Source organism: Diadema antillarum, unplaced genomic scaffold, assembly GCF_040938485.1.
Source record: "Diadema antillarum isolate AM-2024a unplaced genomic scaffold, OU_Dant_1.0 scf00000180, whole genome shotgun sequence".
NCBI classification, from domain to species: Eukaryota; Metazoa; Echinodermata; class Echinoidea; order Diadematoida; family Diadematidae; genus Diadema; species Diadema antillarum.
The window spans coordinates 4,901,062-4,973,150 of NW_027271069.1; the positions used below are offsets into that span (position 1 = coordinate 4,901,062).

Here is a 72,089-nt window from a genome sequence, read left to right on the forward strand (position 1 = left end):
TCATTCATATATGTAAACAATTTCTGTGTCAAATTTGCAGTGTAATGTCCTCATACATTTATTGCGACAAGTTCAATGTTGCATTTGCATCGTAATATTCTCACATATTTATTTCTCTCCTAAACAACTTTGTTCTTTCATGGATAGGAGGGGGAGGGGGAGGTGTATGTCTACACCCTTGCCAGCACACTGCACCAAAAATGCAATAGAGAGAAAGAAAAAGAAGAGAAAAGAAGAGAAATTAGTTTAGGAAGCAATGTACTGTCCTCATTCATATATGTAAACAATTTCTGTGTTAAATTTGCAGTGTAATGTCCTCATACATTTATTTCTCTCCTAAACTACTTTGTTCTTTAGTGTATAGGAGGGGGGAGGGGGAGGGGTATGTCTACACCCTTGCCAGCACACTGCACCAAAAGTGCAGTAGAGAGAAAGAAAAAGAAGAGAAACTAGCATAGGAAGCAATGTAGTGTCCTCATTCTTATATATAAACAATGTTTGGATGAATTTGCTGTTGTAATGTCCTCATATAGTTCTGTATTTCAATGATTAAATGTTTCATGTCTTTTTCCAATAAATTGCAGTCCACTCTGGCTAAGGAAACCCCAGTAAATGGAAGAAACAGCAAAAAAGATGCTCATGAAGATATGGAAGAATCTGTGGTAATTAATACCTGCAAAGTGTTTCTATAGGGATCCTCAATAAATATGCTGATAGCTCAGCTATGATATGTCCTCGTTTGAATATGATAACAATTTCTGTGTCAAATTTGCAGTGTTATGTCCTCATACATTTATTGGTACAAGTTCATTGTTGTATTTGCAGTGTAATATTCTCACACATTTTTGCAAACAAGTTGTGTGTTCTTTAATGTATCAGGGGGAGGGGCATGTCTACACCATTGCCAGCACACTGGACCAAAAATGCAATAGAGAGAAAGACAAAGAAGAGAAATTAGCATAGGAAGCAATGTAGTGTCCTCATTCATATATGTAAACAATTTCTGTGTCAAATTTGCAGTGTAATGTCCTCATACATTTATTGAAACAAGTTCATTGCTGTATTTGCAGTGTAATATTCTCACACATTTTTGCAAACAAGCCGTGTGTTCTGTAGTGCATCAGGGGAGGGGCATGTCTACACCCTTGCCAGCACACTGCTCCAAAAATGCAGTAGAGAGAAAGAAAAAAAAAGAGAAAAAAAAAGAGAAATGAGCATAGCAAGCAATGTAATGTCCTCATTCACATATATAAACAATTTCTGTGTCAAATTTGCGGTGTAATGTCCTCATACATTTATTGAGACAAGTTCAATGTTTCATTTGCAGTGTAATATTCTCACACATTTATTTCTCTCCTAAACTACTTTGTTCTTTAGTGTATAGGGCAGGGGGAGGGGGAGGGGGAGGGGGAGGGGGAGGTGTATGTCTACACGCTTGCCAGCACACTGTACCAAAAATGCAGTAGAGAGAAAGAAAAAAAAAAGAGAAAAGAAGAGAAATTAGCATAGCAAGCAATGTTATGTCCTCATTTATATATATAAACAGTTTCTGTGTCAAATTTGAAGTGTAATGTCGTCACACATTTATTGAAACAAGGTCAATGTTGCATTCGCAGTGTAATATTCTCACACATTTATTTCTCTCCTAAACTACTTTGTTCTTTAGTGTATAAGGGAGGGGGGAGGTGTATGTCTACACCCTTGCCAGCACACTGCACCAATAATGCAGTAGAGAGAAAGCAAAAGAAGAGAAACGAAGAGAAATTAGCATAGAGAGCAATGTTGTGTCCTCGTTCATGTATGTAAACAATTTCTGTGTTAAATTTGCAGTATATTGTCCTCATACATTTATTGGAGCAAGTTCAATGTTGCATTTGCAGTGTAATATTCTCACACATTTATTTCTCTCCTAAACTACTTTGTTCTTTAGTGTATTGGGAGGGGGGAGGGGGAGGTGTATGTCTACACCCTTGCCAGCACACTGCACCAAAAATGCAGTAGAGAGAAAGAAAAAGAAGAGAAAAGAAGAGAAATTAGCATAGCAAGCATTGTAATGTCCTCGTTTATATATGCAAACAATTTCTGTGTCAAATTTGCAGTATAATGTCCTCATACATTTATTGAAACAAGTTCAATGTTGCATTTGCAGTGTAATAATCTCACACATTTATGCAAACAAGTGCTGTGTTCTGAAGTGTATCGCGGTGGGGGTGGGGAGGGGGGAGGGGGAGGGGCATGTCTACACCATTGCCAGCACACTGCACCAAAAATGCAATAGAGAGAAAGAAAAAGAAGAGAAATTAGCATAGGAAGCAATGTTATGTCCTCCTCATATATGTAAACAATTTTGTGTCAAATTTGCAGTGTAATGTCCTCTTACATTTATTGACACAAGTTCACCGTGCATTCGTGATGTAATATTCTCACACATTTATTTCTCTCCTGAACTACTTTGTTCTTTGGTGTATAGGGAGGGGGGAGGGGGAGGGGGAGGTGTATGTCTACACCCTTGCCAGCACACTGCACCACAATGCAGTAGAGAGAAAGAAAAAAGAAGAGAAAAGAAAAGAAATTAGCATAGGAAGCAATGTAATGTCCTCATTCATGTGTAGACAGTTATTGTGTCAAATGTGCAGTGTAATGTCCTCATACGTTTATTGAAACAAGTTCAATGTTGCATTTGCAGTGTAATATTCTCACACATTTATTTCTCTCCTAAAATACTTTGTTCTTTAGTGTATAGGAGGGGGGGGGGGGGAAGGGTGTGTCTACACCCTTGCCAGCACACTGCACCAAAAATGAAGTAGAGAAAAAGAAAAAGAAAAGAAAAGAAGAGGAATTAGCATAGGAAGTAATGTAATGTCCTCATTCTTATATATAAACAATTTCTTTGATGAATTTGCTGTTGTGATGTCCTCATATAGTTCTATATTTCAATGATGAAATGTTTTATGTCTTTTTCTTATGAATTGCAGTCCACTCTGGCTAAGGAAACCCCAGTAAATGGAGGAAACAGCGGAAAAGATGCTCATGAAGATATGGAAGAATCTGTGGTAAGTAATACCTGCAAAGGGTTTCTATAGGGATCCTCAATGAATATGCTGATAGCTCAGCTATGATATGTCCTCGTTTGAATATGCAAACAATTTCTGTGTCAAATTTGCAGTGTTATGTCCTCGTACATTTATTGAAACAAGTTCATTGTTATATTTGCAGTGTAATATTCTCACACATTTTTGCAAACAAGTTGTGTGTTCTTTAGTGATTCAGGGGAGGGGTATGTCTACACCATTGCCAGCACACTGGACCAAAAATGCAATAGAGAAAAAGAAAAAGAAGAGAAATTAAGAGAAATTAGCATAGGAAGTAATGTAACGTCCTCATTCTTATATATAAACAATTTCTTTGATGAATTTGCTGTTGAAATATTTTATGTCTTTTTCCCATGTATTGCAGTCCACTCTGGCCAAGGAAACTCCAGTAAACGGAGGAAACAGCGAAAAAGATGCTCATGAAGATATGGAAGAATCTGTGGTAAGTAATACAGTCAAACCTTGTTATAAAGAGCACTGATCTAACAAACTCTTGTTATAACAAGGTATTTTTTCTGGTCCCAACTCTTTGTATTCTATTGTATTTTATGCCCTGATATAACAAAGTTTTGAGAGAAAGAAGTAATTTCTCTGGTCCCAAGCACCTTGTTATAACGATGTTCCACTGTACCTTCAAAGGGTTCCTATAGGGATCCTCAATAAATATGCTCAAATTGCTTACGTTGTAGTAGTGATACATGTATGTCCTCGTTTTAATATGTAAACAATTTCTGTGTCAAAATCCATCCATAGAGATGATGCAGAAAATACCAAAGTTTAGGTATGAAACATATTTAGGGTTGACCATAAGTATGTGGCATTGAAAGTAAATTGAGACTTCTCAGACTTTCATGACATTTCTTCTGTTCCCCAATGTTAATTAAACATGTAAATAATTTGTTTCCCTCCCTGTTTTCTTTTCATTAAAATTTACTTTTCCCAGGGTTTGGTTTCTTTCAATTGTTAGATAACTAAGTGTGGTCTATCAGTAGATTCTAGTTCCGTGGGGGGGGGGGGGGGGGGGGGGGGGGGGGGGGAGGGGGTGCTGTAAAAGAAAGAAGCAAATATTTAAAGATTGATGTGTGTTGTGTCTGGTATCATGTCATAAAGTGACTTATAGAGATGACTCTTTATGGGGGGTATTAATAGAAATAGGTGATAATTATGAGGAGACATTCCTCAGCTATTTTCAGATCCAGCTTTGCTTGGCAAAATATTTCATTTTGATTATTGCATTTGCATTTACTTTGTGTTTTATTTGTTTCCATAGGAAGAAATAGATGATGATGATGATGATGCTGACCCAACATGGGTGAATCCAAGTGGAGTCAGCAGTGATGATTGTGATTCTGATGTCTTTCCATATCGCTTACCGCGTACATCCAGAGCAGCTCATCCATATGAGGCTAATACTAGTCAACCTGGCTTTACACATAGGTCAGAATCAGAAAACTATGCTGGAAATCAAGAGATGGACATACCGTGTACATCCAGAGCAGATCATCCATATGAGGCTAATACTAGTCAACCTGGCTTTACACATAGGTCAGAATCAGAAAACTATGCTGGAAATCAAGAGATGGACATACCTTGTACATCCAGAGCAGATCATCCATATGAGCCCAATACCAGTCAACCTGAATCAGAAAACCATGCTGGAAATCAAGAGATGGACATGGCAGAGAAACCTCAGGATATCAAGGTTCTAACAGCAAATAATGCAACTGGAAGGAAGTGGGACAAACGTCACTTTTGTGTCTTTTGTGAAAAAGACACACCAAAATTTGCCCGACACATTGAAATGCATCATTCCAATGAAATTGAAGTGAAAAGAATCATGGCACATCCAAAGAAGTCAAAGAATAGGCATAATTTACTTGAGATTTTGCGCAATAAGGGCAACCATTCTCATAATCTTCAAGTTCTAAGAGAAGGAAAGGGTCTGATCATTCCTTACAAACGACCAACATATGAAACAGCAGTGAAAGACTTCTTGCCTTGTACTCAGTGTTTTGGATGGTTCATTAGGAGTGACCTATGGAAACACAGAAAGAAGTGTGTTGGAAGCGAAATAAAGGAATCTGGAAGTTTTCAGTCTCAATGTTCCATGATGCTGCCAATGCCAAAAGAAGTGCCTGTAAGACTTCGGGATGAGGTCTTCCGTCGAATGACTCATGATGATGTTAGTTTGGCAGTGCGGCATGATGATTTAATCATAAAGCTAGGTGCACAACTTCTGTCAAAGTTCCAGGATTCAGAAAACCATTACAACTATGTTGGACAAAAGTTGAGGGAAATGGGTCGGCTACTCCTTCAAATGAGATCTATAAGACCAGGCATCAACTGCTTGTCTGAGACCATTGACCCACAGGTGTTTGATGATGTGGTCAGAGCTGTCAACAATATAGCAGGCTTGGATGAAAGCTCAGGGAAGTATAAGACACCTTCACTAGCGCTGAAAGTAGGACACTCACTCAAAAAGTGTGCCAGGATTCTTATGGCTGATGCACTGAAAAAAATGGACACAAGTCAGAAAGAAAAGGCTGAACAGTTTGGTGAACTGTGCTCTATTGAATGGGCTGAGAAAGTTTCAACAGGTGCCCTCAAGACTCTGTACGCAGCAAAGAGGAACAGACCAACAATAATTCCTTTGTCATCTGACATACAAAAGGTGCACAAGACCATCCAGGGCCAGGTGCAGGAGTCAATGGCACACATCACAGCAGGTTCTGTAAGCAGGGAAGATTTCTCCAAGTTGGGTCAAGCTATGCTTGCCCAGACTGTCCTGTTTAATAGGAAGCGTAGTGGAGAGGTGGAAAGGATGACAGTAGAAAACTACAAAAAACGTACTGGAGAAGTCAACAAAGACGTTCTACAGGGCCTCAACAAGCTTGAAAAGGAGCTTTGCAAGAAACTGTCAAGAGTTGAAATACCCGGAAAGAGAGGGAGAACAGTTCCTGTGGTTCTGACGAAGGGAATGAAAGAAGCACTTGATGTTTTGGCAGATGAAAACGTTAGGCAAGATGCTGGAGTCCTAGAGTCCAATATGTACCTGTTTGCACGCCCAGGTTGTACCACACCGTATAGGGGTTGTGATGCTGTGAGAAAGTGTGCTCAGTCGTCTGGAGCAGAACATCCAGAAAACATCACATCCACTCAGCTGAGGAAACATGTGGCGACCATGTCCCAGATATTATGTCTGAAGGACAATGAACTGGATGTACTCGCCACCTTTATGGGCCACAACATTCAAGTACATAGAGAATTTTATAGATTGCCCGAGAACACACTACAGGTAGCTAAGATCGCAAAAATACTGCTGCTAATGGAAAAGGGACAGATGAGCGAGTGTTCTGGGATGTCCTTGGACAGTATCAATGTCAATCTTAATGGTGAGTACAAGTATTCTTAAACATCTTTATTCCAAAACACTTTTCATTCTGATATACGAGTACAACATTAATCCACAGAGGCTTATTCATATATGCTGGAAGTATACATTCACCCGCATGTTCCTAGAGTTGTGGTAGTACAGCCCAGTGTAGTGAAAAAAATATCCTGGTTCATTCGATGAGGAAAAGGGAGGGGGAAGGTATCTAGAAACCCATGGAATGATTTTTGATCCAGTTTAGTTCTTTAGATCTATTGACAGTCACAGTAACACAGAGGTACAAATTTCAATGTCTGGGAGTATGACATCTTTTTAAGACATTGTACAGGAAATGATCACACCCACTTTTCGAAAGAGTGCTGAAAGGCAGTGTTTTAGTATTTTTCTTGTAAAATATGCATAGAAGAAAAACATACGTGAGAGAGAGAGGTGTGCCACTTTTGTTTCTCATTCCCACTCAGTTTCTTCGACTCTTTTTTCCTGTAGTAGCGTTGCAGCTCATCGCAGATATGTTGATTCAGTTGCATTTGTTGCTGAGCTTGTTGTTGTCTGTACTGGCTGATCTGACTCGGTTCAACATAGTCCATCAAGTCAAGACTCTCCTTGATCTTCCTGAAGAGTTCATACTTCTCACACCCTTGAACCAGAATGTAGAACGTCTCTTTGTCCTTCTTCGCCTTCTTTGAGAAAGATGTAACGCCCACCACTAATGTCACTTTGCTCCAACCTCTCGAGGGGTTTACTATTTCTTCTGAGGTGCTTTGGACCTCTCAAAGGCTTTCTCTTCCGTTTTCCAATCCCTCCCTGGGCAAGCGCACACCCTGACATCCAACACCTGACGTCCAAGGATATTCCCACTCTTGTTGTCTAGTGTGGAGACCAGCTGGATCTTTCTCCTGTTGAGCCCACCTACACATGATGTAAAACATTTGAAGGTGAAGAGGTACTTGGAGTACTCTGTGCCCACTTGAGGTGCGGTGTATAGGGCCACAAGGCTGTGACGTCCAGAGGAGAAATCTGTATAGTAGGCTGTTGAGGGATCATTTAACATAATTAGAATGACAGCTACTGAAAGTGCCACATACCGGAGAATTGTGCTTTAAGTAGGTCAACCTTTCTGAAGTCAACTGTCTTTCTAAAATTTGAAACATTGGACAAACCCCCTCTCCCAAGTCTCTCATCTCTCTATTTTCACTGCAGAGTCGTGTGAAGAAGACGATGCCCCTGATGGAGATGTTCAAGAAGATGACCAGTCAAGTAGACGTAAGTTTATTTAATGGGCAATTCCACGATAACACTGTGACACTTTTGATTAGATTTCCACTCAATAAATGTAAATAATAAACAAACAGTGAGACTTGAGAACAAAGTTTTATTGTGTATCTATGACTATCATCACAAGCAACTTTGAAAAGAAAAGAATGAATAAAACTTCACAGTGATAAATGAGTTATGAGCTATTAATTAGTACCATAACACCATGACGCAAAATGGACATGGATATTTGCGCACTTGATTTTCTGTCCAAACTCTGTGAAGTTAATGAACATTTTGAAAACATGGTAATGTTGAATGGGTGTATCAGAGACTCAATGACAATAACCAAGTAGAACCCAGTGAAAGAAAATTTTGATTGACAGTAGAATTGTGACTTAGATTATAACTAAGTGCACAGTAATACCGTGACTGTAACAACGTGACTTCAACAAAGTGTGTACAAACTGTATGTAAAATCTTATTGTCGTACTCACAACTCATATATTTTTCCCTGTAGGTAGTTAGAAGCAATCATTTACAGTGAATGTTTGACATAGCTGTGTAACACGTCAAGATAAAACAAGACATGATTGAAATTATAAATCACTAATAAAAAAACAAAATAAGGTAAACTTTGAACTGTAACACTGACACTTTGATTAGATTTTCACTCCATAACTGTATTAAAATAATAAACAATCAGTAAGACTTGAGAACAATGTTTTATTGTGTATCTATGACTATCATCACAAGCAACTTTGAAAAGAAAAGAATGAATAAAACTTCACAGTGATAAATGAGTTATGAGCTATTAATTAGAACCATAACACCGTGACGCAAAATGGACATGGATTTTTGCGCACTTGATTTTCTGTCCAAATCTGTGAAGTTAATGAACATTTAGAAAACTGGTAATGTTGAATGGGTGTATCAGAGACTCAATGACAATAACCAAGTAGAACCCAGTGGAAAGAATTAATTGACAGTAGAATTATGACATAGATTATAAATACATGTTCTGTAACACAGTGACTGTGACACCATGAGTTCTGAAAAGTGTGTACAAAACGTATGTACAATCTTATTGTCATATTCACAACTAATACATTTTCCCCTGTAGTTAGTAAGTAGCGATCAATTACAGTGAATGTTTGACATAGCTGTGTAGCACTCCAAGATTTAAAACATGACATGAATGAAATCATAATCCACTTATAAGAATAACAAAATAAGTAAAACTATGCACTGTAACACTTGTAAAATATGCATAGAAGAAAAACGGACGAGAGAGAGAGAGGTGTGCCACTGTTGTTTCTCATTCCCACCCAGTGTCTTCGACTTATTTTCCTGTAGTAACGTTGCAGCTCATCGCAGATATGTTGATTCAGTTGCATTTGTTGCTGAGCTTGTTGTTGTCTGTACTGGCTGATCTGACTCGGTTCAACATAGTCCATCAAGTCAAGACTCTCCTTGATCTTCCTGAAGAGTTCATACTTCTCACACCCTTGAACCAGAATGTAGAACGTCTCTTTGTCCTTCTTCGCCTTCTTTGAGAAAGATGTAACGCCCACCACTAATGTCACTTTGCTCCAACCTCTCGAGGGGTTTCTTCTGAGGTGCTTTGGACCTCTCAAAGGCTTTCTCTTCCGTTTTCCAATCCCTCCCTGGGCAAGCGCATACCCTGACATCCAACACATGACGTCCAAGGATATTCCCACTCTTGTTGTCTAGTGTGAAGACCAGCTGGATCTTTCTCCTGTTGAGCCCACCTACACATGATGTAAAACATTTGAAGGTGAAGAGGTACTTGGAGTACTCTGTGCCCACTTGAGGTGCGGTGTATAGGGCCACAAGGCTGTGACGTCCAGAGGAGAAATCTGTATAGTAGGCTGTTGAGGGATCATTTAACATAATTAGAATGACAGCTACTGAAAGTGCCACATACCGGAGAATTGTGCTTTAAGTAGGTCAACCTTTCTGAAGTCAACTGTCTTTCTAAAATTTGAAACATTGGACAAACCCCCTCTCCCAAGTCTCTCATCTCTCTATTTTCACTGCAGAGTCGTGTGAAGAAGACGATGCCCCTGATGGAGATGTTCAAGAAGATGACCAGTCAAGTAGACGTAAGTTTATTTAATGTATCTTAGAGTTACACCTTGTTTGCACACCATCCTATTACTGATATTCAGTTACTTTTATATTTATATTGCATCTGGCATCATTTCTTTTTTTTAAACAACTGTGTCCTCATGATATTCAAATTAAAAGAAGTTAAATGTACCTAGAAATACATCTACTGACATCACAGATATTTAACTGGTTAGTGTAGTGTTTGGTCAGTAATCCATATCTCAAGGTTTCTCAAAGGAATTTGTGTCTTCCAAACTTCTTTATTATATATTCTACTTCATTTTTTGCCAATAAAGTATTTCATGAAAACATTGTACTTCATGAAAATATGGGTGTATGGTGGGTATCCCTATGTCTACATGTAACATATCATAAGCTGAAATTGAGTAAACATGTTATTAGTAATGTGTCATGCTTAATCTTATTTTGCTCTTTCTGTTATCTTGAAGAATGTATGCATGGCCTAAATTTTGTATGCCTTCGCCCACCAAAGGTGGGTGCTGGAGGGATTATGTTTTCGGGTTGTCCGTCCGTCAGTCTGCTGTCTGTCCGTCCGTCGCGTTTTTGTTCTCGTGATGACTTCAGAACCATTTGACGAATCAACTCCAAACTAGGCTCATGTATGCATATGGGAGGAACAATGATCTGATTAGATGAGTGGGTCTCAAGGTCAAAGGTCAAAGGTCATAGAAGTCATATACATAAAAATGGGTTGTTCTCACAATAAGTTAACCATTTGACGGATCAACTTCAAACTTGGCTCATGTATGCATATGGGGAGGAACAATGGTCTGATTAGATTTGAAAGTCATGAGGTTAAAGGTCAAGGTCATAGATGTCACTGTATACATGAAAATTGCCCTTTCTCACGATAATTTAAGAACCATTCGATGGATCATCGTCATATATGGCTGACACGGTGTCATTTGAATAAGACCAATTTCCTACTTTAAATGTATCCTGATACATTTCCCATAATTAAAAGTGATATTCATGCACACTGGAGTGGTATGGTGCCATGGTATATTATTTGTAGTAATCTCAGATATTAAATGCAATAAACAGCATTAAGTTGTGTGGAGTGATTTAGTTGGCTATAAGATTGTACTTTGTGTTGCAACTATTTTTTTTTTCTAGAGCCCTCAGATGAGAGGGATGGAACTAAGTTAAGCAAGAGCCATGGAATTGGAAAGAGATCAAGAGGTAACTATTAGTACATATTTTTCTGATGGTCCTATTTCAACTTGGAAAAAGTTAAAAGCAAAGAACATGTATTTAGAAAGTTTAATAGAAAAGTACGAATGAATACAAAGTAGTCCAATTAATATCTGGGGGAGGGGAAATGCTTTTTCATTGGCTTTTAAAAGAGGTGCAAAAAAAGGCACAATAGAGAAAGAAAAAGAAGAACGGAAGAGAAGTTATAAATTCAACAATGGAATGTCCTCCTTTGTATAGGTGAAAAATGTCTGTGTCATATTTGCAGTTTTGATGCCCTCATACTTTGTGCGAACAAGCACTGTGTTTTTTCTTTGCTGTTTAATGTCCTCATACATTTATGGCAACAATTTCTGTGTTACATTTCTGTGTAAGGTCCTCGTACATTTATGCATACTAGTTCTGTGTTTCATATGTAACATTAATCCAAACAAGAACTGTTATTTTTGCAATGTAATATCCTCATGCATCTATGGAAATAAGTTCTGTGTTACATTTCTGTGTAAGGTCCTCGTACATTTATGCATACTAGTTCTGTGTTTCATATGTAACATTAATCCAAACAAGAACTGTTATTTTTGCGTTGTAATGTCCTCATACATTTATTGAAATAAGTTCTGTGTTACATTCACAGATGAATGTCCTCACAAAGTTGTTCAGTAAAGTACTGTACTACATTAGGAATACAGAATTTCTACACAGACACATGAAATTTTGTCCCAAATATTTCTCTCGCCTGCATAGTAGAAGCGAGACATAGGCGCCGTTTTTAAATGGCGGCGTCATCGACATAAAAAAACCTAACCTAAGGTTAAGTTTTCGAATTTTTAACATAATTTAGAAAGTATGCACATGCACATTCTATACAACTTTTAGGGATATTAAAGAATTTGTGTGATATTTCCATGTCACAAAGTCAAGAATGTTGCCATGAATTGCATAATGCAGGGGAGACTGCCAGTTGCACTCCACTTGTGCTAATTTATATGATTTTTTTTTTTTTTTTTAATACCACAGCCAAACTAAATTTGAAGGAGGTGTATAGGGATCAGCGTGTGGTTGGTCGGCTGGTCCGTCCGATGCAAATCTTCTTCCTCAGTTTCTGGGCAATGCTCATAAAATTTGGCACACACATTGGTCTTATGGTGAAGATATGCAAGACCTCTTTTTTGAATGTGTCAGAAACTGCATTGCCATGGTAACGGCATATGGCAATAAATCAGGTAGAAATATTGCGGATCGAACTACTTCCTAATTTTTCAAGCAAGACGTCATGTTTTAATGTGTTGGAAACTGCATTGCCATGGTAAATTAATGTAGGATATTAATGGGTTGTTTTTTTCTTCCCAGAGCTCTCAGATGAGAGCGATGGACCGTGTGGGACTATGAAGCCAAGCAGGAGCCATCCTGTTGCAAAGAGATCAAAAGGTAACCATTACATGTAGTTCATATTTTGCTGGTAGTCCTATTTTAAGGGGGTGTATTTACTTATCTCTCGGTCAACCCAAAGGTGGTGCCAGAGAAATTGTTTTTAGGTTGTCCATCCATAGATCCATCAGCTTAACCTAATCTCAAGAACTGTTTGAGATTAAAACTTTGAACCTGTTCAAAGCATGTATCACCCTGGGAAGAAAATCTGGAGATCTAGAGTATGAAGGTTAAAGGTCACAGGTCAAATTTAAAGAAATTTCAGGTTATAGCTTCTTTAACCCGTTGCCTATGGGAACCGGGTGGGCCCTGTACAAAGTCTATGGGGATTTACAGAATATAGTAGTGAATGGGTTAATATGATATGTCAAGGTAGTGAAGAGTCAAGACAACATACCTGTCGCGCTATGTTCAGGTTTATAATTCTATCACAGTTAAGTTACGTGTGAATACACAGAAAGTTGACTCAGACGTGAATCCATTTTGTTTGTATTAATCTTGAAGACCTTATTGGAAGCAAAAATTTGAATTGACAAATTAAACACTAATGGAATGCTTGTAAGCTACAAAATACAACAATGCAAGTTTCATGCATTTTCACGGATTGCCAGCCGAGTATTTACTTTAGAACTCAAATTCACAAGCTCTGAAGATGGGCTGTATTGCATTGTACATCAGCCAGAATTCTCTGACATCGTCTCATGAGAACTAAGGTGTGATTACTTGCGTTAGTATTGTGTTTGTTTACTAGCCGGTTTCACGCAACTTGCTACAACCAATGACGTCACAGGCTTTGGAAAGGAAAAGACGACTGGTTTTTGCCATTTCTGGTCGCTAGGAGGTGCATATGAAAATTGTGACTGTAATTAACATATTTGAGCATTATAGATAAATTTCTTCTTACATTTAAGTTCTTTAGCTCACAAGCTTTCTATTGATTTATAATAAGCCATTCTTTGAGGTTCTACTATAAAAAATTCAAATTCTTGATGTGGAAAATAAAAAATAATCCATTTTTTCAATGTAAAACCAATGTAATCACAGCCTTGCTCTCTCATGACATGATGTCAGATAATTCTTCTTCTTCTTCTTCTTCTTGGTAAGCCCACGTCCTTCACTGGAACATGTGAGGGGTGCAATGAAGCCTATATTTGAAGCTCGCATATTTTAGTGTTGCTGAAGCAAAATGCTCAGCTGGTAAGCGGTGAAAATGCACGAAACTTTCATTGTTGTATTCTACTTCTTAGCTTTCTACTGATTGGTTTTGCTTCTGAAATGGTCTTTAAAGAATACTGCATGGACAAATTACCGCCATTTATTTTGATTCTTTTACCAAGCTTAAAATACACCACACTATTAGTAATTCAAGTGGGACAATATAGGGGTTTGAAAAAGGTCAAGTGAAAAAATGATGAAATAATACCTACCAACTGTACCTGTTTGACAGAGACAGTCCCTATTTCTCGGGTTAACAGGAAGAGCAAATTTCACCCTTCACAAACTTTTTTTGTAAAAAAAAAAAAATAGATAAAAATTTGTCCATAGTAATGTATAGGGAATTCAGGAATGTCCCAGTGTTTGACATTTTCTGAATCATTTGTCCCAGTTCCTTGGTTCCATGGTTTGCACGTACATATATGTGACATCTGTACATTACTAAGTAAAACAGATTTTGAAAAGTTTTCAATTTTAGTCGAATTTTTGCATCACATGTGGCTGTCCTGAAGTTATCAAATACGTACGTGAATTCTTTTCACTCACCTACAAAAGCTCTTCTTTTCTTTTTCTTTTTTTCAGCTGAACGTATTACCTGGACAACAGCCCAACAGCATGCTGTGGACACATTCTTCAAAACAAATTATAGGACTTTCAAAGTCCCAGGGAAAGTAGAATGCATTGAGTGTCAAGAGAAATATCCTGTACTTGCGAAACTACCCTGGACTAAGATTAAATACAGGGTTTATAACATTATCAAACAAAAGAAACTAAATTCTCATTGAATTCCTCTTAACTCAATGAGGAAAAGAATACAAGAGCTATATATGTACACACACAAAGATATGGGTCGCAATTATTAGGGATCACCATGATGAAAATCATAGCTGCAAGAAATGGTTATGTGTATAAACTTCCATTGAATTATCAAACCATGAACAAACATTCCATGCACAATTGCAAATGTTTTGCATGACTAATTGTATTTTCTAAGAAGGTGTGAAAAGAAACTCATCACATGACACTTGTGAAAGGTAAGATATCATAAATTCATTGCTGAAATAAAACAAACATCACAATTGTATCTATCCTTCCTAAGAAGTATGGAAGTTATTGACATTAGATCTGCATGTTATACCATGGACTGCAATGGATTATTTGTAATCAAAGAGAATGTGTGTGTGTTTGCATTTAATTTTTTTAACAAAGTGTATAAAGGAGGAAAGCGTCCACTTGTGCAGTATACTACATCCACATTTTATAGATGTATTGTGCATTACTTGAAGCGGACATGTTTTTGTAGCATATCTGATATCTGTCCTAAGTATATTTGTGTCAAAGGTCAAACAAAATATTCTATATTTGCCCATTATTTGTCAATAAGCAATCATTGCCTTCACAGGAAGTGAAGAGGAAATAGAAGAATAAGGCATTCACTTGATTAGATTTAGGGTGAAATTGGCCTGAGGTCAAAGGTCAAGGTCGGATCATGAAATTTATCCGTTTACGCGATAACTCAAGACTGGAACGAGCAAATTTCCCCAAACTTGGTGCAAGGATGAAGTGTGATGGGGCAATCACTTGAGTAGATTTGGGGTGAAATCGGCGAGAGATCAAAGGTCAAAGATCATGGTCAAATCAAGAAATTTATCCGTTTACATGATAACTCAAGACTGGTGGGAGCAAATTATCCCAAACTTGGTCCAAGGATGTTGTGTGATGGGGCAATCACATGATCAGATTTGGGTTGAAATCAGCATGAGGTCAAAGGTCAAAGGTCAAGGTCAAAGCAAGAAATTTATCCGTTTACATGATAACTCGAGACGGGAAGGAGCAAATTTCCCCAAACTTGGTCCAAGGATGAAGTGTGATAAGGCAATCATTTCATTAGCTTGTTAGTTAACTCAGCTGGAGGCCAAAGGTCAAATCATGAAATTTATCCTTCAATGCAATAACTTCAGACTGGAAAGAACAAATTTCCCCCAACCTGGTCCAAAATGATGAAGTGTGATGTGGTAATCACTTGATTAGCTTTTGAGTGAACTAGGCCAGAGGTCAAATTTCAAAGGTCTAGTGAAATGCTCAAATTTCACCCATTTTCCACGTTTAAAGTGGCTCCATGTACTGTCCTGAAACTCTTTTTGTGAAAGCCCATTGTCTACAACATTGCACTGTTTGCATCGGACGCTAGGGAGCGTTGCTCAGGGAGACAAAATGTGTCAATACGATTAGGTTGTGAATTCAATTTTGTTTGTGTGTTATGCATGACGTGCATTTGATAGTTATAGGGACTACTTTTGAAATGTAGGAGAGCCCTTGTATTTGTTTTACTTTTTGACAATTCGTAGCTATTGTGTTTGTGTGTGTTACGATGGATATCGTATCGTTTTATAGTGGGATTTCTGGAATATAACCCGGATTTGGCTGGCATTACTGTTGGACTTGGTGGGGATGAAGTATAATGTTAATTCCCAAAATCTCAAAATGAGGCTGGGAATGCACTGGAGAAATACGGGCCAATTATTAGGAACAGTAGGGATTACCTTTTTACCTTTGCTTTTCTGTTAACCTCACAAAGAGACTGGGATGGATGCATTGGTAGCAGAGAGGGTTGGCCTTTGCGTTATAAAATTTATCTGTATGTTGCAATAGTGGATTTTCATTTCTTAGTAGTTTACTAAGATATACGTCCCATTGCATGAGAGCTTACTGATATAATAACTTTGCCATTATATTAAGTACATGCACCATGGAAAAATTGATTTTGATTGCTTGCTGAGCTCTGTTACCATGGTAGTTACCATAATGGCAACGTTACCATGATAGTATTTATGCAACGGGACCCTGGAAAAAATCCATTGGGCATTACTGACATTATTTGTTCCTTTGTTTTGTTATGGTTTTTTTATTAGGGTGTGTAGAGGTACCGTAAAATAAATACTTATCAATTTCTTGGTGCTTAAAGAGACACTGTGTACAGTCATTGGGTAAATGCTATGAAGATGATGTGATTTGTTTGTTAGGGATACATGTAATGTGCAGATTTATGTAGGTAACTAAGGTTTGTGGTACAGGGAATCCAGAATTGTTGGGATCAGTTAGGTAGCACTTACATAACTTCTTTTTCTCCCTCTCTCTCTCTCTCTCATTTTTAGGTAGAGGGATAGAAGTTAAAGAACAGAACATTAGCCTTGCATAAGTTTAAAAGTGGATATATGCAACACTAATTTTTCCCCTTGTGTTGAACCAATTATATGTAGTTTGCACATGAGAAAGTATGCTTATGTACCAATGTAGTAATCTGTTTAACTTGTCATTTATAATTTCTATGCTAGAGATGAATATTAAAAAAAGAAAAATCGGCCCTAGAAGACAAAGATTCTAAAAATATTTTTTTGGTTGATTTATAGTATGCTTTTTGAGTTCTTAAAATAAATCCTTGGTCGTGGACAACAAAAGCCATCACCTGGGCATTTTTTTTTTTTTTTTACCCGATTTTTTGTAGTTGAAATTTAACGAAGTCCTTCTGTAAAGGGGGTTTTCAGGTTAAGTTACTTCTGTCCTTTCAAGTGAAATGAAGAGGTGATTTCTGGAGATTTTTGCATTCCATCAAGATTTTGTACATGTAAGAGAAAAGTTGTTTATACATTATGAATGCCTGACAGCATGTATGTCAAGTTCCTTCTTCCCTGTTGAGTTTTATTTAAAAAAAAATTGTTAGAAAACAATCTATATGAATATTTGTAGTGGATGAATTTGCTTGTATCTGAATTCTATAAGTAAAATGGAACCTTGTTATGATAATCTCCTTATGATAGCTAAAATTACCTAATGTAAAATGCATTTATATTACTGCTTTTTTGTTTTGTTTTTTGTTTTTTTTATAAAGAACTGGCCCAGGGCCTAAACGTACTTGATACACGTTACACAGAATGATTTTTTGTTCCTTTAAAGTATGGTTCCACCTTATTGAATTATTTCCTCATCTATTTGGCTTTTATTCTTTCTTTCAGAGGTGTTCCACTGTTAACTGAATCTCTGTCACTTGTCTGCTTGTCTCTACGAATAATTCTGAAACAGGCCAAAGCACAATAACTGTATTAAAATCTTAGTCTTATTGCTGTTCACTGGATTGCAGTAAGAATATTAATGATGATGATGTTAATGATAATAGCAATAATATTCAAGATTCAAGATTCATTTATTTCACTCATCAGTATAAAAATACATAAAAGTGCACAGTTGCACATGATGATCATACATAATTATAAAGTACATACAAATCTGAATGAGTGAGAATCGAGATGAAAGATCATAAGGAACTTGGCTGTTCGACCCCAAAGTCATAAAAATCATACCAGGATTTCTGGCATTTACAACACACACACACACACACACACACACAAAGATGAAGAGGGGCTGGGTTGCAGAGAGAAGAGAAATGAGAAGAGAGAAAAGGAAGAGATAAGTGAAGATGAGAGAGAAAAATAGAGTTTGGAAAATTGAAGAGATTATAAAAATGATAAAAAGAAGAAGACCACTGTGTTGTTTGAGATAATAATAACAACAATAATAATAATCATAATAAAGATAATACCAAAAGTACTCTTTTCAAAAGATACGAAGTCCATGGTACACCAAAATAAACAAAACAGTACAATGAGAAATTTAAAAAGGGATTAGAAAAGATGCTTGTTTCCAGATACACGTACTTCTTGAATGTTGTGAGAGTTAATAAAACGAAACGTATGAGGACATTAAATTGTATAGGAAACACATACCGGGTTTGCAAAAGCTTTCGAGGACATTACATTGCAAAGGTAACACATATCAAGTTCGCGTAGACTTATAAGGACATTAAATTGTACAGGAAACACAAACCAAGTCTGCAGCAACGTATGAGGACCTTACATTGTACAGGTAATTTACACAGACCGAGTTTGCATGAATGTATGAGGACATTGCATTGTAAAGGTAACACAGATCATGTTTGCATAAACTTATGAGGACATTAAATTCTATTGGTAACACAGACCGGGTTTGCAAAAGCTATCGAGGACATTACACTGTATAGGTAACACAGATCAAGTTTGCATAAATGAATGAGGACAATGAGTTGCAAAAGTAGCACATTCCAGGTTTGCATAACTGTATGAGGACATTGCATTGCAAAGGTAACATAGATCAAGTTTGCGTAAACTTATGAGGACACTCAGTTGTATTGGGAACACAAAACGGGTTTGCATAAACGTATGAGGACATTTCATTGTATAGGTAACACAGACCAGGTTTGTAAAAACATTCGAGGACATTTCATTGCAAAGGTAGCACAGATCAAGTTTGCCTAGATGTACGAGGACACTACACTGTATCTATAACACACATATCCGATTTACAAAAGCGTTCGAGGACCTATCATATGCGTTTAAAAAGAACATTTGTATGAATATTTATGAATGTGCAACATTATTTTGGAAAGGAAACAAAGTACGTAGGAGGACGTACAATGTAAAAGTGATTTACCAAAGCCCTATTGCATTATAAGTTACGATTAAACACTCAACAATAAAATTACCGATCTTTAAAAAGTGAGGCATGTTGGAGATTTTACGACTCAAAAGGGGGGCATGTTCAAGGATATATTTTTCAAAAAAAGCGACCCATCTGAACGGCACAGGCCGGTATACAATATTAGGCGAGTGCTCCCCCTAAAGAATAATAATAATAAATGGACATTTCATTATGCTTTTCAATGTATAAATGCATAAACTGTAGCTATTGACCTTAGTCACAGAAATCTTATTTTGTTAGAATAGCAAGTTTTAATCAAACAGAACCCAGGTTTGCATTATAATGTCTGACAAATGTAATTGTGTGTGGTTGACCTCTGTCGAATGTTGAAACATAAAATGTTAACATCAGAGAAAGCTATCTCGGACGTATACCAAAACGAGAAATCATGTCCTCTGATGTATAGGTCTATGATTATTTTGTAAACTTAAAAAAACGCGCGTAATCTTGTGAGCGTCGTTAAAGGCATTCTTTTTTATTATGAGTCTTTTAACCGTATGACGATTGAGAGCTAAATAACATCTGTCCTCAAGAGGAGGTAGTTTGTCATGGTCCTCGGACATACTAGGCATGTACGTATGTGTGTGTGTGTGTGTGTGTGTGTGTGCGTGTGTGTGTGTGTGTGTGTGTGTGTGTGTGTGTGCACATGCGTGTCAGCAGTGCAAGAAATGCTTGTCTGTATCAATGTGGCTATACCATATAAGATATTGAGAATGGTACGATAGTTATCGTTCTGATAGTCCTACACAAGTTGTATGCTAATTTGGTTCTACATTAATCGTAAAACAACGACGACGACGACGACGACGACAACAACAACAACAACAACAAAAAAAAAAAAAAAAAAAAAACAACAACAACAACAACAACAACGATGTCCTGACTCAGTTATATTGATATTGGCTCATTACATCCGTTACATGCGGATGAAATCGTGACGCCGATTACAGTATTGAGCTTGAATTCCTTCAGCATCAGTTCAAACGCCGGCTTGATTCTCTCATTTTTTTTTTCACCAGACTGCCAGAAGCGACAAAAAATATGAACCTATAATTGATCATTCGAAGTGAATACGCGCAATAATTCTCTCTGTTATTCTTTTGTTCGACTTTTGACTCTTTTTTGTGCCATCGGACACTGTTTATCTTTGTTTCGGAAACGCCACTCTTCAAGCTGTTGATTTTTTTTTCTCTCTACCCACGTGTACATCAGCACATTGAGTAGCAACACGAAACGGTGGCAGTCGGACTCTGCTCGTGGGAGATCCTTCAATCGGTGTGTCTACGGTTGTTACAATCTCGGGCAGGGCGAGGGGGGAATAATGATTATGACAATGCACAGCTAAAGCTGAAGTGATGATGAATAACTGTGTGTCGACAGGCGCCAGCGGATTAGGAGTCAATCAATTTTCAGCAGCGCGATACCTACATTTCACTGAATAAATGTCACTATTTCCCTGTTTTTCTGTCTTTCCTTGTGATGAACATGCACATGTCATATCTTTAAAAACCACTGACACGACCTGATCTTTCGTATTATCCGTGTGAAGTGTTTACTTCTTGTCGTGTAAGACAATAACATCTGGGGAAAAAATATGGAAAGTGTGTACAGAACCAGGGAATGCAAGGCACTAACTTTTTTTTTTCTAATACTGCGACTCCATGATCACCTGTTCATGACATCACATCAGCACACACCGCTGGTTGTACCGCAAGTTCAGATTTTAAAGTAATTTCAAAACACATACTGTAAAAAGAGCGGTATTAGATGTAAAAGGACTGTACAGTACTGGTTGAGGTGAGGATTCAGGTTTATGACATTTTTTGGTGAGATAATGAGAAATCTCTTATGAAATATGAAAGAGCATGTACTTTCAAGAAGGATTCAACGTTTATTTGACGAAAATTGGCCTTGAAATGGCTGAGATATCCAAAAAAGCGATCCTAATAAAATTGACAGAAAACAACTTTTATAGGATCTCTTTGTTTTATCTTGTTTTTAGATATCTCGAACATTTCAAAATCGATTTTCATCAAACAAACTTTTGATTCCCCTTAAAATTGTATGCTCTTTAACATTTCATAGAGTGGTTTCTAAATACCTCGCAAAACGTTACAAGCCGAATCCTCACCTCAACCAGTACTATACAGTCCCTCTAACACCATGGGTGTCAAATCTAGCACCGATCAAGTGTCAATAGAGGACCACACCGACAGGTGTAGAAAGTACGTTTTGATGGTGTTTAAAAGTGTGCACCTGGCCCTTCCTGGTGTTGATTTGGCACTGTAGCTTGTGATAGTTTGACACTGCGCTGGTGTTAATTCGATAATGGCACTACTTGGTGTTTATTTAATATTGCTGGTGATTTTAAATTAAACACCAATTCGGTGTTTCTTATCTAACATCCGATTTTTTGTAGTGCATATTTGCGTCATTCACTTTTCAACACATCACAACATATGCTTTCTACACCTGTGGGTGTGGTCCTCTATTGACATTTGGACGCGATGTTTTTGCAGTGTATAGATGCAACAAAGGCTTTAACACTATATTCAAAGGGAAACAATACGCTAGTTGGTTGACGCCGACGAAGAACAGAAAAAAATCGAGCAATTTCCATGCGCGTGTTGGGCCTCTTGGCAATAAAATTGTAAGGCAGACTGGCAGTATGATGTCTGGAACCAAAGACTAGGTCATCTCCTTGGCAAAACCAGCAGGCAATGTAACAAAAGCCCTTCCTAACTTCTTGAATCTTATATTTCCCGAAGTGTTTGCAGGCTCATAGAGTGTATTTTCTTGTGTTTGATAAAAGCAAGTAGACGGACTTGCCACCACCCCCACCCCCGAAGATCCCCGAAAGATGAATTGCTACTTTCAATATATCTTCAAATATCTCGAAACTCCGTTGCTGGGAAGTGGTCATTGAGTGATCAGGAATTTACATTTTTCACTTCTTCTTGAACATGCGTGATTATAGTGATGAACTTGCCATGCAGCCATTAAAAAACAACAACAACTTTAGGGCACTCATTTCATTTTTTTTTTCAATGATCCTCTTTTCCGATGGCGAGTTCATTCTTTCTTTACTTAGCATTTTCCCCCTTTCCTTTCTCTTTGCCAGTATCATTTAGTGGCGGTCTTGAATAAACAGTTGGTATGCACATAACAATTGACGAAATACATACTTTGTGTTTGCCAGCACTTGCTGGTGGCGTCAGCCTGTCTGCTGGGCTACTCAAGGTAGATGGATGGTTAGTCTATCTCCTCTTTATACCACCACACGTCAATACCGTTTAATAGACAAACAAGCCCCTCTGTGATTATTGTCACGAACTCCATGTGACTCGGGCAGCGTCTGTGTGAATCGCACAGTTGCTCTCGCGAACATGTGCACAAAAAAATAAGAGAAAGAGGGATTAAACAATAAGGAAAAGAAAAGAAACAAAAATATATTCATCTATTAATAGCAACGATTTTTTTTTCATTCGCGTTCCTATATCATTATTTGTGGTGATTTATTGGCGGATTTCGCCACGTAGCGGCTTGGTGAGCGGGCTTTTGTTTTAGGCCTCATTTGAAGTACTCAGTACTGTAATTGATATTCCCTTCAATCCAAACTGATCAGGACATATTTTTAGTTTCGAAACATCATTTGCTTTGAAGCTTAATATTCAATTCAAGTAAACTCATCATTTCAATCCGCTAAATGAAGAGGTGCTGCTTTGTGCTTTGCCAATCGATTATCTTTCATTTCCCTATATTATCAAAAAAAAGTCCACGGTTTAAGCTGAAGTTCAGATAAATTGCTTCGTTTTGGAGGAATGTTTCATGTAATCATTATCATACCTCATAAAGAATGCAGCGAGCGATCTGCGCAACGATCCGTCACTGTATCCCCATGCCCGCCTCTCCCCATTACCCTCCCCTCACTTTATGATGCTTGTCGGAGCAACGGAGGAATGCTCTTAATGTCATCCTTCGGGAAAGTCACCAGAATTGAAGCAGTATCAATAATCTATCCGCGCCAGCAGTAAAGTGATCTCGAAGGAGAAAAAGCCAGAAAAATAGCAATAGAAAAGGACAACTTTTGCATTTTTGCCCCTATAAACTACAGTAGATGATTTGTTCTCCGGTAGATCGTCGCTTTCACTGTCTGCGCAGCCGCGTCTGGCGAACATATCAGCCTGTGAACTCACGGGGTATAATGCCTACGATGACATGCGATGTAAAGGGATAAAACGAAACAGATATCAAATGAGAATCCAGTCCACTATAAATTCGATTTGAAGTCGAGCAGTAATGTAGAAACGAAAATTCGGACAAATTCTAAACGGAGTCAGCCACATAAGTAGAAGGTTTATACGTTAAAGATGTCAAAAGTTCATTAAACGTGCGACGTCATGTGTATGTCTAAGAATAACAATCCCCAGTCATGCCAGCCACGTGACATACTAACACGCTGCGTATTTAAGGCATTATCTACCATTTGCAGATGAAATAAAAACCCAACTTTAGTGCTTCAAAATAGTTTTAAAAATGTGAGTTACGGATAGAAACAACCAATGTAAGAATGTTAATCAGTATAATCAATGTTAAGTATTGCCAAATAAAAAGTGAACAGCAACATCTTTTTATCTAGAATAACGGTCCACAGTTATGGTTTATTGAGAAAGATATTGATATCTCCTTATATTTTAGGTTTTATTGCGAAAGTTTTATATGGTATGATGTTTTGTGATACAACTGACCTACACACATCGAATTTGACAACTCGAACAATTTTAAAATCACTGCTCCCAATGGTAAACAGTACCTTTAATCCTGCCAATGCAACTAGCATGATTATGTCAATAGCATTTTCATGTAATGATAAGTAGTGCTCTTGGTTATGCAGAGTGAGAGACAATGAGGAGAAGACTTTAAAGAAGAATTTGTCTTAAATCTGTGTCAAAGTGTAGGAATCTTGAGAGTAAGAGTTTACTTTGACCCTGAAATGTCAATGGCGACACACATTACAAACGCATGTCCATCTGTATATTTGCAAAGTTGGGTTCTACGCAATATTCACAGTATCAGGAAATCATTATCACACAAAGTTGCGGCCTCTGTTATTCATTCATATGTTTTGTCTCGTATTGATTATGGAAATGCATTACTGTTCAAGGCTTCATCTTACCAACTGGCCAAACTACAGCGTGCTCAAAACTCCATTTCAGGTAAATAGAAAAATCTTTAAATTCTTAATGAGAATTTGTATATCAGATTAGAATTGCAATAACCATCAAAACGTATGTTTGTTTACTTTTTCAGTGTCCGTACAGATCTGCGAATCCAAGACAAGCGGTGTTAGAGTAGGTGGTGTACCTTGACTACGAACAGGGTACCAATCACGGCGTGTTAGTGCGCTGCCATTTAACAAGTCGTTACCACTCATAACCTTTGTTCGCAGATTTTTTTTTTTTTGCGTTCCCTTTCATTTTTCTTTATATTGATACCGTCTTTATAGTTTATGATTTTTTATCAAAAGTTGCGATAATCCACCAAGCTATACACCCAATTTTCACCTCATTTGACTCTTACACATACTTAGATATCATATTATATGTCCCGAATGTAATTATTACTCACAGTTTAAATATGATAGTGAAAAGGGTAAACGACACAGCGCATCTGACCGGTTGTAAATGAATTCCGCTTTACACATAATTATTACGCACAGTGAGAATAAGACGGTAACAAGATGTTCAAGTCAAACTTCTTGACAAGGTTGTATATGTCTTATTCAGCATCATCTTTCCTATCGCAATTTGGCATTGCTTGCGTTCAAGCGTTATACTCAAACAGAATTTTTAAAAAAAAGATACTTGGCATGTAAATCAAAACGGTCGCAGAATATGTGTACTTATAAGACTTGATACTCTGATTGATTTGATATTCCAGACCAATTTACGTAAGATCAGGAAGTGATTACTTGACTATTGATTATGTACAGGCAGGTGTGTGATTGTGTGCCCCTCAAAAGAGCAAAGACGTGCAAACGTATACACTGCATAACGTGCAGGGATTTGACAACTTTAAATTTCCTGTTTCTCTTGTTTTCTGCGGGTTTTTCTGTTACTTTGATATTTCTATTCTAATAATGACTAGAACATGGAATGTCGCACCTTATATGAGAATGAATCAGAAGAATGTAAAGGAAATGAACTCGCAATATCCTATGACATACTGGTATTCAGTGTATAATAATACTGTATACTAGCATGAGAATAATCTTCATAAACAGACATCGCCATATTTCATGATTGTCTTTAGTGGTAGCATAGGCTATATCTAATAGCAGTAGAGTTACACAATGTATACTTAATATGTTCATGAAAAGTAGGCATAATTGTTTGTTCAAATAACTCTCTTTAAAAGATCGTGAAAAGTAGTACGAATTTCTCAAAGTTTCCAGTGAAGACAAATTTCCACAATTATTGTTATCCATCTTACTTGTAAGGTCAATACATACTGCTTTCACATTGCATTTGATCTGAAACTATAACTCACATTATCATTCATAGTTGTGATACGAGTTATTACCAAATTGATTGACATAGCAGACCTACTGAGATGAAATGAATATCGCTAAGTCTGCTTCACTTGAAGGTTTGATGTGAAGAAGAGGGCGACATAAGCGATTTTTTTTAATAAAATGAAATACATATTAGTGCAGAGTGATGCACGACTGGAAAATGTACATGGTTCTTTGATTTTTTTTTCGAAGGTCTCATTCAGAATAGTAATGTTAATATTTCGAAGGCATTATTTCAATTTTTAAGAACAGTGTCAGTCAACTACCCTCGGGTGTTTAGAGAAAATAATAATCTTCTTAGCGAGTGTTTAGCTTTGACGGTGTGTGTGCCTGATTTTCACTTTTCATAATTAAGATGACACAAAACATCACACAAGAATTTTTGGAGATGGAGTCATTCCGCGATGAAAGCTCGCCGGTTAACGTCTGTCTTTTTGCTGGTTATTTACCAGTCCCAGTGGTCAGAATCCACGTTGCAATGAATGATAAATCACATGTAAAATCTCACACATCTAGAATTACACCGTGTGTGATTGCGACTTTCTCCGACCCACTCGCACCTTTCTCAATCATACTTGTTTGGAGTGATGGATCAGGGCACAAACTTTCTTTGTTTGACTCTTTTTGGTGACGCCGACGGCAAGGAAGTCGACATCAAGCAGGCTGGTCGATGATTTAGGGCGATGAGGTGGGTGATGCATGACTGTGTGTAGTACTAAGCTTCACACCCAAGACGAAAAGAGGAAGAAGGGAAAGAAGAAGCCTTCGGCGTGTTTCCCATCAATCACGTTATCCGTCTTCACAAGTTTTTGAACTTTTCTTCGCGGCGGGGTGGCGTTTCGCGCGCGCACTTGTTACATTTGTCCACTTATTTCTCTCATCGCTGCCCAAGGCTGTGTGACGTCACGTCATCAGCAAATCACGGGGTCGCGGCATCAGCCAATGACAGGCCGAGCTAGCGGCCGTGACGTGTCAATCACTGCCTGTCAATCAGCGCACCTCCATTAGAAGTGACAAATTATGTGCAGTGTGCCAACAATGCCGCGCCTCTCCCCAACTCACCCGTACACAACCGCACCAAAAACATACAAGGCCAATGACAGATTGGGGTGCTAAGAGTTCCCCTAGCTTCCACCGGTTTCTTTTTCGTTTCGCTCTCGCGACGAGATTTCTAGCCCCTCCACAGTCTTACTTCCTAAGCTAGAAATCGCTCTGCATACCTAACCTGGGGACCGGAAACCATGTTGGTGGGGCTGTATATGTTCAGCTGTTAGCATGGCACCCTCTCTGAGCCCATTTGTTTACGTACATTGATCCCCAACCCAACCCCGACCAAAATCCCCTATGCAGTCCAACAAACACCACTCTGCTAGGGCGAGATTTCAGCAGGTACTTTATCATGAATATTCATCGTATGCTAACGAGTGTGACCCCTGCGGGCGCCGTTCCGGTACGAGCGCGCGGATTGGCTACTGATAGATCCAATCAACGCCCCTATAAAGTGAATCGTTGTTGTCTCCTTATTTTTTTCCCCCCTCGTGCCTCTTTTTCTGCTGCTTCGTGGTTAGTGCATCAACGAAGTGACTAATTGTTCGATAAACGCTCGCAGCAATCCGACACGCGGAGGTTTAAGACTCTATCGACTGGTAGGCCATCTATTGGCGGGCCATCCCCAGGGGGAAGGCACCAAGAGAAGTTTTAGATAGTGTGACGGGGCGAGTTCGGTCGCTTCCGAACTGCAGGAAACGTATGGCGCTTTTATATGACTTGTAAAACTTTCTCCGCTACCAGTTGGCTTCCACGGCACGCACGCACGACACCGAGTGGGTACATCCTAGGCATTTTGGTATCAACTCCAGTGAGATATTATCTTGATCTTCATCCCATAGGTCCGGGAGACACCATCCATCCCAAGAGATAACGTTGTTGGAGTGGTTCTTCGTGTATAAACCTTGTGTCATCTTTGATGCTCATCATAATTTCCCTGTCTTGAGTGACTTTGAAGTATCAGATCATAACGCCTTAGCAGTGATTGTGTTCTGGTTTCCAGTATCACTATCAAAATCAAATAAGAATTGGGATTCTACTTCCATAGTGATTAAGAAGACACGGATGACTGAAGCTTTCCGTTGCTAAGATAAAAAAGAAATAAGACACCTGAACAGAGCTGAGAGATTTCGACTGAAGAATAGGAGGAAATCCCTTTGCCTTTTGGTTGGACCCTTCGGAGCAGACACTTCCTTTTGACACGAGCCCGTGATCGAAACCGACGTCCACCGTGGATCCGTTCGCGTTCTACCGATCGCCTGTGTGCCGAGATACCAAGCCCGTCATCAACAACGGCGACATGGACCGCATCGACGTCCGCACGCTCTCGCTGCTCCGCGGCCCGCTGACGGAGAAGGGGGCCCGGAAGCCCAAGTGCGCTCGCTGCCGGAACCATGGCGTGATCTCGTGGTTGAAGGGACACAAGCGGCACTGCAGGTTCCGTGATTGTCGCTGCGCAAAATGCAACCTCATCGCCGAGAGACAGCGGGTGATGGCGGCGCAGGTGGCACTGAAGCGACAGCAAGCCGCCGAAGACGCCATAATTCTAGGACTAAGGGCCTGCTCGCCCAACGGGCCTTACAACTACCTGCCGCCAGGTCCTCTCTTTGGCCAACAGCCTGGCGGGGCGGGCTGTCTCGGCGGTGACGACGACGATGTAGACGATGAAAATGATATCAGCGATTCCCCGATCGATGATGTCGACATGCCTCCATCACCAGGTAGGATGACGTACGAAGATCTTTGTCACACTGTCCTAAAATTTGGCCAGATTTGGGCTTCTGCAATGTTACATGTCATAGAGTAGAAATTCGCAAGTGAAGATGCAGTAACTCTGCGCCCATACAGTCTCAAAAAGACTTTTGAAATGTCTGACAAGCAGAATCATAAAAAACAACCTGCCAGCAGATAAGTAGCCTTTTGAAACTTCTTCTTTTTTTTCTGACGATTGCCTGTCTTCGGTTACGACTTCTCGTACAGCCATTTTTATTTTTCTAAAGTTAAGCTTATTCGCTGATTACCAGCTCTTTAGGAACCACTAATAATCTAAGTAGGCCCTACTTCTTTTGCCACAAGACTAGAAACTTTTACCCATACACATACAACACCATAAACTACAACGACAAATAAGATATACCTATTACTACTACTACCACTACTAACGCTGCTTCTACTACTACTACTACTACTACTACTAATACTAATACTATAAAGACTACTTACATAATTTACTATTACCATAATTTATACCACTGGCATAGATATCAAACCAGCAAGAACCACTATTATTTGACTTCTACTGAGCTTCTTTTTCTTTTATTGCTTTAGATTTTTCTACAACAACAACAACGTCAAATACTATTATTACTACTACTGCCAACAGCAACAACAACAACTACTGCCACTACTACTACTACCATTACAACAACAACTACTACATACATACCTGGTTAACATACCTGGATGTGGGCATTAAAGTTACACTACTAATATTAATATTACTACTACTTTACTACTACTACTACTACTACTACTACTTCTACAACTACTGCTATCACTACTACACTACTACTACTGCTGCTACCACTATTACTATACTATTACTACTATACTACTCCTACTCCTCCTCCTCCTCCTCCTACTACTACTACTACCACTACTACTACCACTACTACTACTACCACTACTACTACTACTACTACTACTACTACTACTATAGTACCATGACTGTCACTGCAACTGTCTGCTACAACCATCGTCACCACTTTGTCCTCCTTCTCCGATATACGATCATAACCATAAAGTTTACTGAAGTAAACAAGAATAGTATAATCGTCAGTGTATGCAGAATTAAGCTGTAGGTCGGGCCATTCCTGGTACTAAACGCGTACAAATCGTATCCCACTCGACCCACGTCGAATAGTTTATACGTTCTGTGGAATGTGCGAATTATCCACGTGCCATCATTGGCCATAGGGCTAAGTGATGGTACCCCGGGTAGGTCTTTCATCACACGATTAACTCTGCAGTAAGTAATTTTTAGAGAATAGGTGAATATGTCCTGTTGGATTATATCTCGTCGTAACAAACAAGTTTTTCAATGTTATAGTGACCATTTTATATCCTAGGCATATAGGCCTCAACTGTCAAGTGCGCTGACGTTAAAATGTTGCCATGTTAGCGTGGATATCAAATGTGCAGGGCAGGTTGTTTGCAACAGTTACATCTCCACATCTTAACCGAGACAATTCAAAATGATGTTCAGTTCATTTTTCTGCCACACAAATACTCATCCTAATATAATTTCCAGCTATTCTACTTTCGGCGAGATACGTGGAGACTGCGCGTTGAGAAAGTGTACCCCTTCAAACCCACAAAGCTGATCATTAATCATTCGTTACCATGGTAACAAAATCCCAACGCAACTTATCAAATGCAATTATACTATGTGCATGTTAGGAAGGGAGTAGAAATATCAGACAACCCACAGTCTGAGAAATGTATACATGATAAAATTGTATATTTCCCATTCCTTCTTATCTCAAATCAGGAAATGTATGAGATATGATAATAATCACGATGTTGACCGATCTTCAGTTTTGTTTTGTTTTTTGGGGGGGTGGGGTGGGGTTGGGAGAACATCACACATATACGACTTTAAACAAGCTTGCTCTTACGAAGGCCCCATATTTCTCGTACATTGAATGTAGTCTAATATTACTGTCAATAGACGTTGTGTTTATTGAGACAGTTGTACATTCAGGTGAAGTTTTATCTAATTATACTTTATAAATTTTGTATTGTATGATTGCCTTGATTGGTATGATATTTTCTCGAGATATATGAAATCAATTGAAAGAGAAATTGAATTGAAATACATCCCACCTTGGGGTCACGATTTCATTCCAGCATACCATTAAAAGGTCCACCTGTATAAATTATTGAACATTGCATTTAAATTGATCAAATCCTTTGTATCACCAGTCGGATCTTCTTTATGCAGGTGATGTGTGAAAGAAATCTAAATAAATGGTTTCATTTCAGGAAAGATAGTCTATCGTTTTATTCCACCTGTTTCTGTTTATAATACCACCATTTTAAGGTGAAAACCGATAGGTATTAACGGGTTTTCCACATAATACCTTAAACATTCTCGCATGTTTGATGATAGTTCACTCGCATTGTGGATGCGGCCATAAGAATGCCCACCTCGATCACCCGAGTCTTTTACCTTTCGTCTCAAATTCGGAGGGTGTCTGTAGGAATGTATTTGAATTATTTCTGCGTTGTAGTAATTGCTGGAGATTGCATACACAGCAAAAAGGGTCATCAAAATCATCATTCTTGGGACGCCTTTATGTGATTCATTATCATGATTCAACTAGTTGACATTTGTTCACAGACTGGAATAGAAGCAGCCGCTGAAAATGGCAATTAAGATTCATGATGAAATACAATCGCACCGTAGCCAGGTAACCATGTGCACAGCCGGTATCTAAAGTGGACGCACAATCTGAATTTCAGATCAGTACATGCATGTTCAATTTGAAGAAAACTTTTCCACAGTTCAGTAGATAAATCAATTACATTGAATCATACAGTGCATAAAAGTTCGATATTGTAAATCAGAGGCATTTGCATATCTTTAAACTTCGTTAAGCATGTCAACAATGGCATCAGTGAAAATGTTCACATTCCAACACAATTACAAGCTCGACAGTAATAGAGCCTGACAATTCATCTACACAGTCTCGGATACTTATTGTACCATGTAAACAAAATTCAAAGTGACCCAGAACTAAGCCGGAATAAAATTTCACGTGGCCACATTGGTTCGTGTTCGCTGATTACCAATCCCCATTACAATCACACATTCAACTTGTGTACTGGTGATAATCGTGATGTAGACCCCCTCTGCACTACACGCAGACAAGGGACAAGCGAAATGAGAACATAGAGATAGTCGCGTGCATAGATATCAATAATAGTATTTCAACAAATCCTGTGATGATTGAGTTCAAATAACGGCCTGAATTATGAAGGGCCGGGTGCTTGTTTAACATATTTAGGCCTAAGAACTAAGTATACTGTCGCTATACAATCCAGAAAACGGAAGAGAAATGAAATTTCGGTACAAGTAAGTGCATTCTCCTGATAGTGTTCGAAACCTAAAACTACACTTGCGTCAATAGCGAGCAAACGTACCACATTTAAAATTACTTTATCATTGGATTTCCTGGATGCTACAATATATTATATTTTATGTATTTTCCATCTAGAAATACGAAAATAAAATTGAAATTGAAATTGAAATATCGAAGTTTATATACAAATATCAATTTCTAATTCATCCTCGATTAGTTATAATCCTATGACTATCTCCTGTCGCCATTTGTTTCATTTGTTTGATTTGTTGACGTTGAAGTAACTGCATCATTCATTACCGTAATTTCTTACCTTAAATTGCGTAATTGATGTAAAGTTGTATGTCTTTATATCATAAGCTCTTTTCATTTCATTGAATGTTCTTATGAAAGTGATTTTGGATGTTTTCAACTGAAAGCTTCACTAAAAGTAGTGTATGCAGTATAATCAATGCTCCATGCTTGAATTGTATTTATTTGAAACAAAGTATAATAATCAAATTTTCATGAGATCATCACCACAGGTCATTGTTTAGCGTACGGACTTTTATAAATATTATAAAGACTTTGTCCATCAAAACAAAGTTACGTAATGAGTCTCGACGTTCTTTTGTGTATAGAACATAATATTATAATAAGCTTGGACGGATTATTCATTCCATGCCTTCAGCTCCGTTTCTTCTCTTGTAAAGATATATAGTACAGGAAGTAAATAATAAATGAAATAATTAATTCAATGATAATTAAATAGAAGCATAAATACGAGTAGTAATATAATACAGTATTATAGTATTATGGTATAGTTGACATGATTACAAAATTATCCATAATCTTTGAATTAAAATCCAAAGAAGGCTCCCTATTAATCCTGTGTGGCATTGGAACGTTTATCGAGAACAAGATGATTATGCAAGAAAGATGTCACTTCTACCAAAAACAAAACAAGACAAAACAAAAACACACACAAACATGGTAAAAACTACATGCTTAACACTCATCAAACTGTTCCGTTGGCAAATCAGCTGACAAAAAAAAAAACAACAACTCCACTAACTCAAAGTAGTGCTGATGTACATCATCATTTTCTACAAGACTATAAAATTTGTGTTTACTGTCTGTCTCTGTCGCTATCTATCTCTAGGGTATTTTCACATCAGAAGAATCACTCACATCATACTAAGATACTGAGGGTGACACTGTATCCCTAGATTTACAGATAATCTGGAAATGATAATTTACTACGTCTAGAATTAAAACATCGCCATTTTATTTGTAAAGTAAATAACTAACAAATTTCAAACTTGCTTCATGAGCAAGAAACAGCGGGTAAATACGTAGTAACTTTGATCTGAGGCCTCATCCATTTCCAATTATCTCTTTCATTTTACTGGAAAAGAATTTACTATATTCCCAAATCATTTAAATGTTTTGTATAATGTTTATTGTGCGATACTATTGGATATGTTTATCTAGCCTACTTGGGTAATTGTTTGTTATGATATTAATCATTATACATTTGTCACTGTTCGTATCTTTGGAAATTATGTTGAATTTGTTTTGTTTTGTTTTGCTTTGTTTTTTGCCTGAAAACAGAAATAATGCAAGGCAAACTAAATCAAATTAAACTAAACTAAATTAAACCAAACCAACCAAACCAAACCAAACCAAACCAAACCAATCCAAACCAAACCAAACCTAACCAAGCTATGATCTGTTAAGATTTGTATAGGAGTTAAAGACTAATTCATTAAGAGCAAATAATGATATACTAACTAGGAAACGCTTGTCTGTTTGTAGCGGTATAGTTAGTGATGATTTCTCGGACACAGAAAGCAAAAACTATAGTTATCCATAATGGACATGTAGCGGAGTGGGTTAGGCAAACCTCTCATCTTTCACCGCGAGTGAATGGTCACCTTTTTTTCTTCATCGGCAATCTAGTCTCGTTCACTCGAAGGCTTGGAGTACGGGCACTCACCGTCTGAATTTGTTTTTCCGATAGCCGAGACGAAGTGTGGCTATTTTGGCTCGCTTTTTTTATGAGTTCCCACATTATCAGTGAACACCCGTCATGTCTGTGTGCGATAGAAATTTGAACTTTTCTCTCGACCTCCGATGATGAGCTTTGGACTCTGAAACTTCTCAAGCCAGTCTGGGCGCGCTTTTGATTTGACGATATCGCGTTTGTAGTATTTTGTCGTTCTCAATAAATATTTTGACGATGTATTGATGTCAAATCGTTTTCAGTCATTTCACCTATTATATTCTGTTTGCTTAGGTTGTCCTCTTTGTCAAATTCACCTCGTCGTTCTTTTTTCGTTTCGGATCGTGAAAGGTCCCTTAAATGATAAGTTGAATGAAAGTAACAGTCCCCTTCAAATGAATAAATACTCAAGTCTATATCACTTCCTGATTGGAAATTTCATATCATTCCCCCCACTCTTCGCGGTTTTTACTTGGTTTGTGAATGAGCAGTTTCCGTACTATAAAATGATTTGATATTACTCCTTTTAACCAATCTGATTACTATTTTAGCATCATTTCCAGTTCAATACAAGACGTACTGCAAATGCATAATTAAGGCAGTGTGTTACTTACAAATTGACCGTTGCTTACAGTGAGACCATTGACCATTCTTCGCATTGAGATAATTGTTTTTTTATTATTATTATTATTATTATTATTATTATTATTATCATTTATTCGGCTTTCATTCACAAATATCAAAATACATATTTCAAAATCAAAACATACACTGGAGTGGTAAGTGTGCACCAGGTTGGGCAGCCCGGGTTTGGAAAGAGCCAACTATATGACTTGGGCCCTCAGGCCATCCTCCCCAACCCACCTGGTGCACCCAAAACAGTCAGTTTAAAATGTAAAACATACAAATTTCATTAACAGGCATACATTTAAACAAAAACAGAAACAAAACAACTTTTGGTGAGCAAATGCGTTGAATGCTCTTGTGTAGTGACAGAGACTGATGTCGTCGTATGAAAAGAACACATTGATTAAAGGAAACCTCCGGATGATTATCAGATTTTTACATTTGAACCACTATAAATTAGTTATACTGAGGACAGTGTTTCAGAAATTATGATAATTGGGATGAAAAGTATGTATATTTTCAAAATTTATAACGAATTGCAATGAACAAGGATGATGACATGGCAGGTTCCCCATTAGAATGCATGAATTGGGGGTCAAGGAAGCAGAACAAGAGAAGATAAGGCATGCATAGATTATACACAGGTGAACTCGCAAGCAAGTGCTATTGTAATGGAATTTCACTGCTACATTTGTGGAATATGTGAACCTCCTATGTCATCATCCTTGTTCAGTGTAATTCGTTTAAGGTTTTTCAAAGTATTGTTTCTCTGCTCAAGAACCAAATTAAATTCCACAAATCTATACATGGAGCTGTTGATTTATGTACTACATGATGTGAAATTATGAAAATCGCCTGGAATGTCCCTTTAATAACAAAAATCTCGTTGAGTCAGTAATGTGCAATGAAATAGCTTTTTACAAAATTTGTTTTTGTTTTTGAATAAAAAAACACATTAAATTGATACTGGTTGATATGCTCAGTGTGCATATTTCCATTACCAATCTATTCCTTATTTTTCCCAAATCTTCATGTAGATCTTTCATTGACTTAGCGTTTAGTGAAAAGTGTATGCGTTGAATTAGACGCCATTATATCATTCGATTGGAAAAGGATATTCTTCATAACGCTGGAAGTTGTTTCGATCAAAACTTTATAAAATGAATGTCTTTTTGACTGACAAGGGTGAACTGCTCATCATCACTTTGAAAGGGTCAAGGCTGAGCTCCCCCACCCCCTGCCCCATCACATGTCAGTCGAGATGGAAGAAACTGGCGTCGATAACTGTCAGCTCTCGAATCCAATAACCACTTAGGGCTGGTTTTTATTTGAGTCTTTGGTCCCGATCTGACAGATATCTTCGGTCGAACAGTATAGGCGACATTGGGACAATGGACCAGTAGAGAATGGGCGTGGTCAAACTGGTATCAATATAAAGGATGGATGTGTCTCGCATCCCGTTTCAACGGATGTTATTCACTATATTATACCAGTCAGGGAGGGGTCAAGACTGACATTTGATGAGGTTAAATGCTCATTTCGAGTGCTTAAACAATTTCATGGAGGATGTCCTATCACGATGGCGGTTAAAGAGGAAAAGGACGCATATACTCCAGATCTTAATGGGAGAGGGGGGAAACTGATGCGCGAAGTGGTTGACCTATGGAGGAATAGTGCATGGGAAGGACCTCGTATCGTGTTCCAGCCTTACGGCTTGAGGGTCACTCCTAGCTCCGCTCTTGTTTGGATCGTATCTCAAGCTCCTTGGTCGCTTAATTCCCAATTAGCATGCACGCTTGAGGTGGAGATGAACGTGCGGCCATTGGAGATCATTGCCGGGCGTGTTTGCGGCGATGGCGAGCGTGGCGTCTAATGGTCAAAACCACATTGAGGAACAGAAGACGAAAACGTAACTAGCCATCTTTCCCTGCGCACGGACAGATACCTACCTCGAAGTCATGTTCCTTAACCCTTCACTTGCCGCGCTCAAGAAAGGCTTGCCTTGTGTAGCTGGATTACTGCAAAACATGGAAGGGGTTAATCGAATGCGTCTAGCACGTTTCACCTCTCGAGTCAGCCAGGAACCCTTTTAGGACAGTTGGGAGATACACGGCAAAAGGCCGGGGAGACCGTGTCGGCTCTACAGTCTGTCTGCGAGCTCAGGGACCGTGGTTCCTGCAAAACACACTTAACACCTTTGTGAAATGTGAGTCCCCCGTGACGTCATCAACATCGAGCTCTCTGCGACCTCTGCGCCATGCAAACTTGCCCCTACCCCCCTCCTCATGATCACAGTCAGTGTCGTGTTGAGGTGCGCTTCCTCAAAGATGTCTCCGAGTATTACCCCATTCCTAAAAGAACAAGTAAGAACATGAAAATCCGGACAAACAACGAAAGAATACTTAGAAAAATATGCTTTCATTGCCTGGTAAGATGTAGTGTATAAGAAATTAGTAAACATCTCTCAACTGTTTTGGTTTTTGATGATTTCTTGTCTCTTCTTGTGTCTTATTTCTGCTAAGAATCGTTGTTGTAGATTTCTTCCTGAAATGTTGAGGACATACTCGTTCCTTTAATTACATTCATGAAGATAGTGAGCTTAGTCGCTATCATAAGGTATCAAATGCAGTCTGTATAGCGTGGTTCAGTTCAGTTCAGTTTATTTTATTTTCGCACGGAACCGGCTTCAGCCAATGGCTGTTCTTCAGCTGGTCCGTGCCCGATTAAATCACATATACATCATCATACATTGTACAATAACAAACATATCAAACAAAGAAAACAAAAATACAATACGTTGATTAAAATACAGTAACAAAAAAAATGCACACAAATACAAAAAATATCAAAAATTGTCAAACGTTTACCCTCTCCCATCCCCCCGTCCATTCATAACATAATACTGAAAACGAAGCTGTTAACACTCAAACACAAATCCCAAACAAAAAAAGAAGAAGAAAAACAATACACAAAAAAAGACCAGACGAAATAACAAAATATTAAATGATATATGTGGACTATCTACTCAAAGCATCATGATTGGGCTACTCGTACATTGGAATTGTTTTGGTTATTTTCGTCTTTATTCTTATCTGTATTTCAATGTTTAACCATTATTCTGGGCGCAATTTCACCACATGTTCAAGTTGATTTTAAGTTCTGAGTTAATTATACAGAGTGGTAACAGTTTCGTCAATATCGGGCTAAGGAAGATAGTTATGGAAATTCAAGGTTTATCCCTGGCATTGGTGGAAGACACACACAGGCAAATGTGGTGAAGTGATGACGTCATCGGGTCATAAGTATCCCATTGACCTGCACACAGGTCATCTCTTATTATTTTCTTTTTCTCAGCATAAAGTCTCATATTATGAACGGTTTGTTTCCTTCACAATTAAAAACTCTTTCTTATATGATTCAATAACTTGTCATGACTTTGCGGGAAAAGATTATTAGTTGCTGAAGATAGACCCCAAAATATCATTTAAGTGAGATCGCCCTCTCAATCTATGATACAGTAGAAAGATGACAAAGTTCCCCATAATATAACTCCAGTTATCTTCAAAGGGAGAATCTTCCACACACCCCTCTCCAAAAGTGTGTTTGACCTTAGGAGCTGTCCATTTTGCGCAAGGAAATTATAAAACAAATAAGCACCAAAAAGACATGACGTCCCCTTCATTTTATTTAATTTTTCTTTTCTCTTTGTTTTGGCTATCCCTCTATAACGTTGACACGTTCTTAAAAGAAGAGATTTTTTTTCTTTCTTTCTTTTGGAGGAATAGGGTAAAACGAAACAATCTGGAAGGAGGATTCAGCCAAAGATTTGCGTCGGCCAAACTAACCGTGGTGGCAAGAGGTTTCCATGCTGGCTTGTACCCGAGGAGGTTCCTGGGCAGAAGTCTGCCGCGCTCTCTGTTTATTTCACAGGGATTTGGGAGGGATCTCAAAACCACGAGAAATGATCGGATCGTTTGTCTAGCTCAAAAGTGCATCGCCTCCCTCCTCACAAGAGTTCATTTGCCGCTGTAGGTAAACGCGTTCATGTTTCAAATAATTATTTTGTTCCATCTATAGTGACTTTTCCCCCTTCTCCTTGTATAGGCTTTGACATAGTTATATTGTCATGTTGTTTGTTTACTGTTCATTGATCCTCCCTGCCTTATTGAGCCCCCTCCCAATTAGTAAAGTTCTCTACAAAGTCTTTCTTCGACATTCTTATGTAATAGTTAGAAAAAGAAACTGACATGTTGTATTCCGAGATCATGAGATTTTATTCTCAAAATGACGCCATGCTTCTCGACGCCAGCAAAAACGACAACATCAAATAAAAAAAGCTATCATATTGCAGAAAGAATTTAAAGAATACCGTTGTGTTCTTGTTAACAGCATCGAGTTCGTTGTTGCCTTGAGGGTTGCCCAATTGCCCCGGTCGAGGTGATGGACGAATCCACATCGCTTTTACTTTCAGTTGTCCTTCACTAATTAGTATTATCCAAGATGATGTGCCGGAGTTAACGCTTCCAGAGCAAAGCCAACGTGCCATCGCCTCTGCAGGTGTGACGAAGTTCACATCTGGTATTGATTCGCAAAAAAAAAAATGGTTTCAGTTTATTATTCCCCCCTGAAAGGGAGTGACATAAAAAGATAGATAGAGTGAGAGAGAAGGGGGAGCGGAGAGACACGGAGAGGGAGAGCGAATAAAAAGTAACCATATGTTTGACTACTGCAGCACGCAGCTGTGGAATACAATCATAATGGAAATTGGTAATTCCTCCTTTAAGGGCAACCACTGAGTAGTGCAAATGTTAGAAAAGGCTTGCTCATGTTGACGATACATCATAAAAGCATGGATTTGCGACCGCGGTTGCTCCAAGTTGAATATCATTATGGTGCCGACCAATGTCGACTGAGGACAGTCATAATCATAATAGTGCAGCTATTAACGCAAAGAAAGAAAAGTTCAAAATGATAATGCTGATGATATTTCATTTCATTTCAGTCTTTATTGTCCATATCATGGATATCTGTTTTGTTCAAATCCTTTAAACAAAACAAAAAATATACAATACACAATTACATGAACAGCATTCAAATGACATATAAAATATAAGAGAGGCATCTTTTTGCCAACATTATAAAACAGAAAAACATCATATAACATAATCTTGTATCAACACCAATTTACAAACATTCAACCTATTAATATATCTTTATATATAAGATATCTTTAAATCTTCCCTACCAGGTGAATGGTTGTAGCCAAGGATAACTATGCATGGATAACCCCCTGCTGAAATGAATGTTCAGTTTACTGTTTGATTCGTTAACAAAACTATGCCTAAGGTGTACATTACAAAGAGGGAAAACTGCAAAGTGAACAGGAGATAGGTACTACACAGGCACATTTTACTAGGGTTATTCATTTTATTTTTTCAGTTGCAGTTAGATTATTGATTTCTGGTTTTGAAAGAGACTTCCATTTCGTCAACTTCTGCCTGGATACATTCGTTATTTTTTCATGATATTACAAAACGGTGCATTTTCCACTAGCAAATCAAGTATTCAAGTCTTTGGCTTCAATCTGCTATTACTAGTGACAGGCTGTTCATACTCACAGACAATGACAAATTGATGAAGTGGGTTGGACGGGGTGAATGGTCTACTTATAGCTTAAGAGGTTCAACGTACTAAGTATCCGTTAAGCATTTAAGAGGTTCAACAGTCTCATGTCTCTTTATCAAACACGTAAGGATTCACGAAGAGTGACGTGGATATGATAGAAACAAAACAAACGTCCTCCTAGACTAATTGGTATTTTTACCACCAAACGTTTTCTGAAAGCGACTCAGACATGAGATGTTGCACCGAGAGCGTCGCTAGTTCACACGTTTTCGCAAAGCATTGGCAGCTGTGACTGTTTTATATTGATTGTTACGTCATTCGAGGCGATATGATCATTTTTCGATATCATCCATCGATATCAAAAACCGTAAGTCTTCAGTACGGAATTCTCCAGCTCATATTTGTGATTTCGCAGTGTATCAAAAAGTGTATTTCGCTTTTTTCCCACGAATCAAATTGGTGACGAATGTGTTGCAAATTCGTTTGTACACCTACAAACGTGGATACAGCCGGGAATGGCTATGTAATCTGAAAGAATGACAAAAAACCCCAAAAATACAGTAAGTAGGTCCCTCGCTAGAGGTCTGTGTCAGGCATGAGACAGACGCCCTGTAGCCGGCGGATTCCCACGAATCCGCGATATTCCTTCGCGGAACTCGGCGGCGGAGAGTGTCGTCTGAAGCGCCCGCTGCACGTGTCCAAATATCCGCAGGTACGGCCGTGTCCCACACACGTACGCCCGGCGCGGGCGGGAAGGTTACGGTTCGCCCATCGGTGGCCCGAATCAATTACATGGGGCCCCAGCACAAATACATGCCGAATCCCTCACTGCACCACTAAATACTGGCTTAAAGCAAAAGAAGAAGAAGAAAAAAATCCATCTATAATTCGCACGATTAACACTATCTCCATTGTGTCATTGTATAGTTGAAAGAAGGGAGGCAGAGAAAGAGAGGGAGAGAGAAAAATGCCATAAGTATGTGTGCCAGTTTTATTGATTCCAAACTCGTAGCCCATGGAAACGGAAAGTTGACTGGGATCAAGTTGGATACACTCCAGCGCAAATTTGCATTTTGATTGGCACATGGAATTGTGTCGACTAACCCGTCCGCGTACTTGAGCCACGATTACTCGTCAATCTTAATAGGCTGTAGATGTAGATAGATGTAGATAGATGTATGCGAGTGTGTGTGTGTTTGTGCGTCCGTGTTTTGCGCGTCTGCTATCGATGCAAGTTTGTCAGTCAGAAAAGAAAGACGACACCTACAAAGAAATAATGCATTTGACTTTGCTAAACTAACACCACAGCTATCTCTAGTATTCGACTTAGTCTCTTCTCGAGCCTCTTGAATCATTCAAATTAGATATACCGCAAATAATTTGGCGTCTTGAAGTTGCGAACCCTCCACCAAAACCCCGACGTACCGGTGATTCATAAAAACTAGGATGATTGACATCTACATAGTTTATCGCAGTTGATTTTATTGTATCGTTTACTGGAATCCGTAGTGTTTATTGGAACTGATTAAGATTAGATCACAAAGCAACAGATGAAGATGATTAGACCAAAAACAGATGAGATGTTCCTTATTTCACTGGAATATGATTGTATGCTTAACCTCCATCTTCTTTTTAAAAATTTATGTAGCATCGTTTTTCGAACGGAGTTATTGGAAGCCTTAAAGGAAATAACTATAGCGCATAAACATGATACAAATACGAGTAAGATATAGATGAAGATACACAAGCAACACACACACACCCCACACACATAATGCATACACACACAGAAATGCACAAACACACAGACATGCAAACAACGCGAGACACAGTGCGACTCCAGGCGACAGTGCTGCAGAGGGATTCTTAAGGCGGAGTTAGACAGCACGAACCTGCCTCCTGCGCCCGTTCGCCCTCCCACGAGCGCCCGCTGCACGAGCATGTTAACCGGGACAAACGCTCTTGAATAAATGCATGAGTGTCTGCGCGGTTTGCCACCGAGCCGCTGGAGTGGCCGAATGAGTGGCTCACGCGCGCCGTTCTTTCCGCGACTGGCGCGGGGCATTTGGGCTTTACCAGCGCCCCGAAGAGTCCTCGTGCGTTTCTGACTCACGTAGCCCCGAGTATATGGAAGTACAGCGAGTCTCTGGTAGACAACACTCGAGATGTCCTAATCGTTCTTCACTTGTAATGAGCCAGAGAACTCAAACCAAGCACGCTGCTATGTCAACATCCCCCACCCGTATTCTACCACCACCCCCAGCCACCCTTCCCGGCCCCTCCCCCATCAATGTCCGCTGCATCACTTTCATTCGCACTTCTCTTTTCCCATTCCCTCTGCCCCCTCCCCCTTCTCTCTTGGAACAATCCACTCAGTATTTAAAAAAAAAATATCGATATTGAATTTTGCTAAGTGCACATCATCCAATTCACCCAGGTCGGTTCAACATCACGGCTAACAATTTATTTGTTTCTTGATGAGATGCGACACCGGTTAGATATCAATTGATTTTAATCCTCTTAATCATAACTTATTCATCTTCAGTGTCTCACAGCGTGTCACTGGAGGTTCATTGCACTTCTAATCTGACCTTATGTTATAAACATTTCTATTTTTTTTTTAAATGATGCGATGCAATGCCATATCATTTCATATCATAACAATTTCAATTCAGGAAAGCAACTTGATTGTACGGGGGGGGGGGGAAGGACCAACATGTGCTCGTAAAAACTACTCGTGTAAATAAGTGAGAAGTTCTGTCAGGTCCAACACTTTGTACACAACCTGATGCTTCTTTCACACAAAAATCCCTGTTGGTAAACAACATTATCTGCAGTACGAATATCTAGTGTTATAGATAAATGAAAGACATTGCAGTATCTCCAGTAGTACAGAAACTCTCTAAGCTGCGTGGTTCTATAGTATGATGCGAGTGTGTCTGGTATTATGGAATACGAAGCCATGTGACTCCTTCTAAATATGACTGTTGAATTGAGTGATAAGTTCACAGTGATGGTAAAGATCGAGTTCTCTAAACACAGCCAATTGTTGCATTCACCTGTGACAGTTTCGACGACGGGCTGTCATCTTTCTCAGACGATGGCTAATCGGTGACTGATATGTCACAGGTAAATACAATTAGATGTGTTTAGAGAACGCAGTATTTATGATTTTGAATGTTCCAAAAGTGTGAGGTCTTTTGATTGACAGATTGAGCCGTACTCAACTTGCCCATACAAAGTAAACCTTAAAAGGAACCGTTTGATACCATGATAATATTTGTTATTAGATAATTTAATACCGACGACAAAGTATATTTTCATGATTACGTATGCTTGAGTGTTTTGCTTTAATCCCTTCGTCGAACGTCATATTTTGTATACAAAATTCATTCAAGTGGGTTTTTTTTCATTAAACACCCAGCAATTTTTAAACGGTGTCTCTGAACCACAATCACTCTCCCGTTGACGTGTATTTCATCTAAATTGCGCACAACATTATATTTTTCTCTTTTGTCTGATGACCCTTTCAGATTTCGCCATCACACTTTGACATATAAACGGATTTAACTGCGACGCCTGATGAACAAAAAACTATTCTATCCCCCCAAAATAATAATATCGCGAAGAGGTACACTTCTCTCACAATGATCAACGTAAAATGCTCGTTATGCGGAGAAAGGAAACGTGGATATTCCACACATCATACCGCTGAGAAAGATGATTATGGAAACGTATTCTGTGAAAACATGCCCGTTACATGGAGCATCTCTCCAAGAACGAAGTGACCCAGATATAGACAACTTAAAACCTTGTTGAGAAGAAAAAGAAGAAGAGAGGAGAGATATATCATCGCGTTCGTTCGAATGTATCATAAATTTGTAGCTATCTTCTCGCTTACCCCCCACTTATATGATATGAATTATACAGGAGCAACACGAAAAAGATAGGTCTACGATGGGAAACTTAACGCCGGCGAAAATCCTTTCCGTTGCAAAACGCTCGACAGACCCCTTCAGCCGCACAGAAATTCATTAGCGGGGTTTATGCTGTATAAAGATATGGATTTCTTGGCAAGATACATTGCTACTCCCCTTCGCTTTCCTGCCGTCAGAGGGAAAACAGTGGCGCAGAATTTCTCGCCGATACTTCACGCGGGACAGAGTTCAATATTCCGAGAGCCGTCGCAGGTAGTGTTTCATCTTCACCAAGTCATTTCTCCTTCTCCATCCCCTCCCTCCCTCCTCTCTGTCTTTCTCTAGTTTCCTGTTTTTTTTTTTAATATGTATATTAAATTTTATGCCTATCAATATCTATCTCTTACTATTTCGTCTCTCTGAAAGTATCTATCTCTCTCTCTCTCTAACTCTTTCTATATTTCTCTCTCCCTGTCACCCGCTCTCTGTTTGTCATAAATATAATATTTATCTAATATACTCTTATAATCATTTGTTTATTTATCTATTTATATACCTATTCATTCCTTTATCTGTTATCTGTCAATCTATCTACCTATCTACCTACCTATCTATCTATCTATCTATCTATCTCTATCTATCTATCTATCTATCTATCTATCTATCTATCTATCTATCTATCTATCTCTATCTATCTATCTATCTATCTATCAATCTATATATCTATATCTATCTATCTACCTATCTATCTATCTACCTATCTATCTATCTATCTATCTACCTATCTATCTATCTATCTATCTATCTATCTATCTATCTATCTATCTATCTAATACTGTCAGTCTGGCTCCAACATCTACCTGTATACCTAAATACCGTTTTAACTATCATCCTCTATTTCTGTATATCATTCTCTCTTTCATTCTGTCACTCATCCACTTATTCTCTGTCTATCTATCTATATATCCATCTCTGCGGGTTTTTTTCTCTTTCTCTTACAATCTGGAGCTCTTCAGCCCCATTTCTTACTTTTTAATTCTGTTTCGCGGTGAGGAAACGTCTCGTCACAGGCCGGTGACAGAGATACTGTTTCAAGTCAAAACGCGCGCCGCGATGACGATAAGTGGGATTATAAATTCAGCACACTCTTTCTAACTACTTTCCTTCTTTTTCCTGATATGCAATATCGCATTTTCTCCCCAGTGAGACCCCTCATACACCCTACCCCCCCCCCCACCCGCCAGCCTGACCATTCCACGCCGAATTCGCCACAGACCATTCAAATGGTTAGCTATGGGGTTTATCTGAAACATTGTTCAGAAAACGTCATCCTCATGACATAATAATGCAACACGACGCACCAGTAAATATTCGTGATGCATTTATGTGGAGACAGGTCGGTCGAGTGCATATTATTTCTTAGCATGAATTCCCGGAATATGAAAGCACGTGAAACAGTTATCATAGACAATCTCATTCACATCATTCTCCACTTGCAGTTATCAATGAGTCATTTACACTCTTGATGATATTTTGTTAGTCTATTAGTGATATAGCTGATTAGGCAACATGGCGGAGACAGAGTAAAAGCTTAAAAAGTCAATGCAATCCCTGCATCCTCAAATCTACGTTAGCTAAGGCCCTTTCATTTTTCCCCAGATCTGTCATTCAATGCTGGACACTGTGTCTCTTTGGCTCCCGCTGCCAACATGTTTCTGGTAGCGTCTCGCTTCAATGCTCTTTCCGATGGAGATGCTGTGGTACGGTGCGCTTCCGACGAGTGGGTTTAGGGTTCAAGTCCTAACATTTGCAATCATGATTAAGCCAGACTTAAGGCTTACCACGGCCCTCTTTAACCAGGTGTAATGTTAAATAACAAATACGAACACATACCCACTAGAAATTTGACCGTTATTACGGGCATTTCAGGACATGTGACAATAAACGGTATGAGTCTTCCACAGGAAGCGATGTTTGTCTTGTTTTGTTTTGTTTTGTTTTGTTTTGTTTTGTTTTGTTTTGTTCATTTTTCCATCTGAGAAAGCTCCTGGATAGCTCCTATTCAGCTGCACTGGCTGGTCTTCCATGGGGTCCAGTTGGATGTGAGGTGGGACCACTTCACCGAGTTATGCACCCTGCTCTTTGCCATGAATGAATTAAGCGGGATCTTTTACGTGCACGAGTTGTGATCTTCTCACACACGGAACCTCAATTTTGTGTCCTATCCGAGGGATAGAGTGTTATGCATCTTACTAGAGGGGACGGTATGATTACACACAGCACCGCTCGGTTAGACCAGGGAGGTAGACGAAAAGGAGAGAATGCTGGACTTGTGTCCTTTGAACCTTCGTTGGTGCCGCACTCACCTCATCTTACCTCCCTGGTTAGACTTGGGAATCGAACCCAGGTCCTTTGGGTCTGGAGGCAGATGTGCTACACCGACTGAGCTAAATCACACTACCAGTGTGCATTTGATTTCAGTGACTGGGGGGTAGTGATATGTTATGGTAAGGAACTTTGTGCACGGAAGTGCGCAACATCACAACAATTACAATCACCGCCATTCTTTATAAATACTCTTTTCATTCTCGTTCTTACTATCATGATTTTCACTACATGCACGGTGGCATGGTGGCCCGGGGCAACTGAAGATTGTTGTCAGGCCACCAAATTTCCAAAAGGCTGTCTTTAGGTGGCCCGATAAAATGGATTGTTATGTTTCCGTTTATTTTGGGCCACTATATATCTTTTTCGGGCCACCAACATTTCAGATTTAAAGATTTTAGTGGCCCGAACGGGCCGCCAGAGAAAAATGTTGGTTTTGAGCCCTGCAATATATGATTATGCAAATCGATTATCATACTACTATACTAACGTCGAACTCTTGGGCTGTTTTCACCTAGTGTCGAACTCATCGGCCTTATTTGCCTAGTCAGCTGCTAGTGTCGAACTCATAGGCTGTATGACTCGTGGACTGCATTACTCATGGACATTTTTTCATTGTCGAACTCGTGGGCTGTATGACTCGTGGGTGTCGGTCTCGTGGGATATGACCCCTTGTTGTGCTACGTAAATTCATCACACTCCCACCTAACCGCATCAGTGATGGTATCATTTCAGTGAAGGTATTATTTTAGCACACAACGCCTTTCTTTAAATATTTTTTATCGTATGGTTCCATATGTTATACTATTTTGGAATCCTCTTAATCTTTAACTTAGATAAAAGGATCTATCGATTCTTATCACCGAAGATGTTTCTCCACAATTGTTCCAACGATGACTTGCTACATAGTAGAGGATTCTACCATGTCTACAGTAGATCTTCCCGCGCAACTTTTCCTCGGCTCCTTTCAGCAGACAGCATGTCATGTCCATACCGAGTCAATCAACGGGGTAACATTCTCGCCACACCAAGCAGCAATGCGGAGCATCCAAGCCGTATTGATCTGCTAAATCGGGGCAAATTGCGGCTGGGTATGGGCTAGACAGACGAGTTAGACGTGTTTATAATGACTCAGAGCAGAGAGGCATCGTAGCTTGATCTGCACGTCCATATACGACGACTCAGGCTCGTTAACAAAGGAACGGATGCAAGAAATCATGAGAAATAAATGTAACTCTCTTTCATTTGCATGTTGGCACTATTCACTAAACCGCTCGTAACTTCTGTATCTATTATGTTATTACACTATATTGTCGCCTTGTGTCGATCGGTTAAATCTCATCTCTTCCGATGTAAAATATTATTTAAGCTTTATACAGTGACCGTAATGTTGCCACAATCCCAGTGATATGTCGTACATTTCATAATGAGACAGATGAATTCGGGGTGCAAGCGTGATTGTAATGTTGGGCAAAGAAGAAGAAGAAGAAGAAGAAGAGGAAGAAGAAGAAGAAGAAAAAGAAGTGTAAAGTAGTAAGGGCAGTGACGGACGGATTCTCTATGGCCCCAGGCTTTAGTGTTGCACTTGCACGTTGTCAGAAGAGTAAAAAAACCTAGTCCCATTTAAACCATTTGGTGTAGGCATCGTTTTGGCGTTCGATGTTTTTACAAACTGAGGTTTACTGCGTCCAAAGAAGTAGATATTGTTTATGAAAATAAAAAAGCATAAAATCCTTTAATACTTCACTTAAAAATCTCAGTGTATGATGCATTCCCGTGATGTGTGCTGCGGTGGGCAATTGATGTCAGTTTCTCGATGAAATCTCGATGTTTCAAGTTAAGGAAGGTATACAACGTCATTTCTGGCTGTATTATGATAGTGACAAGAAGACAAGTAATTCATCACACTTCTGTACCGGTTTCTCCCCTCCATGTCCCATGCCATCCCCTCTCTTTCCCCCTCTCTCCATCTCTCTCTCTCTTTCTCTTTTCCTTTCCCCTCAAATACACCTCTTCTTCTCCCCTGCTGAATGCTAAACGATCTTGACTAATTGAGTATTCGTCACTTATCCAGTCATTTTCAAGTAGCGATCTAAGAGGACAATATTATACAATGCACCCGAAGTGCGAGGGGAAAATGATAGCCTCCAGCTCCGATACAAGCCAACGGGGTAAAAGTGGACTAAACATGAATTATTGGATCGGAACGTTCCGCTGCCTTGAGAACAGAAGAAAAAAAAAATCGGCCGATAGTGTAACACTACGCCCCAAACGGGGAGGTGTCCATATTTCGCGCACTATGATTACAGCACTTAGCGACACATTATGTAGATAATGTGCGTACGTTTAAAGGGCCAGCTACCTCTTGAAGAAGTGTATTTCGAGAGAAATCTATTTTGTTGTGAAGTTTGGTGTAGGGCTAAAAAATTCCTCTGTTTTATTGACTAAAATGGGCACGACATTATCACCTCCCTCATCCACTCCCTTTCCAGAAATAAGACAAACGCATTATTCAAGACAAAGGCACAGGCACAACTTAGAAGAACAGAGCTGGAAGCTGAAAATAAGTAACGAACAAAGAAGAACATGAAATCAAAAAATCCTACTCCTAAATGACAAAGGAAAAAATACTTCTAATTGCCCTTCAAGAAATACATTCCCTCATTTACCTCTTCTGTGATTTTTAGTCTATAGAACAATTCAATTAGTGTCCAACCCTTGTCTCAAATGATTCGTGACCGTGGGACCCTTTTTATTCCTTGCATGAGGTCAGCAAAACTTTGTTACTTTACCAAACGATGCGATTTGCAGTACAATGCTAGAGCAATAGGAGGGTGAGTTTGACGTGTCTTTCTATTTTATTGACTTGTGGTCATGGAAAATTTCTTTGCCGCTACTCTTTAATTTGAACGAGGTCTTCGACCGCAACGACAGAGTCTTTTATGCTCTTGTTGTTGTTGTGGTGTGTATTTTTTTTTAAATGGCGGTAATGCTACAACATTTTTTTAGTCTTGAATTCAAATATATGTGACGTCATTTTTTCAAGTCACCTGCTCTCCTATATGATTGACAAGTGAGACAGAAATGACTCAGAGTCCTCAATCATCTGGACAAATCAGCTTGTTCGTTCCCCCTCCCCTCCCCCCCCCCCTCATCGAACGGCAATGCGAATTCTAGAACTTAAATACCCGTATTACAAACTATAATCATTACCTGCTGCGCACGCTAAACTATCTACATGAATCGGCCACAGAAATACGGCTGCAGTTTAAAAAAAACACAACGAACAAATGATTTGATAGCAGTTTCATCGATGTAAAGTCGACAACAAAGTATATATCTTTTCGTGTCGTATTCCTTATCCTTGCAGAGCAACTCAATGATACTGTCACAAGCACATCTAACAATAGAAGCAGAGAGCGACTTTCCCTACCGTCGAAATATCAAATAAAATGTCATCATTTCTTCCCCTTTGTGGCAAAGATTTCACTGCTCTTACGGAATCTTTCAAAGCGTGAATTTTGCTCCACAACGAGATATGGATAGCTTCACAATAGTGATGATGGTGGAGCAGAGGAGGAGACCAGAGCAGCGCGATTTCACGCCCCGAGTACCAATATCATTCTCGCCAAAGTATCGCATGAACATAATGTTGCTCGAGGAGAGCTCCTTGTAATATCATGATGCCAATAAAGCGGAATAAGAAGAAAAAATAAGAGAGAAAGAGAGGGGAGATGTAGAGAGGGAGAAGTCCTAACAATTTTCTGACTGTTTCTCATTTTCTTCTTTCCTTGTCCGATTCCTTTTCCCCTGAATGTGTGTTGTCGAGTGGTTGTATGGAACAAGATTGACGGTGCGGTGGGATGAAAGAGGCGCTATGCGAGAGTGTCAATATGATACTCCGCCAAGATGCTACCCACAGCAGAGCTACCGGTAAAACGTTACGATCCAACGGGCAACCCGATATTTCGAAACCCGTGCGATATCCGCGCAATGAAATTGTGTCTAAAGTGTGCAGCATGTACCCCCAAAATAAGAGGGAGTATTTTGAGGAATAAAAAGGGAGAGAGAGAGAGGGGGGGGGGGGACTGGAAAAAGAGGTATTATGAGCTATCCAATCATAGAATGAGATGTCTTTTAGCGAATGAAACGAAGAAAACAGAATCTATTTCCAGGCTCTCACAAAGGCGTTTTCGTGCCATCTCAATGTTGTCTCTGTTCCTACTGTTGTCATCGTTGATCGGGGTGCCGAAAGCTGTAATCGATGACAGTCGCCCGATGTCGTGGTCGTGTCGTTTTGCCGGAAGTCGATTCGAAAAGTGGCGTTTTCGTTTCCACCCGATTGGCCAATATCTTTGTCTGAGGAGACAATCTCCGTTCACCTTGTGCGCGCCTTGATGGGCGCAGGAAAAATGTTTTCCCCATGAATGCAAAGGACATATAATCATGGTTTGGGTGTTAGTTTTGAGATACTTCTCACCTTCTCTGACTGACATAGATATGCGACGGTATGTCATTACATTGAACGCTACACACACGTACACACACTCAAGGACATCGCCTGTGCGTCTTCAGGGCGCTAAGAAAAGAATGGAGATACATAACTAAAACCATATAACTTATTTTGCTGCGGTTATAATTATGTTCCCGTAGAAATCAGATAAAAAAGCTTTCTTTTATCACTATGCATTTCTGTCACTCACTCTCTCATGAATACACACAAACACACACACACACAATACTTTATGATTTATTGATATTAAAGATACATACAGTATTATATAATAATATACATATACATAATCATACATAATTTATATATGTATGCTCTTGAACCCTGTCCAATTTTCTATTATATAAAGTGTTCTAGCACAGACTGCACTATGCTCATTAAAGACACTATAAATGCAGCTGCAGTCATTTTTTTTCAGAGATGCCAAAGAGAAGGTAAACTAGAATTTTCCGTGTATAATCTTTGGTTGGTGCATGGTAGATTACGCGTCATTTATTATTATAAAGTGTTTCTCTATGATCGATTCCCACTGCTGAATTCAAATATTGCACGACTGTGCACTATGACGAATTCAATGAATGTCACGTGATGCCAATTCAACCAATCACATTATAATTTCTGACTTTCTTTCCTTCATCTCGCTTCGTTTTTACACAATACACACGCACACACACACACATACACACACACATACAAAATGTCTGTCTTGCCGCTGTCACTTACTGCAGCATAGTAGGACATGCCACGTACGCCGCTATTGTTCGTCTCCCAAACTACGCGATGAATAGGAGTGCACACACAACGAAGAACGATATTCTACCCAATTGAAAACTCATTGGCGTTCCAAAGAGATGACATTCTCTATTCTTTTGCATGTTTCTCTTCCCTATTCTCCAATTTGCTTAATCCATTTCAGAAGACATTTTGGTTGGTTAGCTATTTCCCCTCTTTCTTTCTTTCTTGATGTCTTTCTCTCTCTAAAAATGCCAATATTAGTTTAGGAGAAGAATAGCGCACAATCGGGGTGTTACCCTGTCCCAGCTATTTACTCAATTTAGTTCTTACAAATCTCCTCGAACGAATCGACAGTGTGTCGAGCATGTGGACACACATCGCCTTCTATAAGATGATAATTGCGGGGAAAAAAGAATGTGTGTGTGTGGGGGGGGGGGTGAGGTGAAGAGAAAGGGAGGGAGAGAAGGGGGAGCAAGAGATGGCGAACAAATCAGACGATGAAGCCTTGTGTGTTTCTTCTTTTCAGGGTGCGCGCCAAAACAAACTGGCGCAGTTTGAAAGGTGTAGCACGGTCGAAAAAAGAGCAGTGGGGAGGCATGTTCGTTTGTGTGTTTTAGACTCGACGTGTTGAAATACTGCGACTAATGTGCCAGTTTAGTGCAGTGATGTGGCAAAAAATTGAGGACTTTAGTTTTTTCTCTCTTTCTCTCTCTCTCTCTGTCTTTCTAGACGTGCAGCGCTGTGTCTTTTCACCAATCGCGCTGGGTTTCTCGAACAATGATTCTCCGTAATTGTTCCTACATCACGGGCGTTAAACGCTCGTGTGCAAACAGTTGATTGCGATCGTATGATCTGGTAGTGACAAACAATTGCGAATCGGGAAAAAGGGGGAAAAAGAAAGAGAACAAAATTACACTCCTACATGATACGCTCTGAATAGTTGCACAGTGTCAATCCGATCTGAAAGATGATCTGGCGTATGCATATATTTGATATCAAATGTGACAAGACCAAGTGGGTAGCAATATACCCCTGTCTGTCCCGTGTGACGAGATGGGCACGGTGCTGCCAGCTTTTGTTCGGGAAGAACAAATTCTACCAGTGTACACAGCGAGATAAAGAAACGAAGATATTACCCCCTAATACTTGTAATCTGCAAGTTTCCTTATTCTTTCTAAGTCAATAAGCAAACAATTCAATTTCTGTATGTGTGTGTGTGTGTGTGTGTGTGCGTGTGTGTGTGTGTGTGTGTGTCTTCCATCGCTACACCGGAAGAGACGAGAACATTGCGAAGAACTTGAACAAAGTGTAGTCAAGCAAAGAAAATACACAGAGTTCATCGGTGACACACGCAGGTTTCTTTTTTTACTTGGAGACGCCAGAATACTGACAATTCCTTCTGCAATTAGCCCCGCGGTATTTGGTGTCAACGGCTGCACTTTTCTGTAGTGACGCACCACTTTCCCTTCGCTCTCAGAGGGCTAATTTTCACACATTCTTGAGAGGAGAGTCGTGTACACCAAGTCTATTTTTCTGCTTTCATACACGTGGAAAGTTATTTGTAGCTATAATGTAGGATAGTGAGTGCGAAAGAAAGAAAAAAAAGAAAGAAACATACAGTGGAAGAGGGAGAAAGGGAGAGACGAATGCCAAGTGGATGCGGTGGAAAAAGAACGTTTCCCCCCTTCCCGATACTTAGTACAACTTTACCCCCTCTATTCTCCTCCAAGTTTACCCCATTCCCCCCTGGGGAGGAGTCCAAGGGCTTGTAGCATATAATGGGTGGTGGTATCAGACTGCAGCATCGAACGAATCTGAGAAAACGTGGGCAAATGTAATTGTCTCAGAGCAAATATCAATTTTGCTCAGCTTTTGTGCCGTCAGGTTTAAACGTGAGTACATTTCTCCTCTCCCTCTTCCCCACCCCCATCTTGTCATCTTTCTTTCTCTTTTTTTTTTCCAAGAACATGTAAACTTTCCCCAAATTGCACCCCGGATTTGACCTTGGAGAACTCTCTACGTGTCGTTTCTAAACGGGCGCACGACGCTGTTAGCAAAGTTAATGGTTAGAAAAAAACTTTAAAAAAGCTAAGAAATGGGGAAAAAATGAAAACGGTAGAATGCCATGGCCAACTTAAAAGGTGAACTATCTCGGTGGCGATAAAAACATACAGGTGACTAATGAGTTACGCCATCTAAATTCAAAGCTCGAATGTCAGAGTTAACGTACTCCCGATGTACAGTGATCACACAATAACTTCTCATGGTATGACTCCAGTTATTAGAATCTGCAGTATAAAAGGCAACAAAAACCGACTACTGGTTTGGTTTATCTTATTTCTGCATTCAAACACTTAATACAAATTCAAACGCAATTCCATAAATACAGACAATGACAAATGCAATGATTAAAATTCTAACGACAGCGTTACACAAGTAGAAAAACATAGGTAATACAGTAATATACAATAAACATACAAATAAGATAGATACTATGTAATTACACTATTTTCAGTAACTGACAGATTATGTGTATGTGTAACAACGTAATTGTTAACATACTTCTTAGGGAAAGAAAATCACGCTTTCAGAGGCAGCATTATGATATATATATATATATATATATATATATATATGTATATATATATATATAGTGTGTGTGTGTGTGCGTGTGTATGTATGTGCGTGTGGTGTGTGCGTGTGTGTGTGTGTGTCACATGACCTGCATTGCTTGAAGAAGAAAAAGATGGAGCACAGTGGATGTATATAGAGATTATTTCTCAAATGATTATTTGTATTCATGAAACTATCAGTCAAAATGAATTGATGAATTCAAATATTATTTGAAACGCCGTGATGGCAATCGCTTATTAGTTGAGAGCAAGAAACCAAAAATTCTAACAACTACAGTGCTTTACCTGTGATACAGTTACGCCAGAAAGAATCGTCAAGATATCAAACATATAGGAGCAGAGGACTGACAGATGAATAATACATCTATGTTTAGAACGTAAGATAGAATGTTCAGAGCGCGCAGACCTTTCCTTTCGCAATGTCATTGAAGAGGTCATCATTGGGTATGAGGATTTTTCACGTTATCTTATTATTCTCATCTCTACTGATTATCAGTATCAGTAAAATCATTGTCATCATCATCACCAGTAGCTTATCAGCTTAGGTGTACATAGTTTAAAGCGAGAGTGGACGCATGAATATGACTATTATACCAAATGATCCCTTTGGCAAGAAACAGTGATTACCACTTATTCTACTGTAGCAACATATCGATTATATTCCTGGAAAGTCCAATAGCAACGTGTGCTTGAAAAGAAGAATAAACAGACCTTTCGATGATGCATTTTGATTATGAAAAACCTTTGGAGAAAAGGCCCGCCCACACACGAATCTCAATCGAAAACTGTGGAAGATATCAACACGAAAAAGGATCGTCATTTCCTGTTACCAGTTACAAGTTTTGAATAATCAGGGAATGATTATTTGAACATGAATCCTCACTACGAATACCTCGAATGAATCAGAAGACGAATGGGAGGATACTGTACTGTGGTGACGTATTGTTCTCATAATGATACCAAACGCTCTTTCCTTTCGGTCCGTTCCCAGAAATCCCGGAAGCTTGTCATAGAGCAAGAATGATGGGACGGTATTGACGTCGTTTAGCGGCTTGTGGTCGCGACTTGACCCCTCGCTGATCGATGTATTATTTACTCTGGCTGGGAAAATAAGCTACAAGCCCCAACTGTAACAGCGCAGCAAATGAGAGAAATATACATGCAAAGCCCACGTGTGCGACAAGAAACGACTGCGAAATGATTCTGCTAATAATCTATCCAAAAATACTCTTTTTTTTTTGCTCCTGCCACATCACTTTAATAAACAAAAAACCTGTCCAAATTTGTCGAGATACACGGCAGATTTGTCTCTCCCAACCCCTTAGTCTTGTCGCATGCCGTTAAGTTTGATTTTTACAAGTAATCGAAGATGTAAATAGTCGAGATGCAACATGTGTTGGTAAAGTGTAACGATGAGTAAATATATGACACTCTGTGGCGACGTATTGATCATGTGTCGAACTGACCGTAATGTACTGTTGCTTGCAGTCTGTTAAACTGTGACTTTCGATATTGATTGATAATACCGCGCAGCTAGTCACACAACTCTGCTTTCCCACAAAATTAGATAAAGGAATCGATATCAAATGAGTCGAAATTAGTGCTACTTGCCTCCTGTTTAAGCAGTAATTATCTCCGAATCCCAATTTTGCAAGTGGTATCTGTATAATCTAATTACAATGAAGAGATGTTATTAACCTTCTGACTTTCTAATTAAGTAGGCCTATACTGTCCAGGCTTGTTAAAAGTGTTTCGGTAATCAATGTGTGATGTAAAAGGAAAATCAGTGTGCGCTTCTGATATCTATTTGTGATGGAACTCCCTCACACATAATGGCTGCTGTTTTTGTGTTACAAATTATATCTTAACTGCCAGCGTCACCATGTGAAGCGTTTCTCTTGCATTTTTGTTTATGCATGATGGGGAACACAGCTGTGCTTGACATTTATATCACATCGCAAATCATGGTCATGCTATAATGTTGGTAAGACTTGCCCCGAAAAAAACTCCTAAAATTCCGTGACACAAACGTACAGAATGATAAAAGTAAGATCACCACACAATCAATTATTTTCATAGTTCGGTACCACAACTATCACAAGGTCGAAATGGTACAGGATCACGAACATAACGGCTACAGCAATATTTCGTGTTGATAGTTCCCGGATCGTTACCTCAGTTTCTCAGATTTCTATTTCCTTGACGTATAGAAAACAGTCTTATACAATCTCATAATCAGTTACGCTCCATTGATCGTTGCTTTTCTTTTGTAACTTTTGCAGGAAAGGAGAAGAAAGAGGTCCTGAAGGAGACCAAGGAAGAGATAGAGCGAGAATCACCCACCACGAGTGTCCCGGAACCCCCGCACAAGGCAACGGAGCAGGAGCCAGAATCGACGGACAAACCCATCGATGGCGGTGACGACACTAAGAAAAAAGGCAAAGCACCTCTGGACATGTTCAACGGTATGGCCAGCAGTTTCGTGTCGCCGTTCCGCCCCGGGCGACTCTCTCCGATCGAGATCCTGATGCGACTGTTCCCGCACCAGCGGAAGGCCGTCCTCGAGTTGGTTTTGCAGGGTTGCAGCGGCGACCTCGTCAAGGCGATCGAACACTTCTTGTCAGCCAACGAGGCCTCGAAGAACGGTGGTAACTCCTCGCGAGCCAGCCACGGTGCCCCAGTGGAGAAGGACGGAGAGCCGTTCCAGCAGACGCAGTCCGTCCTATCGGCAGCCCAAGGATTAGGCTCTCCCATGTTCCGTCCTCCCCTTCACGCGGACAAACTGGGCGTGGGAAGCCTGAAATCGGCGTTTACCCCTCTGCCTCCCGCTAGCTCCGCTCCTCTCCCGCTCCTTTTCCCACATAGACCTCCGAACCCTTTCCAAGCAGACGCCCTCCTTGGAAGAACCCCGATCTTCGCGCCATCTGGCCTGGCGGACCTTCACGCCAGCGCGGCGGCAGCTGCACCTGGTCGGTTCCTCTTCCCCGCAATGCACCCGCTAAACTTGTCCGGCAAAATCCCCACTGCCAGCGAAGGCTACCCTCGGTACGTCTTCGCGCCCTACGCCACGTGTCCTCCAGACTGTACCCAGTACCCTGGGCTCCATAGTACCCGGGCTCCTGCGGGAAGCACAGGGAGCGACTCGGACAAGAGCCCTGGAGCCATTGCAGACGTCTCGATCACGAGTAATGTGGACTCTGATTAAACGGACTACTGAGGGAGCGTGACCCCGTGCGAAGCTACATTCCGCTGATACTGACAATGACTCTAAACGCAACTGAAGTCTATTGTGACACGTGCCAAATATTTCTTTGTTGTTGTTATTATTGTTGTCGTTTTAATGGTTGTTCAAAAAGAGATGAGACAGACCGAAGAACTGATACAATGAACTTTGCTTGCATTCTTATTTCCCGCGCGCAGATTTTAGCGCGAACTCTATGTCCAAAAGAGTTTGTGAACATATCAGTCTCGTTGATGTGCGAAGTTTTTGTTGCCCACACGTGTAAATAATCTATTCCAGTGTCTTACGGACTTACAAAAAAAAAAAACAGGTAAGAGAAAGAATTGCAACCAGGGACGAGTTGCGAGCCTCAACGAGCAAAATAAATTCCTACTCACACACAGTGCAAATACTATCGTCTATTTCTGCTTGTATCGCAACGGAAAGCAGAATTGTTAAGTCAAACAATCCAGATAAATGGATAAAATGTTACTTACAAATGCAATCATGAACAGTAGTGAATGGTTATCCGTCCTTGCCGTGTCGGATCGGTTCTTATTTGCAATGACTGAACAGATCGTTCCCACGTTTGATGAACGTTACTAATGATTGGAAGATGAAGCACTTCTAATGCAGGCTCAATCTTTTGTGATGACTGTCTAATTGTACTACTAGTATCCTTGATGCATCTTGCTTTTCTGTTCCTGTAAAATTTCCAGAAGAAAATCAATTTTAAAAATCCATATTTTAAGACAGGAGAAAGATTCGTGCATGACGTTCAAACCGAGAGCAACTGCAATACTTTCCTCGTCTGCACTGTTTGCTGCTACCTTTTACACAATAGCTGGCACTATTCGCACTACATATCTCATTCACCAGCGAAAAGAGAGTCACTCGCTGAACTATTTTGAGTTGGACTCGTCAAGTAGACTTGCCATTCGGCAGGATTGGAGTACAGGTTTTCTATGTAAGCAGTGCATGTTGAATGTAGACGGTATGTGCAACAGATATAATGAGCTCGCCATAATATGCTATGGTTACGACATTGCGTCATACACTGTTTACCTATGATATGGACAGTTAATCGATGTATTTGTGTGAACTCGGTTTCTTTGTCGTTGCCAACAATTTGTGGAACATACCAACAGAGAGATAATTGTACTTGTGTATAGAAGGCACATTCTATGACGCAAAAAGCACGCAACTGACACATACCAAACAAACATAACGGGGGGGGGGGGCATTTCATCAAGCGTTTTTGTCAGATTTTTTTTCTGACAAATTTGCTCTCAACCACTCAGATGCAAGAATCAAATTTTATTTTCAGTTGTCAGAAAAAATATCACACAAAACGCTCGATGAAATGCCCTCTTGTCCTTTTTAGATTCCTTTTTCCCTTTTGATAACATACACCTTCCTTACCTCACATACAACATGGGCTGAATTTGCTTATTACGTGGACAGTGTGGAAGGGTGATGTCGTTTTTATGTATTTGTTGGAAACACCGTGTACCTCAATACATTCATATTCCTGTACATGCTCAACGTCAGTGATTAATCCTGTCATTAAAAATGACCAATTTTCTCTATAAGATGTGGAATTGATTTTTAAAGTAATGGTCCTTGAAAGTAGAACTCTCCAAGCCTGCGACTGAAGTGATGATAAATTTTGGCTGACTTTTGACGGGCTTTGACGTCATTCATGTTGTATTAAATGTCTTGGACTGATGAGGGACTTTTCAAGATATTGTTGCTTAGCAACACTTATGAGGCAACGTAAATTTGTAAACCTTGTTAGTGCTTATCATTGCCATTATTATTCTTTTTTTTTTCGATTCCATCCGAACTCTTTTTGTCTATGAAATCAGAGTATTGACAGCGAGGCTGAAAAAGGAACATTGTGTTAAAGAAAAAGAATACAGGTATTTCATGATGACGATGTGAAACAGATCTCTATAGGTATTTGATGGAGATTACCTTGCATTGCAATTGTTGAAACGCGCCACTCTCGTGCGTGAATACGTCTTTTATTAGAGTAGGTGGTGATTGAATATGGTCTTTATTTGTGGTGAGAGGGGAGGATTAAGTATTACACACTATTGGAAACTGACACATCCGTGACGTCATTCATTGTAAATAAGAAATTTATCGCTTTTTTCTTTCTCTGTCACTTTCTATTCCTCTCACCGTTCTGAAAACCGATATTGATTTTTGATTGATGTCAATTTCAGTTTCCGGTGCAGAAGACTGCGCATTATCACAATCTACGCATCGCAGGTATGTAAATTATTATGTTATTTATGTTGTTAGAAGAAGATTATGAATCGTGCACAGCGTTGAAATTTGGGATTTCATTTGATTGGATTTGTGGAGAAAAAACAAACAAACAAACAAACAAACAAATAAAATGGAAGTGGTAATAACAACTGAAATGTTATCGTGAACAACTTGGATATGAGCAGGATCGAAGTTTGGATGGAATCTATATACCCCAGCCATCGACTGACAGCATTCGGTGGAGTGTGGAGAACATACCGGTGAACACCCTGCGGTAGGTGTGCGCACACTCGATGGTTGCAGAGATAATTGAAAGTGATTTTTAAGAGGGTTGTTCGATGCATTTGCGGTGCGTTTGCCCGAAGGTAGTCTACAAAACTTCCTATTTCACGGTTAATAAAGTCACTTTATCTGACATGATTTTCGTTCCTTTTTTTTCCATATCTCTCTCTCACTCTCAGTCTTTTATCTTTCTCCCCGTTTCTCGTTTGCATGAGTTTGGAAGAGAGTAAAATGTGTCTAAGGGATATTGAAGAATGAGAGAGGGAAAAAAAAAGACGGTTTAGAGTGCTTTTTTCCCCTCTCCTCATCAGCTCCTCCGAGAGAACAGTTTGCGTGCAATACTTTGAAAGCGGGCCAGGACGCAATTGTACCAAACTACACCAGTGTCCTCTTTCGTCGGGTTGGCGGGCAAAATCGGAAGATGATAGAGGCAGGGCGTTTAAGTTTACTGGAGTGAAAACAGCGGATGAAACGGGTGGGTAATTGTTGTGCTCCGGGCCGAATTAATTACCTGACTTCTTCACTTGAAGAGAAGCTCGCGCATCATTCCCTATACAGATGTTGGAGGTGGGTTGATGAGGAGGAGGAGGGGGGGGGGGGGAGAAAGCACCATGATAAGGATGATAAGTGGCTTGGAAACATGGGCGAAAATGATAGAGACTATCAATACAAAAATATTGAAAGTATGGTGCACGTATCGTCTTACTGGCCAGGAGCTACGGAGATTGACTGAGTATTCACGGGAGAGCAGCGGCGAAGGGCTCGTTGATGTGCCGAACCCTCATCTCCTCGGCTCCAAAGTGTTTTTGTACACCTCGGGAAATTAGGGGGCTAAGAAGAAAGAGAAACAAAACAGAGTGTTCGTCGGTCGTCAAATCTCTTGATTTTGATGGAGCACTTGAGAAAAACAAAGCGAGGGGTTAGGAGCATGACTGCATTGGAAAAAAGGGCGATTATATTCGATAGGAGGGGTGAACATGTGTACGTGTTTTTTCGCCCTTTTTTGTTTGTTTGAGGCGGTAATAACACAAGAGTGATGGATGTCAGGATGGTTGAATGATAATGATTGTGAGGATGATGATGAAGATTAAGATGATAATGACGATAACGGTAGCTGTGATGATGGTGACGATGATTGAAGATAGATGATAACCTTGTTGATCATGTTACATAATTCATGATGATGATTATGATCCACAATATGCTGTCAATGGTGTCATGCTGACAATGATGATTCTGTCGATTACGATATCTCTTGAATGGATACTTACTATCGCTGATAATGAGAGCGAAAATTATATCAACGATCATGATTATGATAAAGCTGATGACAGATGTTTAAAACACTGATGTAGACACTTGTGCTTATTGATGAGTGTTAGATTTTGATTGAATAAGAAGTCAACAAGGATAGTATCTTAATTTGCAATATTTACAAAGTCACATGTTTTAACCTACAAGAAAAATGCGCGCACGCACACACTTTTTGTTTTATGATATTCTTTATTTGAATTTCATTCCATATCAGGCCCATTTTTACAATGGAATTAATATGAACAAAAAATAAGCACCTGTATTCTTCTCTCTTGTGCTGCTAAATCATATTTTTAAAACATACAGTTCAACATATTTTGTGCTTTTTTACAAATCATACCATGCATAAAATTTTGACGTAAAATTCTGCATGAATCTCAGAAAAAGCTATCTTGATCAATTTAATCAATCCAACCCATATCTGCTTCATTACGCAAACACTTGTGCTCAATCACCTTCTTTTTTAACATACTTTTTTTTTTGCAGAGCACAATCGCTATACCATATATACAAAAACTATATGAACTGCATAACTCTTAGAAAAAAATACTGTCTTGATCAAATTAATCAATTTCTGCTTCATTACACACACACACACACACACACACACACACACACACACACACACACACACACACACACACACACACACACACACACACACACATTCCTGCCAGTCATGAACAGAATCATCCTTGACACAATTTTGTGACGATGACAATACAAACTCGAAGGAAGTTTTATCAACAGATCAGGATACATGGTTCCAATTGCTAAACAGTGGAACGAAAACGCATCACTTCACCGAATCAGTTTGGGAAACCATTTTAACTGAAAGTCAAAGGGGAGGAGGAGGGAACCCCACATGAAGCACGACAAGAAAAGAAAAAGATGAAACCAAAATTGCAATCTAACAATCAAACACATAAATGAAGATACAATTTTGAAATAAACTACTAGGAAAAACATTTTTTTTTTTGATCTGCCATTTTACCGATCGTGTACTTGCTACATTAATCATATTACAATAAACCACATTAGCCTCATAATTTACATACACAAGAACCAACGACATAATGTATGGCTAAATGAAAAAAAAAAGTGGAGAGACACAGAGAGAGAGAGAGAGAGAGAGAGAGAGAGAGAGAGGGGGGGGGGGAGAGATTGAGAAAGAGAGAAAAAACGGACACATGATAAAGTCCCAATAATCGACGACATAAACTTACTGTGATGAGACGACTGGCGGAGCTGTTTATTGCTCAGCGCATAAGACAACAGACTGTCAATCACGAGGTCTCTGGTTCGAATCCCCCCTGGCTTCAGAGGTTACGCCTCTCAGGCAAGGCACTTTATACTCATTTCCTAGTTCTTCGGACGTGACTCTTAGCCGTGGGGTGGGTCCAATGGTCACTTGCTTACAAGCAGTAATCGCTTCACTGGCGGTCATACTATACAAATCAAATTGAATTCAATTCAATTTAATTAATTCAATCAAGGATCTTATGTTTACGCAGCAAACATTCGCAGAGAGTAGTGGGGATTGTAAGAAGATGTGATCATATGTTTGTTTTTTTTAAACAGAGGTCTCTGGTCCTTGTAGGAAAGCCCTTTCCCTTGAGATCGTAAGGTATCGGGTTCTAGCCTTATAAAGAACAACGTCAATATCTTCTGACAAGACGACCATTTACAGTGCCAGAAGGTACAAAAGGGATAATGTCAGTTTTGTTTTTATTTGTGTTTTTGTGTTTTGTCTGTTTTTTTTTAAATTATTATCATTATTTATTTTTTTGGTTATAGCTTGGGTTGGAATCAGGTGCGCTCATAAACACTTGGGCCAGGTGAGGTTGTTTAGAACCAGTTTTCAAGGCGATGAATGACTATGACGTCACACTTTGGTACTCTATACTATTCGACAAAGGAAGGATATGAGAGATGTCCTTTTGCCAATACGACGGCTTAAAAGGAATGTTCCCCGGAAATGTTCCCGTAGGAGGACATGGGAATGGGTTCATGTAGTGTTCATTCCGAGGACATTTTGACTGAAAAGACGCCTACACAAGAAAACGGGCGAATGATACCGACCCCCTCGTGGTTCGCCCTAGGTGACCAGCAATAGTCAGCAAACGTTATCAGCCAGACACGTTGCGCCATACGGTAGAAGAAGAAGACTGAAAAGACAGTGTGGAGATGGGGGGCTTGAAAAGAACTGCCAAGTTTTATTTATAGTACCACGAAAGTGATGTACCAGTTAAAAAGAAACAATGATTAAACCTCTAAAGAATATCACACTTTCGAAATTCAGCTATAAAGCGACACGATTGGCACAAGAGATTCGACTCATGCGTTTCTTGCAGTCCTTGCAAAGGTATTTATGTAAAAGAAATGAAAATAAATGATGATGATAATAATGATGATGATGATAATAAGAATCATGATGATGATGATGATGATGATGATAATAAGAATCATGATGATGATAATAATGATATTAACAATAATGATATTAACAATAATGATAATAATAAATATCATCATCATCATCATCATCATCATCATCGTCATCGTCATCACCGTCATCGTCATCATCGTCATCATCATCATCATCATCATCATCGTCATCGTCATCACCGTCATCGTCATCATCGTCATCATCATCATCATCATCATTATCATCATCATCATCATCGTCATAATCGGCTTATCTTAATACCCAGGGTAGCCTCTTCAGTATTAGCACTTTTCTTCCATAAGGCCATGTATTATTATCACCCCAGTATTGCCAGGTAGGCCCCACCCATTTAGACACCTGGGTCGAGAGTGGGTAAAAACGCCTTGTCCAGAGAAGTACGCAATCGGTGCTCTCTAGGACTCGAACTCGGGACCTCCGTTTCAAGTCAAGAGTCTGATCCACCGCACTACCCTGCCCCTCAAAGATTATTCAGTCGTTGAAGTTTTGCAACGCCATTAGGCAGGCTGGTCAACAAATCCATGTTCCTATTGGCATAGAGGGCTTATTGCAATATTTTCAGAGCAACAAAGAAGAAATAAAAATAACTTCAATGTCAAAATACATGACTCTCCAAACACACGATTGCATCTCCATGCACATTCAATATGACAGTGTTGGTATGCTGTAAGGTCAGAGTGCTTTGCTTATAGTCGTTTGTGAGCAACAGTTGGGTCAAGAAAAACAGTTTGGCGTAAAAGGTCAACAGAGCGGTCAGGAATCTGCACCGGAAAATATTAAAAATTCATTGTTTCTTCCCCCGGTCTGATCATCCGTTCGCGATGAACAGTCGCTCCATTTATTTTACATCAAGCATGGAACAAGGTGGAACTTGGGGGAAAGTTGAAGTTATTCCACACTCTTGTTTTCTTATACCACTTTCTATATTCTGCCTTTGCGAAGGAGAAATGAAATTTATATGCCCTGGCACAACATAACAAACAAATAAGTATTCAATGAAAAATGTACAAGAATCGCCAGGCGGAGATTCTAGTGGTCCACGGAAGATAAAATTGCGAAATTCAAGAATAAGTAAAAACATTATTTTCGAAGCAGAATCCCATAACTCGAGGAAAACTTAAACACACAAGCCGAAAGCAAATACCAAGTAACACTTATCAATATTCCGAAAGATCGTCATGCGAAGATGTCGACGTAGGCGATAACGAATGCTTTCGCACGACTCTCTTTCTGGGACCCTTTTTTCCTCGCCTTCGCGCGGTGAGGTTTACTCGCGCCGAGAAAGGCGTGCGCTCACTCGTTCTATCTAAACGGGAATTATGGCATTTTAAGTCACTCTGCTACAGACGTTTTTATGTGCGCGGGACGGGAGTATCGCTCAGTTTGCAATTTGATTTTCATGAAGATGAATTGAAATTGATAATGAGGCTACTAACGGATTGCGGTCACGTTCCCGCTGTCGGTACGGGCACGCGCTACATGGAAATTAGCCTCTTTCCCAGTCAGTTAGAAGGGCGGAATTATGGCTTTTTGAACTATAACGCTACACGTACGACATGCCTACCCTCTCTTGTGATTTAAAACGATGTGGCCCGCATTGGATTTTTTTTTCCCTTTCCACCCCATCCCGTTTTTCATGGACGTAAACAGCAGGGGTAGGAACAAGTCGCCATACAATAACAGGCCACAATAAAATCTGATTCTGCAAATCTAAAGTGGATATTCCAGAAATGGAACAGAAGAAACCTTATATTCATGCATATTACCGAAACGATAACTTAGCTAATAAGAAATGGATGCGAAAACCTTTTAGAATCGTCCAGATTTAAAATAAATTCAAACTTGATAAATCAAGCTTGGATAATGTTAAGATATTTTTCGCAACACACAAGAGCAGAAAGAAACTTTTGGATATGCCATTCCAGTTAAATGATTTATCATAATAGTTTTAAAATATTTTGAGACTTGCGTGTGAGAGTAGAGAAACTTTTATGTAATCATAAAATGCGTAAATAAGTATGATTACTTTTGTTGACAACCCACACCCCCCAAAATTGAATTATTTTACAACTGTTGATCATCATCATCATGATTATCTTCTTCGTCTTTTCCTCATTTTCCTTCCTTGGCCCTTTTTCTCCTTTCCTTTATTAGTCAATTCACCAAGCACGTAATCTTTTTCTCCCCTCTTAATATGTTTTTCCTATTGTGTCTATTTATACAACTTAATTTTGAAATGGATACACGAAATTGTAAATTACGGTTATACTATCCCTCTTCTTAAGTTACTATGGCAACTTGTCAGTGGTTTCTAACCACTGCCTTGTACTGTGGTTTAGTTTCCCTGTTGCCAAATTTCAATCATTAACTTTTACCGGCGCAATCATTATTTTGTTGGTTATATCGATGTGTCTTCAATTAATAAATATGAATACGGATGATATGAAAAAAAAAAATAAGATTAGTCGATTTGAACATAATTGGGTAAACATTAGTAGCCATACGCTCAGAGCCTTCTGAGCAATCATCTTTTATAAGATACTTTTCTTCTTTCTGTTACTTATATTTTTTTCTCTGTCTTGTCCACGATGTCAACAATCTATTACCTGCATTCACCCGCGCGCACAAATACACGCGCACACACACACGTGCACACACACACACACACACACACACACACACACACACCCACACACACCCATATATATATATATATATATATATATATATATATATATATATATATCAAACAACACACACAGGTATACATTCAAGAATGCATGTATGTATTCATATACTACAAGTCAATTGAAGGTATGCTCTGCATAGTGCTATCATTACAAGAGACTTACTACTATGTTCATCCCGGAAGACGTCCACGTGGATGGGCAGGTAAAATTGGGTGTATGTACATGTCTGAATGTGTCACATGCGTATTATGAATCTGCCTCTTCTTCAAACTGTGTGAATAGCATTTCTTGGTGTGTTACATCATCTTTACTTCTTTTTCATGTCAGAGAAATAGATTTAGCGAACGAGAGAGTGAGAGATGGAGAGGGAGAGGGAGGGAAAATCTGGCCCCCTTTACTCTTGGTTTCTTCGAGGCCTCCCCCCAGAAGGGCCGGCTGGTCGCACCTACGCCTCCTCGGAGACCGTCCTCCACTTTCTTGCCGGTGTCCTCACCTGCCTAAACTTAACGTAAGAGTAGAGTACACTGCTCCAGCTATGCTGATGACAAGTCCCCTCCCTCCCCCCCCCCCCCCCTCCACGTCACGCTAGGTGATGGGCAGTATGTGACATCCCCGTATTGATCCCAGATCGAGATATGTCAGTCTCGGCTCCCTAGTTACCAACTCTCAAGTTTTGTTTTGCTTTTTTTTAATAATTTATTGGACACTCGTGTTGTGTCCTCTCTCGCGGCTTAAATTCTTGAAGTTACCCGCATAGATCGACATTTAAAACACTTTCTCTGACTACACGTATCGATGAGGAAAATGACAGTAAAAAGAGAAAGAGAGATGATGACAAAGAGAGAGAAAAGGACAGAAAGAGGGGAAGGGGAGGGAAGAAAGGGAGGAGTGGGAGAAGACGTAGCAGCACTTCTTGCGAGTACTAGTGATTATCGAGCAGTATTAATGTACTGCCATATGGGTTCTCACGTGTGAACATGTATTGTATACCTACGCATGAATTCAGTTTGGAAATACGTAAAACACTTAATGAAGTTCAATTCAGTTGAGGCAGGTACTTTACTTACTGAAGTCAAATTGAGTATGATAGCCATATATATATATATATATATATATATATATATATATATATATACATATATATATTGTATGTATTATTATATCATATATATATAGTATATATACACTGTATGCATACGTAAAATGTATGTATTAGTATTATATACTGTAAATAATGAATGTATACAAACACTACATACGTTTAAAATACTGTGCGTGTGTATGTGTGTGTGTGTGTGTGTGTGTGTGCGTGTATTTGTAATGAAATGATTTGAAAACGATGAAGCGTTCAATTTTCTTATCATTTATGTTCATAATCCTTGCTATTGTGTGCATCACTTTACTTCAAGCCTACATGTGAAATCAATACAATGCAAACCAGACATGAAAATAACGGTCTAGTGATCGTTTGCACCAAATTTTAGCTTATATGTTGCAAGGAATTTATTTATTTATTTGTTCATAAGTATTTTTTTTTTGTTTATCATAATATGGTGGTGTTTTTTTTTTTGGTCAACCATTCGATCATATCATTGATAATAATTTGAAATGTCTTCTCACACACTTGCGTCAACGCGTTTCTCTGAAATGTGAGAACCATGCAGCAAATGTATCCAACTTACCCCGTAAAAGGATGCGAGTACCATTTAATTCATAAACATCAAAACATTCAAATAAGATGCAAATAATCAATTGCAAAGTGATACACGTATAGAAAATTCCTGGTCAGTCTGACATTATTTTCGGAAACGTGTGTGTGTGTGTGTGTGTGTGTGTGTGTGTGTGTGCGTGTACGCGCGCGCGTGGGGGGGGGGGGGCAACCCTTCGCATCCTCTCAAAACATCAAACAACAATCAATAGATTCAATTATTATTGATTATCCTCTTTTCACACTGTGCAAATATATCCATTTACGAGTGATGATAATAAATCATGTCAAAAGCACCTGACTTGAACATTCAAATCATGGATCCACTCTCCATCTTAATAAAGCCTTCTCAGTCATTTTGCCACAGTTTGGCGTCATCAAGTTAGTGATATTAAATGACTACATTCTTTGTTTACCCATTTTCATGTCTATATCTATTCCGGCACCGATGAATATCAATAAACAAATGAAACTTCAATCAGACAGACAGTCAACGCAGCTGGCGTTGATTACTGAGTTCAAATATCGAGACTGCATCGAGTTGTTTGTGGGGCTGTCGCTTGTCGTAAGGAGAAATATAAAAGCGGGCGTCATTCAGAATACCACAAATGCATATCCTTTTAAACTCATCCGAATTAAAGAATAAATAAATGATGCAATACCACGTTTCTTGGAAAGATGCCCAGTTTTTCGTGCCATGTGTTGTATTGGGCTAAACTCGCTTGTCACTCAGTCACGTAAAATCCGTACATCTGCCTCCCGACTTAAATACGTTACAGTGCGAATATTATTCTATTATAATAATACCACTCAAGACGACCCACTAACGTGGAAAGTTAAACACACTTCAAACCACCGCAAAGTGAGCGCAGCTGCCTAAACTGATGGGGAGGGGGATTTTGCAATGATTATGTGTAGGGTACGTGTGCGTGTGTGCGTGCGTGAATGTGTGTGTGCTTGTGTGTGTGTACATGTGGGCTTGCGTGTGCATGATCTGTATATCTGTGTATATCTGTGTATATCTATGTATATGTGTGTGTGGTTGTGTTTATGTATTCACGACGTACGCTCGTTTGGCATTACATGCTAATCCAAAGTAAAATGTGCTATTTAAATGGAGAAAAGGAGCAAGGTTTGTCAACCCTTCAACTTCCTAAAACAGACGGGAAAAACCATCCTCTACAATCTGAGTGATTTTATTGAGTCTCGATCATTCAATGTTGTTCACACGCCATAATGTGCCCGTTATTTATAAAATATCCACATTTTCATTCATTCTACTTTAGCCTATTATCTGATAAATATCAGCTGGGGGTATTTCATGAAGCGTTTTGTCGGATTTTTTTTTCGACAAATTTGCTCTCAGCCAATCAGATGTAAGGATCTCAGTAGCTTGTAACAGTTTGTCATAAAAAGAAAGAGAGTTGACAAAACGCTTCATGAAATGCCCCCCCCCCCCCGATCTTGACGTATATCACGCGATTAGCGATAATGTCTCGAAGCATAGATTAGTTTTGACCGTGGTCGAATGAGAAATGAATGAAGATGTAATAGATATCCCTTCACTAATTTGGGAGCACTGAGATACAGTGATAAGGCTTTGCATTCTCAAAACAGAGAATCTATCCGGTGCTTACATCCCTGGATTAGACATTGTTTGTGTGTTTGCTTCATTTCCATCTGAAAAGATGGCTGCATGGATAGCCCATATTCAGCTATACTATAGCTGATCTTCCATGGGGTCCAGTTGGATGTAAGGCTGGACCACTTCACCGGGTTAAACACTCTACTCTTCTGCGATGAATAAATGAAGCGGGATCTTTTACGTGTATGAGATGTGACTCTCTCATACACGTTACCTCCATTTTATGTCCTATCCGAGAGACAGAATGTTCTGCCTCTTTTACTATAAGAGGGGACGGTATGATTACACACAACAGGTCCATGTTCAGTGGGACCCAGGAATCGAACCGGGGTCCTTTGGATCGTGAGGCAGATGCGCTACCAACTGCGAGCTAACTCATGTCACGTATACAGTACCAACGATTAGACCGTTTAAGTTTCATTTTCAGTCTGCTCTTTTGATACCTTATGCTAGCCCACCCCTGAATGATCAGGAGCGCTAGCTGCTTTATTTTCATTTCAATACAATCCTGCATAAATAGGTAACATAACCTGTAAGTGACTTGATTGGCTGCCTTGGTATATATCCCGTAATGGAACAAACACTATAGAAGTTACATTATTAAATTACTGCGTGTGTGAGTTATATCTCAGGAAGGTTCCAAGTTTAAAAGCCGATACTCCGCAGTCTTAAGTTTTGCTGGAGTTTGCATTCTGAACCCAAATATAACGTAGAAATCTACACATTAACAAAACAAACAAGACATAGATTGATAAACAATAACCGGCTATAAACTGTAAGAGAAGGTCAAGATATATAGTGTTATGTCAACTGTTTACATCTGTGCGGTAGATGATCGTGAAAGCTTAAAACTAATGATAGTAATAGTAGTAGTAGTAGCAATAATAATAACAATAATGATAATGTAGACATTCATAGCGAGAGCAGCATTTATCAACTAAAAAGGAGATACTCATGTTTTTGCCTTCTGCCACCAGAATACCTTCATTCCCACGGGTCTCCTTTACATTCTTCTGTAAAACATTCACTTCTGTTTTTAAAGCACACTGGAGCTTGATATTCGACAAATCACTTTCGTCTCACAACCGGCACCAATTAATACGCTGATTAATACTTGATACCTCCCTCTTATTTCTCTCTTCTTCTTCTTTTTTTCAACCCAGCTCAAAAGTTGAACACAGTCATGACAGTGGGTGGCGACGGGGTCGATACCGCAGAGCGAGTTTAACTCGATACCCTGAGTATGCCAGGTATTTCCAAGACAAAGTACATCCAACAACTGTGTTTCATATACTTACGGTTAGATGGGCTAACGTCTTCTTACATTGTCTCGAGGAAAAGAAATTGAAGACACGTTGATGCCATCACGTGATGCAGCGTCAACACCTTATAAGGACATTTTTCTTACAATCATAGACATGGCAATAATTATCTGCAATCCCAATGACATCTTGATACTCCTTGATCATTGAGATTAACCATAATGAACATGACAATTCACAGATCGGCATGTTTTAAGCATCAACATGTTCTTCTCTTTGTCCTATAATCACGTCTGTTCACAAACCCTTTCAATGGTGAACACTCTGAAACATTCAGTAATACGGAAAATCAATAATTATAGAATTTGTATGTTGGGTCAAAGAAGAAAAATATTTCTTGATTCAATTAGTTATTTAAATACTATTCATGAGCTATGAACACAGAAATGAACAACTTCTTGGAAATGTATTACTTTCGAATACTTTTACATGATTACAAAATGGCATATATATGTTCATCCACGAATGCAACATCCCAACAATTACAGATGTGTGAAAACTGGTTTTTATCTTGAGGCTCAACACTCAAAAAATGAACTCAAATATAATTGAACACAACTAGGCAGTTCTCATTATCTCAGCAATAACAGACAAAAAACCACCAAAAGTATGATACGTAGAGAATATTATACTTTTTTAGTACAAAATCGAACAATTGCCACAATGCTTTCGAAACACTGC

General features: G+C 39.3%; 2 protein-coding genes and 1 long non-coding RNA gene across 3 annotated transcripts; all 3 read left to right on the plus strand.

Moving 5' to 3' along the window:
• Positions 1-4,440: 4,440 nt before the first annotated feature.
• LOC139723061 (uncharacterized) lies at positions 4,441-8,265 on the plus strand. The gene is made up of 3 exons (XM_071634334.1): positions 4,441-6,484; positions 7,684-7,746; positions 8,258-8,265. The coding sequence occupies exons 1-3, from the start codon at positions 4,564-4,566 to the stop codon at positions 8,263-8,265; spliced, it is 1,992 nt and encodes a 663-aa protein (XP_071490435.1). The 5' UTR covers positions 4,441-4,563.
• An 859-nt stretch (positions 8,266-9,124) lies between these two features.
• LOC139723109 (uncharacterized) lies at positions 9,125-16,364 on the plus strand. The gene is made up of 4 exons (XR_011710326.1): positions 9,125-9,863; positions 11,008-11,073; positions 12,436-12,513; positions 14,311-16,364. It is a non-coding gene; the product is annotated as an uncharacterized lncRNA (long non-coding RNA).
• Positions 16,365-27,373: 11,009 nt separating this feature from the next.
• On the plus strand, positions 27,374-57,997 carry LOC139723110 (doublesex- and mab-3-related transcription factor A2-like). Its single transcript, XM_071634379.1, has 2 exons — positions 27,374-28,641; positions 56,766-57,997. The coding sequence occupies exons 1-2, from the start codon at positions 28,221-28,223 to the stop codon at positions 57,686-57,688; spliced, it is 1,344 nt and encodes a 447-aa protein (XP_071490480.1). The 5' UTR covers positions 27,374-28,220; the 3' UTR covers positions 57,689-57,997.
• Positions 57,998-72,089: the final 14,092 nt, after the last annotated feature.

Excerpts from the sequence above, each read along its gene's own strand:
- LOC139723110 (XM_071634379.1), top strand. The coding sequence starts at position 28,221 with ATGGACCGCATCGACGTCCGCACGCTCTCGCTGCTCCGCGGCCCGCTG. Across the intron at positions 28,642-56,765 it reads CGACATGCCTCCATCACCAG|GAAAGGAGAAGAAAGAGGTC; the intron begins GTAGGATGACGT and ends TAACTTTTGCAG.
- LOC139723061 (XM_071634334.1), top strand. The coding sequence starts at position 4,564 with ATGGACATACCGTGTACATCCAGAGCAGATCATCCATATGAGGCTAAT. Across the intron at positions 6,485-7,683 it reads TATCAATGTCAATCTTAATG|AGTCGTGTGAAGAAGACGAT; the intron begins GTGAGTACAAGT and ends TTTTCACTGCAG.